Raw genomic sequence first — 71,399 nt, 5'->3', positions numbered from 1 at the left:
CTGTTATGCATGCAATGTATGCATACAGGTTATTAACGCACACACAGAGAGACATGGGAAACCAATCCTCTCCTTACATTCTGTCAAAATGAGAATGAACTGAATGTAGCACTAATCTAACCAATAAAGATCCTGCAACATAATGTGCGTCCCAAATGGCACCCTTTTCCCTATTCATTTCACTACTTATGATCTCTATGAGTGCTGGGCAAAAGTACTGCACTATAAAAGGAATAGGGTGCCATTTGGGATGCAGACAAAATGAGAAAACAATTGAGGTTCTTGAGGATTTGATCAAGCATTTCATTACTCAGTTGGTGTGTAAAAGAGCCAGATTACTTCTAATGAGCTCCACTGTGCAGACAACCTATCATTATGGAGGGACATGCTGATTAAATAATTAAAATGGAGTACCTGCAGTGAAATAATGTCTTTAAGTGCCAGGAGTGCTTATATGAAAGCTATACTCACACCAACACACAGCCACACATGAGCGAGCAAGCGGCCCCACATACACACACGCACATGTGCGCACACATGCAAACGCAAGCAAGTGTGTACACACGCAAGCACACACTTGATTTACCCTGCTGTGCCAGTTTTCCTACAAAAGTTGGTATTTATTCATTTTGAACTTGATGGGAAGGTGTGTATCTCTATGCATATCTAAGACCATACATACTCAGAACCTAGTGGTTGATCAACTGTATCGCAAGCAAATATTGTTATTTTGGGGGAAATGGAGGTGTTTGATGCACGGGAATTATAATAATTAATGGTAGACTAATAAAAACATTCAAACGTAGGCCTATATAAAACAGATGCATTTGGCTTTGGTAAGAAGATGACTGAGCAGCATCTTGCCTAATAGCCTATTGTCACGTCCTGACCTTAGTAAGTTGTTATTTTCTATGATAGAGTAGGTCAGGGCGTGACAGGGGGTGTTTGTCCGTTTTTGTATTTCTGTTTAGTTTCTAGTTTTGTATTTCTAGGTTAGTTTTTGTTTGGCATGACCTCCAATTAGAAGCAGCCGGTTGTCGTTGTCTCTAATTGGAGGCCATATTTAAGTTGATGTTTGTCCCACTGGTGTTTTGTGAGTGATTATTTTGTGAGTAGTGTATGCCTGCTCTGCGTCACGGCTTTCTTGTTTTTGTATTTCAAGTTTATGGTATATTGCATTCGTTTCACGAATAAAAGATGTGGAACTACGATCACGCTGCGTATTGGTCCGATCCTTCCGAAAGCCCTGACACCTATATTTACTTTAATTACATAGGCCTAAATCATAACAGGGCATGTCTCTACTTTTCTGACATAACTGGTTAATTCCCCGTATACAACAAATATTAGGCTACCATTTATCCATCGCTCATTTAATAGCCAACCATGCGCAAAAGTAAATAGACCGGTAGCCTATGACAGTAACGGTAGGCTTTAGTATGGCTGTGCGATAGGAGCACAACATGTACTATTTAACCTCAGAGCCTATACCAGGGCAGGAGCTAGAAACTTGCATACTGTTGTTCGTGGAAATTGCTCCCAAGGATGAACCAGACTTGTGGAGGTCTACTGTAACGACTGTCGAAGGGATTAGACCAAGACGCAGCGGGTTGCGTGCTCATCATTATTTTATTTATAAGTGAACACGAAAAAACAATAAACAAGGAACGACAGTACAACAGTTTCGCAGGCTATACTAACAGCAGTGCAAAAACAATCTCCCACAACGAGACAGGTGAAAACAATCTCCCTAAGTATGACTCTCAATCAGAAACAACGATGTACAGCTGTTCCTGATTGAGAGCCACACCAGGCCAATAAAGAAATACACAACCTAGAAAACCTAGAATACCAAAACAGGAACATACACCAAAAACCCCGGAACACACAAATACAACACCCCTCTACATACACACAACCCCCGAACCACATAAAACAAATACCCCCTGCCACGTCCTGACCAACTACAATAACAAATATCCCCTATTACTGGTCAGGACGTGACATCTACAATTCTTTTTGTCAAGCAAAGCGGCACTGAGTTTGAAGGTAGGCCTTGAAATACATCCACAGGTACACCTCCAATTGACTCAAATTATGTCAATTAGCCTATCAGAAGCTTCTAAAGCCATGACATCATTTTCTGGAACCGATCCTGTAGAGGTTAAAAAAGTCACCGCAAAAGATTAAAACATTCTGCCCACACCTCTACAGAAACATCTGAGGATTTCAGCAACGTATCATGTGTTGGATAGATGTCTGAAGAGATTACAGAAGACAGAAATGCAAAAAGTGTTCCACTTTTTCAGAATTCACTCAAATAACAGTAGCCTGCTAATAATTTGGCACAGTGCATTATTTATGACAGTTTTATAACCATAACATCAAAACATAAATAAATGAGGCCTCAGGTGTCTGGAGGTCAATTCTATACGTTTACAAGTTGTTTCATAGTAGGACTACAGTCCAACATCTCTTTTCATCTCACTTTGAAGTTAGTCAAACGAGTTAATCTGCACCTGCATGACCAAGACCTGACTACTTATAGGTCTACTGTGTGCCTTTGATACACAGAATCAAAGACAGAACACACACACAGCACAGGTATTCACGCGCACGCACGCACGCAGACAGACAGACAGACAGACAGACAGACAGACAGACAGACAGACAGACAGACAGACAGACAGACAGACAGACAGACAGACAGACAGACAGGACAGACAGACAGACAGACAGACAGACAGACAGACAGACAGACAGGACAGACAGACGGTAAGGTAAGGTAAGGTAAGGTAAGGTAAGGTAAGGTAAGGTAAGGTAAGGTAAGGTCAGGTCAGGTAAGGTAAGGTAAGGTAAGGTCAGGACAGGACAGGATGAAACCTGACAGTCTAGCAGTAAGTTCTGGGGAAATGGAATCTTTGTTTACTGAAAACCAAACAAACAGCACTGTTGAATCCAATTAAAGATATACTGGGAAGAGTCAATCAATCATAACTAGCTCCACATGGGGCATCCTTTGTTTTGAGTACCTGAAAGCAATCTGAAGTTGGGCACAGACATTGACATCCACACACACACACATCACTATCCTAATGGTGGCCGCTCCAGAGAAGATTGGTATTTTATTTACTGTTTGATTTGACATCGTAGTATTTCAACCTGCCCTCTGGCTTTTGTCAAGAGGAGCTTGTTTTATTCACGTTCGGGAAAAAATGCAGTTGTACAACAACACATTTCCCACTGGGTACAGATGTAAATTCAATGTCTATTCCACGTTGGTTCAACGTAATTTCATAGAAATTATGTGGAAATTACATTGATTCAACCAGTGTGTGCCCAGTGGGTCCTGCATACTAAATTGTATGCCTTAACTTTAGTCAGGGTATACGCACTACTCAGAATAAAAAAGTCAAACCTCTCAAGCAAGCAGTGTATGGAGGAACAAAATACCAAGTCAACCATGACCTTTGAACTTTGACCTAATAACCTTTCACCAGAGACGGAAGAGGAAGCGAGACATCTCACTGGGTCCTTTTTTCTGGTTGATATACAGTCAATGAACTAAGTACACCAGACCCAGGAGGCGATCGCATTTGTGTCTATGGAAGAGCCACCCCTTATGTAGACCGGAACTGTGACAATGTTTTTTAATGGTAAACGGCTTGAGTTAGACATCTTCATTTATCCAGCATCTTTGCTTTCACCCCCTGACTGACCTCTTGAACTTTTTTTTAGAGACTATTTTAGAGACTGACGGACAGGGTCTGGTAGTGCTCCAGTCCTCCCTGTCAGAATAAGCAACAGAGGATTTGGAAAGCATATCAACTCCTGTAGAAATGGCACTATGGTTATTGTGAGTAACCTAATTCATGCTCTTTTAAAGCCGCCTTTTAGTGAGTTTATACAAATTGTCATGTCTTACCATTCTGATAGATTGTAGAAAAACGTGGTTGTAACGTTAATACATTGGTTACCTTGAGGCAGATGCATTGGTTAATACATTGGTTACCCAGGGGCAGAGTGGCCCACACTCATTACTGAGCGCAAAGTTGATTGCATCTTTTTCACTGAAACATGGCTGTCTTCAGACTGTAAATCCTACCCCCATAAACCGATATGAACTTTCCTCCACATATAAATGTGATGAGTTTGTGGCATATTTCAGAGATAAGATAACAAACATTAGGCTGGGTATCAGTCAAGCAAGACCTGATGAGAAGTGTGATGGTATTTGCCCTAGCCTACCACGCAAAGGCACTATGGAGTTATTTTACATGGTTAATCACTCCCTATTTCACTTTCCCCACTGCACTAACAACTGCCGGGGTGAAACCCCTTCTGAAGAAAAGTAATCTAGATTCTTCAGCTCTTAGCAATTTTTGGCCAATCTCCAACCTTCTAGAATTTTTTTTTTTTAAACAGCTAAATGATTTTAAAATTTTTTTTTATTTATTATTTTTGAAAAAATTCAATCTAGTTGTCTTGCCCGCCAAAGCACAGGGACAGCGTAAGTTAAAGTGTTAAATGATCTTAGAGCCAACACAGATGCTGAACAGCCTTCTGTCCGTGTACTCTTTGATTTAAGTGCTGCATGATGATGTCCTTCTGGACAGACTGGAGAGGTGGGTTGGTCTCTTCCCTCTAGTTCTAAATTGGTTTAGGACCCATTTAACCGGTCGAGAGTGAACAACACAGAGAAATGTCATATCCCATGTGACGTTCCACAAGGTTCGATTTTGGGTTCAGTACTGTTCCGTTCATGTATATGTTTCCCCTTGGCAGCGTTATCAGAACGCACAACATTGATTTTCACAACTACGCAAACTATACACAGCTTTACATTTCTGTGTCACCAGAGCATTTTAGCTCCACAGATAAATTATTATACTGTATTAGTGATTTAAATACTTGGAAGGCTCACAACTTCCTTCAGCTAAATCAAGACAAGACCGAGGTACTTATAATTGGAGCCAAAGCACACAGAATCTATATATATTTAATTAATATTTTCATATTAATATTTTAATTCACTGTCAAATAAGATAAAACACTAGCTAAAAAACATAGGTGTCATTTTAGATTCTGAACTTAATTTGGAATCACACATTAGGAATGTGACCAAAATAACTTTTTACCACCTGAGGAACATTGCCAAGTTGCGGCCATTTCTATCTCAGGTTGATACAGAGAGACTCATCCATGCTTTTATTACAGCAGGCTTTACTACTCTAATGCTCTCCTGTCTGGTCTACCCAAGAAAGCCATTGGCCAACTGCAAAATATACAGAATGCAGCAACACGGCCAGACAGAAAGCACACATTACACCTGTTTTAAAGTCTCTGCGCTGGCTGCCTGTGTGTTTAAGAATACATTTTAAGATTGTATTGGTTTTTAAATCAATCCACAATTGTGCACCCCAATACATGCCAGACATGCTTTTGAGTTACGTACCCAGGAGGTCCCTCAGGTCCTTTGGCACTTGCCTTTTAACTATCCCAAAGCCTAGGACCAAGAGGCATGGAGAGGCAGCCTTTAGTTACTATGCCCCCAGCCTCTGGAAAAGCCTGCCAGAGAGCCTGCCAGAGAAACTGTGGACATATTTAAAATATATCTTAAAACACACCTTTTTAAGTTTTGCTTTTCCTTAGGGTGCTTTTTTAGTCTTTCAGTTTTAATTGTTGTTCTTTAGTTTTTTTATACTCTTATGTTTGTTGTGTAGTAAATATTTATGTTTCTATTTTTTTTTATTTTTTTTTTATTTCCTGTGAAGCACATTGCGTCGCATTCATGTCTGAAATTTGCTATTAAATAAAGATTGATTTCATTTGATTTGACATCCCTGCAGGTACATGGCCATCATCCACCCGCTGAAACCACGGCTGTCAGCCACAGCCACCAAGGTGGTGATTGTGTGTATCTGGGCACTGGCCGTGGTGCTGGCCTTCCCCCTCTGCTTCAACTCCACCATCCGTATCCTGCCCCGCAGGACCATATGCTACGTGGCCTGGCCCCGGCCCTCGGATGACTCGTTCATGTGAGTGAGACACTCCGGGTGCATCTCAATAGTCTAAAGTGGCTTCCTTGACTCACCTCTTGTTCATCTTCACTGATCTGAAAACAGTTTTGGGTTGATTGGTAATGAAACTGTACAAGGTGAACTTGCTGCTGGTGGTTTGAGTGTGGGCTACTGTGGTGGTGTATCAATAAGAACACTGGGAGTTGGAGATACACTTCAAAAGGGCTAATTCCCTGTTTATTGATAGATTAAAGAATGTTGCTAGGATAAGGATGGTTTTCTCTAGGAATCAACAATAGAATCACCTTACATATCAATGTAAGGCAGGGCTCTTTCACTAATTCCTGGAGAGCTACCGTCGCGTAGATTTTCTCTCCAACCCTAATCATTCGCACCTGATTTTAGTAATTAGCTGGTTGATAAAATGAATCAGGTTAGTTACAACTGGATTGAATACCTACAGGAGGGTAGCTCTCCAGGAACAGCATTGTAAGGCAATTAACTTGGCCAATTATACAGGCACTAGTCAAAAGCACATACATCAAAATATACTCAAAACTCAATAGTAACTACAATATGAAAAATTATCTAAGTAACATAATCAATATCTACACAAACAAACCTACTTAGATACCAACAAAAAATACTATGAATAATGGCACATAGAAAAACATATCAAATGGGCTCAAATCAAAGCTACACTATAAATGAGCACAAACTTATACCGAGCAAAAATATAAACGCAACATGTATGGTGTTCATACATACAATGTTTCATGAGCTGAAATGAAAGTTTCCAGAAATATTCCATATGCACAAAAAACATATATATAAAAAAAGAAGAATCAAATCAAATTGTATTTGTCACATACACCGAATACAACAGTGAAATGCTTACTTACAAGCCCTTAACCAACAATGCAGTTGATAGAAAATACCTAAAAAAAGAAAGAGATAAGAATAACAAATAATGAAAGAGCAGCAGTAAATAACAATAGAGGGGCTATATACAGGGGGTAGCGGTACAGAGTCAATGTGCGGGGGCACCGGTGTCGAGGTAAATGAGGTAATATGTACATGTAGGTAGAGTTATTAAAGTGTCTATGCATAGATAATAACAGAGAGTTGCAGCAGCGTAGAAGGGTGGGGGGAGGGGGGCAATACAAATAGTCTGGGTAGCCATTTGGTTCAGGAGTCTTGGGGGTAGAAGCTTTTTAGAAGCCTCTTGGACCTAAACTTGGCGCTCCGATACCGCTTGTCGTGCGGTAACAGAGAGAACAGGCTATGACTAGGGTGGCTGGAGTCTTTGACAATTTGTAGGGCCTTCCTCTGACACCGCCTGGTATAGAGGTCCTGGATGGCAGGAAGCTTGGCCCCGGTGATGTACTGGGCCGTACGCACTACCCTCTGCAGTGCCTTGCAGTCGGAGGCCGAGCAGTTGCCATACCAGGCAGTGATGCAATCCGTCAGGATGCTCTCGGTGGTGCAGCTGTAAAACCGTTTGAGGATCTAAGGACCCATGCCAAATCTTTTCAGTCTCCTGAGGGGGAATAGGTTTTGTCATGCCCCCTTCACGATGGTCTTGGTGTGCTTGGACCATGTTAGTTTGTTGGTGACGTGGACGCCAAGGACCTTGATGCTCTCAACCTGTTCCACTACAGCCCCGTCGATGAGAATGGGGCGTGCTCAGTCCTCCTTTTCCTGTAGTCCCCTTACCACCTGGGGGCTGCCCGTCAGGAAGTCCAGGATCCAGTTGCAGAGGGAGGTGTTTAGTCCCAGGGTCCTTAGCTTAGTGATGAGCTTTGAGGGCACTATGGTGTTGAACGCTGAGCTGTAGTCAATGAGTAGCATTCTCACATAGGTGTTCCTTTTGTAGAGGTGTGAAAGGGCAGTGTGGAGTGCTATAGAGATTGTATCATCATCAGTGGATCTGTTGGTGCAGTATGCAAATTGGAGTTGGTCTAGGGTTTCTGGCATAATGGTGTTGATGTGAGCCATGACCAGCCTTTCAAAGAATTTCATGGCTACAGATGTGAGTGCTACGGGTCGGTAGTCATTTAGGCAGGTTACCTTAGTGTTCTTGGGCACAGCGACCATGGTGGTCTGCTTGAAACATGTTGGTATTACAGACTAAGACAGGGAGAGGTTGAAAATGTCAGTGAAGACACCTGCCAGTTGGTCAGCGCATGCTCAGACTACACGTCCTGGTAATCCATTTGGCCCTGCGACCTTGTGAATGTTGACCTGTTTAAAGGTCTTACTCACATCGGCTGCGGAGAGCTTGATGACACAGTCGTCCAGAACAGCTGGTGCTCTCATACATGTTTCAGTGTTACTTGCCTAGAAAGGGCATAGAAGTTATTTAGCTCGTCTGGTAAGCTCGTGTCACTGGGCAGCTCTCGGCTGTGCTTCCCTTTGTAGTCTGTAATAGTTTGCAAGCCCTGCCACATCCAATGAGCATCGGAGCCGGTGTAGTACGATTCAATCTTAGTCCCGTATTGAAGCTTTGCCTGTTTGATGGTTCGTCGGAGGGCATAGCGGGATTTCTTATAAGCTTCTGTGTTAGAGTCCCGCTCCTTGAAAGCGGCAGTTCTACCCTTTAGCTCATTGTGAATGTTCCCTGTAAACCATGGCTTCTGGTTGAGGTATGTACATTCGGACACTGTGGGAATGACGTCCTCCATGCACGTATTGATAAAGCCAGTGACTGATATCGCGTACTCCTCAATGCGGAAGAATCCCGGAACATATTCCACTCTGTGCTAACAAAACAGTCCTGTAGTTTAGCATCTGCTTCATCTGACCACTTTTGTGTAAACCGAGTCACTGGTGCTTCCTGCTTCAATTTTTGCTTGTAAGCAGGAAGATAGAGTTATGGTCAGATTTCCCAAATGAAGTGCGAGGGAGAGCTTTGTACGCATCTCTGTGTGTGAAATAAATGTAGTCTAAAAATGTAACATGCTGATAGAAATTAGGTAAAACTAATTTAAATTTCCTTGCATTAAAGTCCCGGGCCATTAGGAGCGCCACCTCTGGATGAGCGTTTTCCTGTTTGCTTATGGCGGTATACAGCTCATTGAGTGTGGTTTTAGTGCCAGCTTCAGTCTGTGGTGGTATGTAGACAGCTATGAAAAATACAGATGAAAATTCTCCAGGTAGATAGAGTATCTCACTATAAGCTGTAGACCACACTAACTCAGGCAAGCAAAACCTTGAGACTTCCTTAGATATAGTGCACCAGCTGTTGTTTACGTATATGCATAGGCCCCCGCCCGTGTCTTACCAGAGGCTGCTGTTCTATCCTACCGATAGAGTATATAACCCGCCAGCTGTATGTTCTTAATGTCGTCATTCAGCCACGACTCAGTGAAATATAAGATATTATAGTTTTAATGTCCCGTTGGTAGGATATACGTGCTTTCAGTTCGTCCCATTGGTTTTCCAGCGATTGAATGTTAGCTAGCAGGATGGAAGGCAAGGGAAGATTAGCCACTCGTCACCTGATCCTCACAAGGCACCCTGACCTTTTTCCGCAAAATCTCAGTTTTCTTCTCCAGCGATTGACGGGGATTTGGGCCTGGTCGGGTGTGTGTAGTATATCCCTCCCGTCCGACTCATTGAAGAAAAACTCTTTGTCTAATCTGAGGTGAGTAATCACAGTTCTGATGTGCAGAAGCTCTTTTTGGTCATATGAGACGGTAGCAGCAACATTATATACAAAACAAGTTACGAACAACGCGAAAAAACAAACAAAATAGCATGGTTGGTTAAGAGCCGATAATTTGTCCGCCATCCCATCCGGCACGCTCCGGCGCCATCCCTTTTTGTCATCATTTCTACTTTGCAAAGATAATCCATCGACCTGACAGGTGTGGCATATCAATAAGCTGATTAAATAGCATGATCATTACACATGTGCACCTTGTGCTGAAGACAATAAAAGGCCTCTCTAAAATGTGCAGTTTTGTCACACAGCACAATACCACAGATGTGTCAAGTTTTGAGGGAGTGTGCAATTGGCATGCTGACTGCAGGAATGTCCACCAGAGCTGTTGCCAGATAATTAAATGTTAATTTCTCTACCATAAGCCACCTCCAACATCGTTTTAGAGAATTTGTCAGTATGTATGCCCAGCGTCGTTTTAGAGAATTTGGCAGTACGTCCAACCGGCCTCAGAACCGCAGACCATGTTCAACCACGCCAGCCCAGGACCTGCACATCTGCCTTCTTCACCTGTGGGATCATCTGAGACCAGCCACTTGGACAGCTGATGAAACTGAAGAATTTCTGCATAAACTGTCAGAAATCGTCTCTGGGAAGCTCATCTGCATGCTCATCATCCTCACCAGGGTCTTGACCTGACTGTGGTGTCTTAAGCAACTTCAGTGGGCAAATGCTCACCTTCGATGGCAACTGGCACGCAGGAGATGTGTTCTCTTCACGCATGAATCCGGTTTCAACTGCAGATGGAAGACAGCATTTTTGGCATCGTGTGGGGGAGCAGTTTGCTGATGTCAATGTTGTGAACAGAGTTCCCCATGGTGGAAGTTGGGTTATAGTATGGGCAGGCATAAGCTACGGACAAAACACAATTGCATTTTTTCGATGGCAATTTGAATGCACAGAGATACCATGACAAGATCCTGTAGCCCATTGTCGAGCCATTCATCCGCTGCCATCCCCTCATGTTTCAGCAGGATAATGCATGTACCCATGTCACAATGATCTGTAAACAATTCCTGGAAGCTGAACATTTCCCAGTTCTTCTATGGCCTGCATACTCACCAGACATGTCACCCATTGAGCATGTTTGGGATGCTCTGGAATGACGTGTACGAGCGTGTCCCAGTTCCCACCAATATCCAGCAATATCGCACAGCCATTGAAGAGGAGTGGAACAACATTCCATAGGCCACAATCAACAGCTTGACCAACTCTATGCGAAGGACATGTGTCGCGCTGCATGAGGCAAATGGTGGTCATTCCAGATACTGATTGGTTTTCTGATCCACGCCCCTGCCGTTTTTTAAAGATATCTGTGGCCACCAACAGATGCATATCTGTATTACCAGTCATGTGAAATCCATAGATTAGGGCCTAATTCATTTATTTAAATTGAATGATTTCCTTTATATGATCTGTAACAGTAAAATCTTTGAAATTGTTGCATGTTAAGTTTATATTTTTGTTCAGTGTACTTTGAATAAACACATCCTTGAATAACTGTTTGTATCAACAAAGGCTGGAATTAACTGAAGGTTTGTCGGGTTGCCACATTGATTGCATAGAGGTGAGTTAATTTAAGGTGGTGAGTGTCCCGCTTCTGGAGGAAGAACTGGGTGGCAATTGGGTAATTGGAAAGTCAGTCCGTATGAGTATGGGAATTTACTACACACAGGATAGCGAGATTAGTTTGATAGAGATCTATCTATCTATTTATCAGGTATCCGCTCTCCTGTCACAACCAGTGCAGGCTAGTTAAGGAGGAGAGCAAACTAGACTAACGAATATAAATGTGAAATAGATTAACTATAATTTGCAAAATTACCATGTTTTCCATTACATTCACAGGAATGCTCTGCTTTTCCTTCCTCTTACAGCTATCTATTCTTCTCTGGTATACAGGTATCATATCATTGTGACGGTGCTGGTGTATGTGCTGCCCCTAGTGGTGATGGGTATCACCTACACCATTGTGGGGGTGACACTGTGGGGAGGAGAGATTCCGGGGGAAGCATCAGATAACTACCACAGCCAGCTCACAGCCAAGAGGAAGGTAACGCAAAAATACAACTCCATTATACACATAAGGTCCATTGGTAAAGCATGTGTATTCCATTTGTAAACCAACGCGTCAACCATGAATTATCATTCAGTACATTCAGCCATTCATTTTAACTGACACAATCATGAGACGTTCAACTGTCTTCGTTTCATTCACTCTAGTTCATTTGGTGTGAGGAGTAGAATACTGTAGGCATTTTAAAAATGTGGATCTGAAAATAATTTCTGCAAACAATAATAATAATAAACTGAATATGCGCTTCTGGTGGATTTGAGGATTTTTCAGTGTTTGACCCAATACATAGTCATTACAATAACTGATGTAGCTATACCATTGAAATTAATACCTGACCCTGTAGATAGCACAATGATCTCTCTGTATTCCCCACTGGATTTGGCTACCCATCAGGTAATCCAACATTACGCAGGGAAACAACAGAGATTAGTCTCCTCTTTAGAGATGACAATGCATTCTATTAACTGGACACAGTGTATCTCTTCATTCGTCTTTGCTTGGAGTCCAGGATCCGTATGTATTAAGCGTCTCAGAGTTGGAGTGCTGATCTGGGATCAGGTTCTCCCTGTCCATGTTATCTCATTCATTGTGATCTAAAAAGCGAAACTGGTCATAAAATCAGCACTTCTATTCTGAGATGCTTGATACATACGGACCCTGGTCCCCAGAGTTATCCATAAGGATTCAGGTCATTTGAACCCGTATGACTAACATCTATTAGGCCAGATGTGGTTTTAACATTACAGGAGCACAGATTATAGAAAGGCAATGGCCAATATGACACGTCTACTAGATATGGGAATTATTGGGATATTGGATTATTCAAGGACACCCTGTGAGGGAACCCAGTCTATATTTCAGGGTTGTTATTGTTTTATTCATGAGGATTACACTCAGATTACGGGGGGGGGCGGGGGTTTGGGGGTGGGATCAGCACACCTAGTTCTTTGTTTTGGACAGATGGCTGAGGCCATGAAACCGTAATAATTTACAGTTTCAACCAGGGATGTACCCTGTGATCCTGCCTGACATTTGATCTCGGCACCAGCACATGTTTGGTGTTGTTACTTGCTCTTATTTCAGAACTGGTTCTCTTTTTGATTGTTTTATCGTTTTTGTTGTTGTTGTTGTTGTTGTTTTTGTTGTGAAATGCACCTCACATAAACTTGATTTCATTTGATTTAGTTTGAGCAACGCAGTGATGGAGGGTTAGTTAACCTTGCACTTATACACCATTCCAAATACTCAGTGGGTTTGAATGGGCCATAAATACAGACTAGAAGTACTTTAGGATAAAAGCGTCTGCTAAATGACTGGATCATTTTTATCAGCCTGTTGCTGGATTTGCCATTAACGTCCCTGCCAAACCATTTTAACTTAGCTAGCAGAGGGCTGAGAGAGGTTCATTAGGCTGAATGTCACCCATTGTCAAACCGTCAGGTCCTACTCGGTGGTTAGTTTAAAGGTAATCGTTCATGAGGTCAGCGATCTGTTCCCACCAAGCTCAATTTACCCATGCTGTGACAGCTTCGGCAGACCAGCAGTGCTCTCGCGTCAAATACCTGTGACCTGCTGTGTAATGCGTCATGGATACCCTTTCTCCTGCTTTATGTAGCTCCGGAGAGAATTCTACCAGACACCGTTTGCTCGTCATTAGACCCAGAGTCCCAGAGATGCTACCGCTTCATAAGCTTTATGCCACATTATTAACCATCCAGAAGATAATGCAGGTAGAGCTAGTTGATCCTTGATTATAAGATCCTAATTGTTATTGTTCATAAACAAGGTAACTGACAGCTTGATTGATCACTTGACTATCCTTTCCATGTTGGAAGTTAATGAATAAAGTTTGACCTGCATTTCAATGTGATCCATTGTCAAAGCTGTGAAACAACTTTAGAAAAGCTAAAGAATGTCAATGCTGATTTCATAACCGATGTTACGGCTGTCTGAAGAATGGGACAAAAGCGCAGCGTGTGTATCGTTCCACATTTTATTTAAACTGTGAAACTATGCAAGACATACAAATAAACAAAACAACAAACCGTGACGAAGAGGTGCAACATACACTTACTCAAAATAATCTCCCACAAAACCTAGTGGGAAAAACAACAACTTAAATATGATCCCCAATGAGAGACAACGATGACCAGCTGCCTCTAATTGGAGATCATCCCCAAAAAAACAATATAGAAATACAAAAACTAGAACCCCACATATAAATACATAAACTAGACAAAAAACCCAACATAGAAAAAATAAACTAGAACCAACATAGACATAAATAAACTAGACAAAACCCTCTGTCACGCCCTGACCTACTATACCATAGAAAAATAAAAGCTTTCTATGGTCAGGACGTGACAACCGAAGAGTGCTTTGGAATGTTTTCATACATGAAAACATGAACTATGAACCCCTCTAAAAAGCACCTTCTTCTAATTCATTCATTTAGCCTAACTTGTTTAACCCAAGCAGCTGTTGTAAAATGATTTTTTTGCCTTTTTTGGAGTTGTGTTCGTGCGTGCCCCAACAGACTGCAATCACGACAAAATCATTCATCGTCAGATGCCCTTGTTGTTGTTCTCTGTATGACTATCCTTAGTCTGTGATGAAGGGCTAACACCAGCTGTGAGTCTTCTCCAACAAAGTGAGATTGACTTCAGAGCTCCTACATCAAGGGTATTCAATTCCGTCCTTATGGGGCTGAAGTACTGCTGTGTTTGTATTGATTTTCTACTTGGGAGTTAAAAGGATAGTTCGGCCAAATAACAAAGTGACATATTAGTTTCCGTACCCTGTAAGCAGTCTATGTACAAGGTAAAAGAGCAATCCTGGTTTTGTTTATATGGCCACCATCTCCAAATGCTAACTTATTTTGCATTCTTGGCTCAAAACCAATGCAAATAAATATCCCTGATGTTGGCATTTTTCGTGCATCATATGTTAAACATGACCAAGCCCAGAGACATACTGTAGTTCAATTTAAGTCTTTAGGATGTATATATCTGTTGGATGTCATATCGGTATGTAAACACTTTTCCACCAGTTAGTGCTTTGCATTCAACTACGACTGTTTCCCAGACCCAGATTAAGTCTAGTGCTGGATTTAAAGGCATGCTCAATGGAGAATCTCAAAGGTTTAGCGAATGTAGGTTAAATCTAAAGAGCAAAGTGACAGAATAGAATCTATGTGAAAGGCTTTGGGGAGTTTCTCAGACTGTTTGACTGACAGACTAACCATTCATTGGAAATTACAATCACTATTGCTCTACGGCTGGCAGCCATCTTGTCACATGACATTGTGAACATAGTATAGTTGATTAGACTATATCATGAGATGACCTACTGTACCTGGTATAGTGATGACACAGTAGTAACACAATAGTGAACACAACAGTGAAGATACAGTTGAAATCAGAAATTTACATAGACAGGTTGGAGTCATTAAACTTGTTTTTCAACCACTCCACAAATTTCTTGTTAACAAACTATAGTTTTGGCAAGTCGGTTGGAATATCTACTTTGTGCATGACACAAGTAATTTTCCCAACAATTGTTTACATACTGATTATTTGACTTACAATTCAGTGTATCACAATTCCAGTAGGTCAGAAGTTTACATACACTAAGTTAACTGTGCCTTTAAACAGCTTGGAAAATTCCAGAAAATGATGTCATGGCTTTAGAAACTTCAATAGGCTAATTGACATCATTTGAGTCAATTGGAGGTGTACCTGTGGATGTATTTCAAGGCCTACCTTAAAACGCAGAGCCTCTTTGCTTGACATCATGGGAAAATCAAAAGAAATCAGCCAAGACCTCAGAAAAAACAATTGTAGACCTCCACAAGTCTGGTTCATCCTTGGGAGCAATTTCCAAATGCCTGAAGGTACCACGTTCATCTGTACAAACAATAGTATGCAAGTATAAACACCATGGGACCACGCAGCCGTCATTCCGCTCAGGAAGGAGACGCGTTCTGTCTTCAAAAAGTGCAAATCAATCCCAGAACAACATCAAAGGACCTTGTGAAGGTGCTGAAGGAAACAGGTACAAAAGTATCTATATCCACAGTAAAACGAGTCCTATATCGACATAACCTGAAAGGCCGCTCAGCAAGGAAGAAGCCACTGCTCCAAAATCAGCATAAAAAAAGCCAGACTACAGTTTGCAACTGCACATGGGGACAAAGATCACACTTTTTAGAGAAATGTCCTCTGGTCTGATGAAGCAAAAATAGAACTGTTTGGCCATAATGACCATCGTTATGTTTTGAGGAAAAAGTGGGAGGCTTGCAAGCCGACAAACACCATCCCAACCGTGAAGCACGAGGGTGGCAGCATCATATTGTGGGGGGCTTTGCTACAGGAGGGTCTGGTGCACTTCACAAAATAGATGGCATCATGAGGCAGGAAAATTATGTGGATATATTGAAGCAACATCTCAAGACATCAGTCAGGAAGTTAAAGCTTGGTCGCAAATGGGTCTTCCAAATTGACAATGACCCCAAGCATACTTCCAAAGTTGTGGCAAAATGGTTTAAGGACAACAAAGTCAAGGTATAGGAGTGGCCATCACAAATCCCTGACCTCAATCCTATAGAAAATTTGTGGGCAGAACTGAAAAAGCTTGTGCGAGCAAGGAGGCCTACAAACCTGACTCAGTTACACCAGCTCTGTCAGGAGGAATGTGCCAAAATTCACCCAACGTATAGTGGGAAGCTTGTGGAAGGCTACCTGAAACCTTTGACCCAAGTTAAACAATTTAAAGGCAATGCTACCAAATACTATTTGAGTGTATGTAAACTTCTGACCCACTGGGAATGTAATGAAAGAAATAAAAGCTGAAATAAATCATTCTCTCTACTATTATTCTGACATTTCACATTCTTAGAATAAAGTGGTGATCCTAACTGACCTAAGATGGGAATTTTTACTAGGGTTAAATGTCAGGAATTGTGAGTAACTGAGTTTAAATGTATTTGGCTAAGGTGTATGTAAACGTCCGACATCAACTGTACATGGACAGAAATCTTCCTCACTGACAAGACGGACAAAGAGCAGTTTGCATGGTTCAGGCATGTCTGAGCTTTGATATTCGGTGTAAAGTAACAAAAGTCAAATTCTATTATATTAAATTTGTCAGAACTCCTCCATACAAGGCAGCAAAGTGCTAACTTTTTGCGAATGCAGATCTGATTTCAAGTTTAGAAATGCTCTTTGAGGATTTTAAATGACACAATCAGTTCAGGAATTTCACAGGATCTTTGAAGTCAGCTGCTTCCTTTGTGATGGCTCTAAATTGTCAGGTTATAGAATGCACCTAATTCTATTGTGGCTCTACCATCTCCAATGTATGGACCGTTGGACCACCAATGGTTGTCCTGACCATTTATGTGCAAATTAAGCAATTCTATTTTGAGGTTGTGTGAATGGCTCTTTTGAAAGGGGTTGTTGTGATGAAAAAAGTATATCCTAAATTGCTGTGGCTTCCAGGACGGAATGAAAATGCCAACATGATGATGAATCAATCATGGTGCCCACGCTTGTGAGAATATATTGAGCGTCACACATTCTGTCCATCTCAGAATCAGGCTCTCTGTGAAACCTGGCATGAGGTGGCCGACCAACTGTTGATTTTTTATCGAGTCTCAAAGCTACACAGAATAAAGACAATATACTTAATATTTCTCTCTCTCTCTCTTTTCTTATTCTCTATTCTTTTTCTCATTGCTTTCTCCCCCTCCCTCTCTTCCACCCTGTCTCCCCCTCCTTCCCTGTCTCTCTATTCCTCCAATCCTCCCACAATCCCCTTCCTAACCCCAGGTGGTGAAGATGATGATCATTGTGGTGGTGACCTTCACCCTCTGCTGGCTGCCGTACCACGTCTACTTCATCGTGACGGGCCTCAACAAGGCTCTGATGAGGTGGAAGTCCATCCAGCAGGTCTACCTATCAGTGCTGTGGCTGGCCATGAGCTCCACAATGTACAACCCCATCATCTATTGCTGCCTCAACAGCAGGTAGGATCTAGCACCTGGGTGCTGTTCAGTAGGCACCAAAACATACGATGAAGTTAAGCCTTACCCATAACTCATTTAGATTTTCCGTTTAAAAATGTTTTCTTCTTTGTGCCTACTGAACACATCCTAGGCAACCACTGGCTAGAAAAATAAGACCAAATGAGAAAACTACCAGTGTACCTTCTTCAGAATTCATTAGCCACCTCTCAAATGTGAAATATCTGACCATGCACTCGTTGTATATCTGTCTGGTTTGGGTTGTGGTTTGGATACAGGTTCCGGGCGGGCTTCAAGCGGGTGTTCTGTTGGTGCCCGTTTGTCCGGGTATCCAGCTATGACGAGCTGGAGTTGCGCAACAACACCACCCGCCACCGATCTGGTCACCAGGGCAGCATGTGCACCCTCTCCCGCGTGAACACCAGGACGAACAGCACCAACGATCACCACCACAGCTTCAAAAAGGCTGTCTCCAGCTGCCATGGCAATGCCAGTGTTAACGGAGATAACAATGGTAATCATGGCAACCAACCGGCGGTAGCCAAGTCCAACCTTTACAGTGACCCCGATGATGTGGCCGACGATCAATTCTCCTGAGATGTGGATGACGACCACAACCAGCTTCTAGAATGTTCACGAGTGGTTTGGAAAGTTGTTGTCAACGTTTCGCCCTCCGAACTGTCCCTCAAACATTCCAAGCAAGTCTTTACATATTTTTTTATTTTACCAAACATAAGTATTTCTTGTGAGTTTGCTGCAAACGCAGTTGCTCTTTATAAAGTATTTTTTGCTGGCTTGATGCAGTGAGATTCATTAGATTTTTTTTCTATTTGCTTAGCTTTCGAAAGCATTTATTCCTGCCTTTTCTCATTTCCACACCCCCATCTCACGACACTGACTGGACATCTGGTAGGCTGCTGTCTCAACAGGCAGATTTGTGACATCTGGACTAAGCAATGAAGGCAGAGCTTACCAATAGTTTACCAGTGTGTGTGTGTGTTTGTGCGCGCATCTATTACTCACTGGCTATTGCCTCAGGCAGTCTCCCATTGAAAGATTGTTAGGAGGGGTTGGTGGTTGGGCATATACACTACTGTTCAAAAGTTTAGGGTCACTTAGAAATGTCCATGTTTTTCAAAGAAAAGCAATTTTTTTGTCCATTAAAATAACATAAAATCGATCATAAATACAGTGTAGACATTGTTAATGTTGTAAATGACTATTGTAGCTGGAAACAGCAGATTTTTTATGGAATATCTACATAGGCGTACAGAGGCCCATTATCAGCAACCATCACTACTGTGTTCCAATGCCACGTTGTGTTAGCTAATCCAAGTTTATTCTTTTAAAAGGCTAATTGATCATTACAAAATCCTTTTGCAATTATGTTAGCACAGCTGAAAACTGTTGGGATGATTAAAGAAGCAATCAAACTGGCCTTCTTTAGACTAGTTGAGTATCTGGAGCATCAGCATTTGTGGGTTCGATTACAGGCTCAAAATGTCCAGAAACAAAGAACTTTCTTCTGAAACTCGTCAGTCTATTCTTGTTCTGAGAAATGAAGGCTATTCCATGCGAGAAATTGCCAAGAAACTAAAGATCTCGTACAACGCTGTGTACTACTCCCTTCACAGAACAGCGCAAACTGTCTCTAACCAGAATAGAAAGAGGAGTGGGAGGCCCCGGTGCACAACTGAGCAAGAGGACAAGTACATAAGAGTGTTTAGTTTGAGAAACAGACGCCTCACAAGGCAGCTTCATTAAATAGTACCCACAAAACACCAGTCTCAACGTCAACAGGGAAGAGGCGACTCCGTGATGCTGGCCTTCTAGGCAGAGTTGCAAAGAAAAATCCATATCTCAGACTGGCCAATAAAAATAAAAGATTAAGATGGGCTAAAGAACACAGACACTAGACAGAGGAAGATTGGAAACAAGTGTTATGGACAAACAAATCTAAGTTTGATGTGTTGGGATCACAAAGAAGAACATTTGTGAGACGCAGAAAAAATGCTGGAGGAGTGCTTGACGCCATCTGTCAAGCATGATGGAGGCAATGTGATGGTCTGGGGGTGCTTAGGTGGTGGTAAAGTGGGAGATTTGTACAGGGTAAAAGGGATCTTGAAGAATGAAGGCTATCACTCCATTTTGAAATGCCATGCCATACCCTGTGGACGGCGGAGCCAATTTCCTCCTACAACAAGACAATGACCCAAAGCACAGCTCCAAACTATGCAAAAATTATTTAGGGAAGAAGCAGTCAGCTGGTATTCTGTCCATAATGGAGTGACCAGCACAGTCACCGGATCTCAACACTATTGAGCTGTTGTGGGAGCAGCTTGACCGTATGGTACGTAAGAAGTGCCCATCAAGCCAATCCAACTTGTGGGAGGTGCTTCAGGAAGCATGGGGTGAAATCTCTTCAGATTACCTCAACAAATTGACAACTAGAATGCCAAAAGTCTGCAAGGCTGTAATTGCTGCAAATGGAGGATTCTTTGACGAAAGCAAAGTTTGAAGGACACAATTCTTATTTCATTTAAAAATAATTTTTTATAATATTGTCAACGTCATGACTATATTTCCTATTAATTTTGCAACTAATTTCATGTATGTTTTCATGGGAAACAAGGACATTTCTAAGTGACCCCAAACATTTCAACCGTAGTGTATATAACACAAAATAATGAAAAGGGAAGATTGTTTATTAATGTGTCTTTCTGTACCATAATCATACATCCTTTATCAGCTTGTCGTCAGTTCAGCAGACTGATACCACACAGATGGAAATAGCTGTGAACTGTATGTCCTGATATTATATTGTTTTTAGAGAGAGAGAGAGGCACCTGGGGAAAGATAGAGTATTCAATGTTTTTCTGTCAGCCTGCAATTCTCTGAGTATAAATGAGAATGATAGCATGTTCCATTTTGTTATTGAAATTTGTCTCATAAGCTGCTTTTATCGTTATACGAATTGTACTGTGCCATTTCTTTTTTAAATGTATGAGATACATGTCATATATAAGCGAGAATTGTATTTTGCTTTTGTGATATACCGTGGCGTATACTTACTGTGGTTAAGGCAATTTTTAGCACTTTAATCACTGAGGGATAAATGCAAACACACACATGCACACACTCGGACATGCACAGACACACACACACACACATTTAGCCATCAACATGAAAGTGTTTCATGAGGACGTACTGTGAAGTACTGTGCACTGTGTACTAAAACTAATCATCATGGGAAATAGTGCAGTATTAAAACACAATCTGAGAGTTTGATAAAATCCACCCATCCATCTCTTTGATTCCATGAAGACATTTAATCCAGAGCTCTGGGCTCTTACATAAACATGCCAGTACTCGCTCTCCCTCTCTCTAATAAGCATCTCATCACCTTATAACACACACGCACATACACTTGCACACACATGGACACTCACACACTCACACACACACATGCATGCACACGCAGGCAGTCGCATGCACACACACTCGCACGGGCAAGGACACACACACCCACGTGTGGGTTATACACACACACACACACACACAAACCCCAGTGAAAGTTTACTGCAGTTATTTATTGTGTAGTGGGATTATCACTGTAATGTGAATTGGCAATATAGGTCCTTCTGGCTTTGTACTACAAAATACTGCTAGTTATTGGTGTCACGCCCTGACCTTAGAGTTCCTTTTTATGTCTCTATTTTGGTTTGGTCAGGGCGTGAGTTGGGGTGGGCATTCTATGTTCTATTTTCTATGTTTTGTATTTCTTTGTTTTGGCCGGGTATGGTTCTCAATCAGGGACAGCTGTCTATCGTTGTCTCTGATTGGGAACCATACTTAGGCAGCCCTTTTTCCCACCCGTCCTTGTGGGTAGTTAACTTTGTTTGTGGCACTTTGCCCTGTAAGCTTCACTGTCGTTTTGTATTGTTTATTGGTTTTGCTGGCGACATTCAATAAAGAGGAAAATGTACGCTCACCACGCTGCATCTTGGTCTACTTCATCCGACGGACGTGACAATTGGTCATGAATAACCTGCAGTGATACGTATTAAAGGGTTGACCGGTTATGATTGCAGAGTCTGACAGAGAAAGTACTAGTCAAGTCCTATATACTGTACACTGCACAGGAGGTTGGTGGCACCTTATTTGGGGAGGATGGGCTCGTGGTAATGGCTGGAGAGGAATAAGTGAAATGGCATCAAATACATGCCATTTTATTCACTCTGTTCCAGCTATTAGTATGAGCCTTCTTCCCCTCAGCAGCCTCCACTGATACACTGATTACACCAAATATTAGGTTCACCTACCAAATGAGTTGAACCCAATAAAAGGCCACAATAAAATGTGCAGTTTTGTCACATCACACAATGCCACAGATGTCTCAAGTTTTGAGGGAGCATACAATTGGCTTGCTGACTGCAGGAATGTCCACTAGAGGTGTTGCCAGATAATTCAATGTTCCAATCTCTACCAAAAGCCACCTTCAAGGTTCTTTTATAGAATTTGGCAGTACGTCCAACCGGCCTCACAATCGCAGACCACGTGTATGGCATTGTGTGGGCGAGCAGTTTGCTGACATCTGCCACCATCACCTCATGTTTCAACATGATAATGCACAGCCCCATGTCGCAAGGCTCTATACACAATTCCTGGATGCTGAAAATGTTCTAGTTGTTCCATGGCCTGCATACTCACCAGACATGTCACCCATTGAGCATGTTTGGCATGCTCTGGATTGACATGTATGACAGAGTGTTCCAGTTCCCGCCAATATTCAAAAATTTCGCACAATCATCGAAGAGGAGTGGGACAGTATTCCACAGGCCACAATCAACAGCCTGATCAACTCTATGTGAAGGAGATGTGCGAATGAGATACGCTATATGAGACAAATGGTGGACGCATCAGATATTGACTGGTTTTCTGATCCAAGCCCCACATTTTTTTTGTACACTATATACTACACAAAACCCATTCAAATTAGTGGATTCGGCTATGTCAGCCACACCCGTTGCTGACAGGTGTATAAAATCGAGCACACAGCATGAAATCTCCATAGTGAAACATTTGCATAGAATGGCCTTACTGAAGAGCTCAGTGACTTTCAACGTGGCACCGTCATAGGATTCCAACAAGTCAGTTCGTCAAATTTTTGCCCTGCTAGAGCTGCCCCAGTCAACTGTAAGGGCTGTTATTGTGAAGTTATAGGAGCAACAACGGCTCAGCTGCGAAGTGGTAAGCCACACAAGCTCACAGAACAGGAACGCAGAGTGCTGAAGAGCGTAGCGCGTAAAACTCCTCTGTCCTCGGTTGCAACACTCACTACCAAGTTCCAAACCCATAAAATGGGTTTCCATGGCCGAGCAGCCACACACAAGCCTAAGATCACCATGCGCAATGCCAAGCGTCGGCTGGAGTGGTGTAAAGCTTGCCGCCATTAGACTCTGGAACAGTGGACATGTTCTCTGGAGTAATGAATCACGCTACACCATCTGGCAGTCTGGCGGATGAATCTGGGTTTGGCGGATGCCAGGAGAACGCTAACTGCCCCAATGCATAGTTGCAACTGTAAAGTTTGGTGAAGGAGGAATAATGGTCTGGGGCTGTTTTTCATGCTTCGGGCTAGGCCCTTTAGTACCAGTGAAGGGAAATCTTAACACTACAGCACACAATGACATTCTAGATGATTCCGTGCTTCCAACTTTGAGGCAACAGTTTGTGGAAGGCCCTTTCCTGTTTCAGCATGACAATGCCCCTGTGCATAAAGTGAGGTCCATACAGAAATGGTTTTTGTTGTTGTTGTTTAGCCCTTTTTCTCCCCAATTTCTTGGTATCCAATTGGTAGTTACAGTCTTGACTCATTGCTGCAACACCCGTACGAACGTCGAGAGCCGTGCGTCCCCCGAAACACAGCCCAACCAAGCCACACTGCTTCTTGACACAATGTCCACTTAACCCGGAAGCCAGCCGCACCAATGTGTTGGAGGAAACACCGTGCACCTGGTGACCCTGTCAGCATGCACTGCGCCCAGCCCGTCACATGAATCACTAGTGCGCGATGGGACAAGAACATCTCTGCCAGCCAAACCCTCCCCTAACCCGGACGACGCTAGACCAACTGTGCACCGCCCCATGGGTCTCCCGGTCACGAACCCAGAATCTCTAGTGGCACTGCTAGCACTGCGATGCAGTGCCTTAGACCACCGCGCCACTAGGGAGGCCTATGCCCATGATTTTGGAATGAGATGCTCAACAAGCAGTATAGATATGAAGGTTCTTTCTCCATCTTCCTCACATTCCTGTCTCTGACTCTCTCTCTCTCTCTGCACGTATGATTGTAGAGTAATGCTACAAAAAAAAGATTTAAAATGTGCATGTATTTTCCAAAACGTAACATCTGTAAATACTTTATTTTCAAGGTTATTTGAAAAGAAAATGTGTTTACCTCCATTATAGTGAATATTTTAGGTTCAGCTACTGTAATGCATTGTCAGAAATGTTCAGGTTTATGTTGTGCAGCTTTGATGGGTGCAGAGTTCAATCATATAGTGTTTACTGGCTTTTTAAGGCAGTGTGCATATTGCAATGTTTAGATTTATTTAAAGAGGCACAACAGCATTTGGATAATATTGTATTTTCTCAAAATTGTCATTTAGTACCAATCAATGGATTTTTCATACACAGACACTTGATGTAAAACTCATGCTAGCCTCTTGAGGATACCCTAGGATAGGGGCCGCCACAGTGCATTTTGAAAAAAATTTGTTCCCATTTTCAACGGCCTACTAATCAAACTCAGAAGCTAGGACATGCATATACTTATTATATATGGATAGAAAACACCCTAAAGTTTCTAAAACTGTTTGAATGGTGTCTGTGAGTATAACAGAACTCAAGTGGCAGTCAAAACCCCGAGACCGATTGAACCAGGAAGTGGAATTCTGAATTGTGGACTCGACTTCTCATCTTTCCCTATTAATCACACCGTTAACAATGGTTCAGTGAGCACTTCCTATTGCTTCCCCTAGATGTCGCCAGTCTTTTCACAGTGGTTTGAGCCTTATACAGTCGAAACTCAGTGAATGAGACGCATTGGAAATTGGTCACAGGGGATGGGCCATCACCATTATGACGCCGGCGGCGCTGTCTACCCCCACCTTTGGAAATGTTTCAAAACACTCTGCAACCGTCCCCGTCGAATCTTATTGGCTCTCTAGGTGTTACAGGCCCTGAAGATTAATGTTTTACAACGTTTGACATGTTTGAACGAACCTAAATGGGAAAAAAAAAAAATATTTCGAAACGGCTGTGCCGCGCCCGGCAGAGTATTTGGATACAGCATTCAGACGCGCTAACAACAGAAAGCTAATGGAACATAAATTATGGACTTTTTCGACCGAAAATACATCTGTTGTGGACCTGGGATTCCTGGAAGTGCTTTCTGATGAAGACAACTAAAGGTAGGCGATTATTGACAATATTATACAAGATGAGATGTGACATGCGATTGTTCCAAGATGGCGCCGAGCTCGGTTTATTAGCTCATTTTCTGTGTATCGCATCTCCTTTTATCGCAAAGTGTGATTACCCAGTAAAGTGAATTTAAAATCTGGTATGACAGGTGTTCTCAAGAGATATTCATCTATAAATGTTAGATTGACAATATAAATTTAAAAAATCGTTTTCGAATAGTAATTTAGGGAATTGTAGCATTGTTTTCCGGGACGCATTTGAGGGGAAAATAGTCAGTCAACGTTACGCGCCGATGTAAAATGCTGTTTTTATATATAAATATGACCTTTATTGAACAAAAGAATGCATGCATTGTGTAACATGATGTCCTAGGTGTGTCATCTGATGAAGTTTGTAAAAGGTTAGTGCTGCATTTAGCTGTTTTTTGGTTATTTGTGATGCAAGTGGTTGGTCGGAAAATGGCTATGTTGCTGCTTTTTACGATGGACTCATCTAACATAATCTAATGATTTGCTTTTCCTGTAAAACCTTTTTGAAATCGGACGACGTGGGTCGATTCAGGAGAGGTGTATCTATAAAACCAAAAAAAAAAGTAATTTTTTTAATGCTAATTGGCGATATGATTTTTCGCTGGATTTTGATCCCGCTAACGGGATCAGACGCTGAAGAGGCTAGCTTGCATATTCATGAATGTACCCAGTATATAAATTGTGCAAATAATTGTTAAAACTGCAATTTTTTTAATTACAGAATGCCTCTAGTCTATTTGCCTATTCTGGCTACTGTGTGAGTATGCATTGATTGAATAAAGGTGTTTGTTGTCCAATGCTTGTGATTTAACACTATCTTCAATCCCTACTTTAAACAGTTGCACTTCCTCATTTTTCAAGTGTTCATCGTTCACTTGATTTATTCACTGTTCAAGAAAAGACAGGAACGTGGGTGATGTAGTTTCTCCAAACTGCTCCAAATGACATATCTGAGAGGTCCATTTGGACTATGAAGAACTACTAGTTATTGAGATCTGCTTCGAGAAGCTCTTAAGTGCAAAGACAAGGCTACTGTATTTCAACAATGTCACACACCGGTCTATACGGTAGATAATCATTGCTCATGCTCTAGTGGCCCTCAGCACGCTCTCCCCTATAATCATTGCTCACGCTATAGTGGCCCTCAACAAGCTCTCCCCTACACGAATAAACCACTAGAGAGTGTCAGTGTGTCATCCATGATTACAGCCTGATGTTGGGTATTGTAAGGACAGACGCTGGAGACGAGAAGCAAGTACAGGATGAAACAGAGGAAACAGACAGATGTAGGGAAGGCAATCAAAACGTGAAGGAGTCCAGGTGAGTCCAATGAGTGCAGATGCGCATAATGATGCTGACAGGTGTGCGTAATGAAGGGCAGCCAGATAGGGGAAGCGGGAGCAGGCGTGACAGTACCCCCCTCCCCCCTAGGGGCGCCAGCCGGCATCCCAGCTGAGGCATGAAAGCCTGACGAGCCGGCTGAGGCGTGGGTGCCTGACGAGCCGGCTGAGGCGTGGGAGCAAGACGAGCCGGCTGAGGCGTGGGAGCCCGACGAGCCGGCTGAGGCGTGGGAGCGAGACGAGCCGGCTGAGGCGTGGGAGCGAGACGAGCCGGCTGAGGCGTGGGAGCCCGACGAGCCGGCTGAGGCGTGAAAGCCAGATGATCCCGCTGAGGCGTGGGAGCCTGACGATCCCGCTGAGGCATGACGTGGGATGTGAGCCTGATGAGCCGGCTGAGGCGTGGGAGCCCGACGATCCCACTGAGCGGTGGGAGCCTGACGATCCCGCTGAGGCGTGGGAGCCTGACGATCCCGCTGAGGCGTGGGAGCCTGACGACCCCGCTGAGGCGTGGGAGCCTGACGATCCCGCTGAGGCATGACGTGGGATGTGAGCCTGACGAGCCGGCTGAGGCATGACGTGGGATGGGCGCCTGCCGAGCCAACCGAGGAAAGGAAACCTCTCGAGCCAGCTAAGGCGTGGAAGCCTGACAAGCCAGCTGAGGCATCCCTGGTTCCTACAGCAGCGGCACCCAGACCCGATGTCACCAACAAAACAATAAACAAAAACCTCCCCGATATTTCAAATATTGGTGTCAGCATTCTGTAAGGACAGACGCTGGAGACGAGAAGCAAGTACAGGGAGTGAACATTTAATGAAATACAGACAGGAACAGAATACGGACAGCGTCTGGACAGGGGACAACAAAACGACAATAATGCTGACACAGGGATGAAACAGAGGAAACAGACAGATATAGGGAAGGCAATCAAAACGTGAAGGAGTCCAGGTGAGTCTCATTGGACGCAGATGCACGTAATGATGGTGACAGGTGTGCGTAATGAAGGGCAGCCTGGTGCTCTCGAGCCAGAGAGGGGAAGCGGGAGCGGGCGTGACAGGTATACTTATATGTAAATGGGGTGGAACAATTCCTTCTTTTGTACAATTTTATAAATTGTCCCACTTGTGATAAAGTGATAACTAAAACTTACCCTGTGGGTTACTGCAGCAAGGAGGACCAATGTTAACACCATCTTTCTCTGGACTCACATTTTCCTCTTTCCAGTGTAGAGCAGTGGTGATTTTAGAATGTAAATCTTAGTGGGGCAAAACAAAAGTGGGATGCATGCCAGCAAAGCAACTACACAACACAACACTAAACAATACATTAATTGCACTATAACAGTGACAAATGGTGCCCACAAAATGTTAGGGCCTACATAAAGCTGTCCCAACAGCAGTCCCAACATCTTACCACTGCTACACCTGGCTATCAGCAGAGCCTTATCTGGCAGCGAAACAGTTCATTCAGCCTAATTTACTGCTTTTTCAAAAAACATATCTGATATGGCTGACTTGCTTATACAAATGTGGTTTCTACAGACAATTGAGATGTACAAACTATGGCATAAGGGGATGACAAGCGGATAAGAGGCAATTCGTAATTTCGATTAAGACAATGAGTGAGCTAGGACGGACGTAGTCAATATAACTATTTGTTCAGCACTTTTGAAATGTACAGAGACAGAATTCAGAACTTGGGCCGTTGTTACAGTGTTCTCCCTGTACACCAAGTCAGAACCGTAGGAGAAATAAAGGGGGCATATAAGCAGACAATTAAAGCTCTTACGATATTTGATGATTACATTTCTCAAAAACAGGTTATAGGCTACATGTGCACCACCAAGTCAGAACAGTAGGTGAAATTAAGAGGTGAAAAAATACCAAATTATTTGGGTGAGACACATAGGCTACTAACAGCTTACTACACAACATACACTTAGTATTCCTTTCTTAGCTACAGTATACATATCTCCCTGGTATATTACATCATTTATGCAGCAGTATACAGTACATTTTTGGACTCACCTTGTGGTGCTGTGCTCACTTGAACAGGAAGGTGGCGCGGCGGTCCTTTGTGGGCACATTTTGTCATCAAACTTTGTCATCAAAGTCTGCCATTCTCTGGATTTATGGTGCTTTCAAGGGAACTGGGAACTAGAAGAAAAAAAGGTCAAATCATGATGAAGTCAGTGATCTTCAGGTTGTAGCTCTAGAAAGAGGCCCAAGTCCCGGATTTACAATTCCGAGTTGGATGAAAGTTCGAAAGTCGTAGCTCGTTTTTCCCGAGTTCCCAGTTGTCTTGAACTCACTAAAGTCAGATTTTGCTGTTCCGAGTTAACAATTGTTTTGACCGCGGCACAAATCATACTTCATTGACAGCATGGCCAATGTTGAATGTTTATCATTTTAAATTAGGAAAAGAGACCCTTTATCTTAGACTTGGTACAACACAGCCACTCCACTGAAAGGCAGGCTAATGATTGCTTTGCAATGCTTGCAGTTAGCCATTGATTCCTTCCAAACCACTCATTGTTGAATTTGCGATTTCCAACTTGTTGTGAAAGGTTTATGTCCAATGGCCGATGAGCACTGTAAGGTCGCGTCAATTCGAATCTGGTATCAGAACAAAATAGTCAGCACATAGTAACTTCTGATTTCTTTATACTTTAATTAATGCAAACACTTGAATGGTAAATATGTGGTTCGTATATACGGGCTCCCTGTAACACCACACAGGGCAGACAGAGAACTGAGTGACACATCCTTTGCTTTTCATTAAATACTCTGACAGAGATAGTTCCCGCTCACTGCTGGCCTGTCAGAGGGAGGATGAGCGTGGTTTAAACTTACTCATCCTATCGTTGGCGTGCAGGCTGGTCCCAGCCTCTAGACGCATCTTTGTTGCCAAGCATAGTTGTCTACTAGCTTATCTTCGTGTGTGTACCCAAGAGTCAGACACCCAAAGACAGTGCCCGTTTTTATGCTACAGTTAGGACAGTTTCTGCTTTTGCGCTACAGCTATCTTCCATTCTACCAGCCCCTCCCGTACACCTGTCCTTGAGCGGCCCCACAACCAGGCATTGTGTGTGTGTCACGAGTCTACTCAGCCTACACTCCTACTAGCCAGCAATCCTCCAGTTAGTCATGTCTATTATATGTCGCTCAATCTATGTTAATACAATATAAACCTCTTATGTTTAGCATTAGTATTCATAAGTTATGCACCACAACTAATTTTATTATATAGGTTTAAATAGTTGTATTATATTGGTTATGCAAACAAATAGTTGGTTAAACCCTAACAGCACCGATACGTTATATCTATAATTTCCCTTCATTATTTCTCTTCATATGACAACGATTAAAAAGGATTTGCCGGTAGATTGTCAACTAGATTCATGATGATGACTGCTAGCTAAGATTTTGAAAGTATGATGTTGACATGATCAGTCCAGTCTGTCACACCCTGATCTGTTTTACCTGTCTTTGTGATTGTCTCCACCCACTTCCATGTGTCGCCCATCTTCCCCCTTATCCCCTCTGTATTTATAGCCGTATTCTCTATTTGTCTGTTGCCAGTTCGTCTTGTTTGTCAAGTCAACCAGCATTTTTGTGTCTCAGCTCCTGCTTTTCCCTGTCTTTTTCTCGCCCTCCTGGTTTTGACCCTTGCCTGTCCTGACTCTGAGCCCAACTACCTGAACACTCTGCCTGAGCCTGACTGCCGACCTGTACCTTTTCCCCACCTCTGGTTTACTGACCTCTGGCTTCCTTGACCTGTCTATTGCCTATCGCTGTTGGATTATTAAAACATTGTTAATTCGACATTGTCTGCATCTGGGGCTTACCTTCACACCTGATGCAATCAAAGCTGATTTACTCATGAAAACAAAAAAGAGACCATGTTTGTATGCGGCTTTATTAGCTCAATGATATATACAGTTGAAGTTAGAAGTTTACATACACCTTTGCCAAATACATTTAAACTCAGTTATTCACAATTCCTGACATTTAATCCTAGTCAAAATTCCCTGCCTTAGATCAGTTAGGATCACCACTTTATTTTAAGAATGTGAAATGGCAGAATAATAGTAGAGAGAATTATTTATTTCAGCTTTTATTTGTTTCATCACATTCCCAGTGGGTCAGAAGTTTACATACACTCAAATAGTATTTGGTAGCATTGCCTTTAAATTGTTTAACTTGGGTCAAACGTTTCGGGTAGCCTTCCACAAGCTTCCCACAATAAGTTGGGTGAATTTTGGCCCATTCCTTCTGACAGAGCTGGTGTAACTGAATCAGGTTTTTTGGCCTTCCTTGCTCGCACACACTTTTTCAGTTCTGCCCACAAATGTTCTATAGGATTGAGGTCAGGGCTTTGTGATGGCCACTCCAATACCTTGACTTTGTTGTCCTTAAGCCATTTTTCCACAACTTTGGAAGTATGCTTGGGGTCATTGTCCATTTGGAAGACCCATTTGCGACCAAGCTTTAACTTCCTGACTGATGTCTTGAGATGTTGCTTCAATATATCCACATAATTTTCCTGCCTCATGATGCCATCTATTTTGGGAAGTGCACCAGTCCCTCCTGCAGCAAAGCACCCCCACAATATGATGCTGCCACCCCCATGCTCACGGTTGGGATGGTGTTCTTCGGCTTGCAAGTCTCCAACTTTATCCTCCAAACATAACGATGGTCATTATGGCCAAACAGTTCTATTTTTGTTTCATCAGACCAGAGGACATTTCTCCAAAAAGTTGTTGTCAATGAGGGAGTGAGGGTAATGTATAATGTTTACATTATGTCAGGATATGTTATTGTTAGCCATCAGGGATCCTATGGTAGGGGTCCTCTGGGAGGAGAAGAGACACAGTCTGGTACCAGTCACCATGACAGCCGTGAGTTTGTCAAAATTTGGAGCTACTTCCCCTCTGACTCCCAACAAGGAGAGCAGACTTAGGGACAAGAGGGACAGTCACCATGCTGTGCCCCTGTGGAGAAAAACATCACAGATAAACATATATTACAATGTTACCTTACATTATGACTGTATAAGGTCACAATTATTCACTAGAATCAACTCAAATCAGGTTATGAAAACCACCCAAGTTCCTGAAACATTATAGTTCCTCTTTAGTGTAGTCTCCCCACATCTAGAACTTTACTTCCTGCTTCTTATTTCTAGTGAAATGTTGCTAAAATATTATGTTGCTGTACGGTTAATAATGCTACAGAATAATCATATACACTGCAAACATATTGTTAATTTGTCAGCAGATACTTTAGCAGTATATTTCCTTAAGTGCATACCTTGATTGCATGACCCATTAATATTGTTTCTTAAGTTGCCATTAGCCTATTTCATTTCCTTGTTTGAGATAGCTTTTGCTATGCTCGATACAGAGAACGTTGCGTTATTCCATTGTTTTGGAAATACCCATAAGAAATTGAATATCCAAATAATAATTTGTTCGATTTTCAATCTCACCTTCTGAACTTGTTTAACAGTCCGTTGAATGGTCTCACTCCCTCAGAGGTCTGTAGCCTCATAGTAAACACTTCCTCTTACTCTCTATTAGATACTGTACATAATCTCTCTCTCTCACATACATACTTTTTCTTGCAATCTAGAGCCATAATCTTTATGCTTAATTCTATATAAAAAGAAGATATATATGTAAAGAAAAGTTGATGAAATGAGGAGTAGGCTACAATGAGCAATCAATAGGTAGGCTGATGTTTAATCTGAATGGGGTTGGGGAGAAACCGCATCATGTGGCCTCAATTACGGTGCCTTCAGAATTGTTCACACCCTTTGACTTTTTCCAAATGTTGTTGTGTTACAGCCTACATTTAAAATGTATTAAATTTAGATTTTTGATCACTAGCCTACACACAATACCCCATAATGTAAAAGTGGAATTGCGTTCTATGAATTTTTTATAAATTAATACAACATTTAAATAAATATTCAACCCTTTGTTATGGCATGCCTAAATAAGTTCAGAGGTAAAAATGTCCTTAATAAGTCACATAAGTTGTTTGGACTCACTATGTGTGCAATAATAGTGTTTAACATTACTTTTGAATGACTACCTCATCTCTGTATCCCACACATACAATTATCTGTAAGGTCCCTCAGTTGAAGCAGGGAATTTCAAACACAGATTCAACCACAAACACCAGGGAGGTTTTCCAATGCATTGCAAAGAAGGGCACCAATTGGTAGATGGGTAAAAATGAAAAGAAGCAGACAATGAATATCCATTTGAGCATGGTGAATTTATTAATTACCCTTTGGATGGTGTATCCATAAACCCAGTCACTACAAAGATACAGGTGTCCTTCCTAACTCAGTTTCCATAGAGGAGGGAAACCACTCAGTGATTTCACCATGAGGCCAATGGTGACTTTAAAACAGTTACATAGTTTAATGGATGTGATAGGAGGAAACTGAGGATGAATCAACAACATTGTAGGTACTCCACAATACTAACCTAATTGACAGATTGAAAAGCCTGTACAGAATTCAAAAAATTCCAAAACATGGATCATGTTGGCAACAAGGCACTAAAGCAATACTGCAAAAAATGTAGCAAAGCAATTACAATTTTTTCCTGAACGCAAAGTGTTATGTTTGGGGCAAATCCAATACAACACATTACTAAGTACCACTCTCCATATTTTTAAGTGGTGGATGAATCATGTTATGGGTATGCTTGTAATCATTAAGGACTTGAGAGTTTTTCGGGATGAAAAAATAAATGGGATGGAGCTTAGCAAAGGCAAATCCAAAAGGAAAACCTGGTTCAGTCTGCTTTCCACCAGACACTGGGAGATGAATTCACCTTTCAGCAAGACAATAAGCTAAAACACAATGCCAAATCTACACTGGAGTTTCTTACCAAGAAGACAGTGAATATTCCTGAGGGGCCGAGTTACAGTTTAGACTTAAATCTACTTGAAAATCTATGGCAATACCTTAAAATTGTGATCTTGCAATGATCAACAACCAATTTGACAGAGCTTGAAGAATTCTTTAAAGAATAATGGGCAAATGTTGCAAAATCCAGGTGTGGAAAGCTCTTAGAGACTTACCCAGAAAGACTCACAGCTGTAATCGCTGCAGAAGGTGATTCTGCAAAGTATTGACTGGGGGGTGTGAACACTTACAGAAATATTTAATTTACTTATTTAATTTTCAATAAATGTGCAATAAAATTCTAAAAACATGTTTTCACTTTGTCATTAAGGGGTATTGTGTGTAGATGGGTGAGAGAAAACAAATATTTATAGAATTTTGAATTCAGGCTGTAACACAACAAAATGTGGAATAAGTCAAAAGGTATGAATACTTTCTGAAGGCATTGTAGCCTAGCCAAAATCCGACTAGACGATTATTACATTCGCTCTCTATTCGGAAGGCGGCTATGCCATGATCAAGAGATCGCGGAGCCGGCGACAGTTTTGGCTCAGAAAACGTACCTCAATCGAGAGATGAGATACGGCGGTGTACTCCTAATTATCCCAACTGTCAAATCGAGAAGATTGAAATACTGCTGGTTTTTAATGACTGGTATTTTCGTCAGCATTGGATTCTAGCGTTGGGGTGAGTAGCTACAGGAAGTGTTGTCGAATCCAATAGGCTACTCCAGTCAAGACAGGCACTGTTATATAGAATGATAATAAATAATATTGTTGCAGCTGCAAATTAGCTAGCTAGTCTTGGCCAGTGGCGGTTCTAGACCATTTCAACTGGGGGGGGGGGGGGCAAGCTGGGGCCAGTTGTACTGTTAGAGGGGCCAGTTACATTAGACGTTATTGTTGTCATATCGTTTTCTTCGCTGCATTGCAGGCATTAGCAGGCATTAGCAGGCAAAAGACCATGTTCCGCGTTGCCACTGTCTAATAACGGATGTAAAAAAAGAACGATAGCAAAAATGAGCTATGTAAAAATTATTTCATACTCCACATTTAGGGGGCCACAAGGGGGTCCACAGGGGCACTGCCCCCCCCCCCCCCCCCCCCCCAACCTCTAGTGGTCTTGGCTGTAGCCGAGTTCCCTTGGCGTCTCTCTCTCCCTCCGTGCTCAGTTTAAAAACGTATGTTTTTTTTTTTAAAACACACATGTATTTCAAATATCCAGATATAAGAAATAAATGTATGATACTATTCGAATAATACAATTATTTCAAACTCCCATCCCTATTTTCCGCATAGTTTATCATATACCTCTTCACCTGTATAATTGTCATTTTAATCAATTATGCACATTTATTCTTTAAGAACTTTTATGCCTTAGGAGTTTAGTACAACTGCCACACTGGTATGAAGTAGAATAACCAAAAAATGTAAGCAATTTTAGTATTTTCTTTACTCTTTCCCTGGTCCAGTCAGTGTGCACCCTCTGCAAAATACTGCTGACAGATCTTTTTAGAAATAATTATGATAAACGTGAGCTTAAAAATGAAGCTTGGTAATTATTTTAATATCTGAAAAATAAAAAAAACAGGGCAAATCTGAAGGACGTCTTTGAGGCATGGTTCTTTTCAAACTCCGGAACTGTCACGTATACTCCTCTCCGGGCCTCATCAGACTCACCTGGACTCAATATGCTATATATGTCACTCCCTTCGGTACTTTCCCTAGGCCTTATTGTTTCTGTTCAGTTGTTTCATGTCTGTACACTACTCGTGGTTCTTGCTTTGTTCCTTGTGTTATTTATTATTAAAAGTCACTTCCTGAACTTGCTTCCCGACTCCCAGCGTATACGTTACAGAAACAATTTACAGTTCAGCATTTATGCTGACAGCATGAAGTAGGTGTAGCAGCCAGTTCCCCTGAAATGCAAATAGGTAGGTATCGACTAGGTGGTAATGTTTCAAGCATTATTTATGTCTCCTTAATGCTCATCGTCTGTGCAACATGAGACAGCGGATGGATTATAATAATTTACAATGTATGACATATCCTTCACTTTTAGTGGTGCTATCACACTGGCCAGCTAATTCAACTATTTGGGTGATGAACGGGTGTACACCGCAATAGTGTTGCAAATATAGAGTAATCTATTGCTCGGGTGTCGATTATTTATGTTGGACATACTATGGTTACACATATGGTTAACATATTATATCTGCAGCCTTGAAAGGCAGTCATCAACATGGCCGAACGAGAGGCTGCCAGCGATTTATAGAAATCGCTTTCTATGGCTACAAACCTTTTTTTCTATGGCTACAAATCGCTTTCTACGCGTGATAACTTTATCTACGCGTGAGAAGGCCTTTGGAAATGACCTGCATATCTGCAGTTATAAAAAAATTTCTAATGCAATATATCGATTTAGAAATACAAATCAAAAGGTGTTTGTTTGTGGATAGTGAATTGCATTTGTGGAAAGTGTTTTACATTTGTGGAAAGTGATTTACATTTGTGGATTGGTGATTTACATTTGTGAATACAGAAGAAAGTCATAATGGCTTTGGTTTAGTGAAGCCGAATGGTTTAGATACGACCAAAACTGATATTAGTTGCATTGATTTTATATACCTCAATCTAAAATCTAAAATTCAGGATCTGTCCGCAGGTAACAGTATGGTCGCGTTTATCAGAAATAATGGGAGACAAGCGTCAGTCGTGCGGATTCAAGAGGACCAAGATGGGAGAAGATTCACAGGGAAACGGAGTAGGTCTAATCTCCTTTCCAATCAATTTTTATAATATATTTTTCTGAGTTGCGGAATCCAATGTTTTATGTGCTTTAGAGATTGTGAACTGTAAGGAGATGATTCGGGCTCTGAGTTGCGGAAATTCTCATACGGTTTAACTGTCTGAAGAGGGCCGGGTTCTCTGCTTGGACAAAGCCAATAGTCCCAGGTGGGTTCCATTCCATAATGATACCTTTATATGTAGCTTACCCCAAAAAATGTGAGCAATACCTTATAGTAATTCAGTGTCAGTTGATTTCGGTGGGTTTATTTACACCTAGTCTTTGTGTGGGAATGTTTGTATGTGTTCCACGTTAGGGGTGAGTGTCTGCACCATGGGGTTTTCGTTTTATTTCGGTAGTGTTACCGTTTTCGAGACTTTGTTTATGAGTGGAGGTTTCTCCTCCGTGTGTGTAATTAGTTTCCCTGTGTGTGGCGACTTCGTTTTGTGCGTGTTTTTCCCTCATGTTGTTATTGAGTTCGGGACTACCATAATAAACGTTTTGTGCCACTGGAACTTCCTTGCTCTCCTGCTCCTGATTCCTGCACCCCCCCCCCCCCCCCCCCCCCCCCTACTGGGAGGCATTGTAATAAAAATAATAATAATAAAATTAACCCAATTTTCTGTAGACCGACATGCTCCAGCTCCTGTTGATTGCCTGAATCTGAAGAAGACTGTTTTGATTTCATGTGGAGGAGAACATACTGCCGTTCTGACAAAGGTTGTTTAACTGTCTGACATAATACTTTTCCCTATCATTTAAACTAAATGTTGTTTTGACCATACAATATGTCTACATTTTATGTGTATTTATTTATATGGGTGTCTCAATGTTGTAGTTTTTAGTTCCCTGGAAATTCTTATTGAATCATCCTCATTAACTAGAGGAAAACATTGTATGACAACTGTCTGTGTGGATTTTATTCTAGGGAGGTGTGGCGTTCACATTTGGCTTAGGCCGCTATGGACAGCTTGGACACAACTATCTCCAGGATGAACTACGACCTCGAATGTTAAAGGTGACCCAGATAGCCTGTGGAAGGGAGGCTACACTCATTAGACATAATCTGGAATTGACCAAAATATTGTGACAGTACAACAACAACAAAAAAGTCATTTATTACATAACATTACCTGGAGTGCATGCATTTTCAGAACAGATCAAACTTGAATAAACTTCAACTCAACAAAATACTTATTTCACTACTCAACTAAAATAACATGAAGTAAAACATGAAATAACATTAACTTGATCAGCGACTATTTTTTATCAACATTTCAGATCAGACCGACGACCAGAAGATCGAACACATTTTTGTCGGAGGGAACCATTCCTTGCATTGTGCGCTCTTGGTCAGGTATGGACACTATTTGGTTTGAAGCATTTAGTTAGCAAAACAGGACATGGTTTGTCCTTTGTACTTAACGTTGCTGTGATTTTTTTATTTTTTTTGCGTCACATTGTCATCTTCCCAGGAGACTGAAGGTCAATCTCAGGTCAAATGACTCAACAAGCTGAAGAAATCATTGACAAATGGATCTCAGAATGTGATTCAAAATAATGGAAAAAAGTACAGAAGTAAGTATGATATAAGTAACTAGCATTTACTGTTGTTTCCTTATTTTGTTCATGTTCAGTCACATACTGAACTGAAAGGTTGAAGCTGTTGTCCAGCACACACTACTTCCCTCCTTGTATGAGAAGCCCATTGGAGTGGAGGGCTTGAGGGTCTATCTGGTTCTCCCTGAGCTCCTGAATGTCCTTCACAAACAGCACAGAAGGACAGATCTCACCGAAGCCGTTGCTGCTGCTATCCTCAGACTGCACCCCGACAAGCTGCAGGTCCTCGGTAATATTGCCGTCCATTTAAAATGTTTAAAGTGTGTCACCCCAAATTCAACTAATCAACAATAACGTAGTCGTATATCTGTTTGTGCTGTAGCCAACTTCTATTGTCCTTGTTCATTCGCTGTCTGGAAGATTTAGACTAGGCTAAATTAACAAAACCAGAGATTATTTGAATCAAGCGTGGTAGTGCTGGGCTAAAACATAATGTGTACACTTTGAGGATGCCTCTGGAATGATTGTGAAGTAGAGCAAATTCTATGCTCCCACAAAATAATTTGAGAAAGGAAATAAAATAAAACAAGGTTATATACAGGGGGTGCCAGTACCGAGTCAATGTGCGGAGGCACAGGTTAGTTGAGGTAATTTGTACATATAGGTACGGGTGAAGTGACTATGCATAGTTAATAAACACTGAGTAGCAGCTGTGTAAAAACAAATGGAGGGGGGGGGGGGGGGGGGTCAATATAATTAGTCCAGGTGGCCATTTGATTAATTGTTCAGCAATCTTATGGCTCCTTAGCTTAGTGATGAGCTTTGTGGGCACTATGGTGTTGAACGCTGAGCTGTAGTCAAGGAACAGTATTCTCACATAGGTGCTCCGTTTGTCCAGATGGGAAAGGGCAGTGTGGAGTGCGATTGCGATTCCATCATCTGTGTATCTGTTGGGGCAGAATGTGAATTGGAGTTAGTCTAGGGTGTCCGGGATGATGCTGTTGATGGCTACCGAAGTGAGTGCTACAGGGCGGTAATCATTTAGGCAGGTTACCTTTGCTTCCTTGGGCACAGGGACTACGGCAGTCTGGTGCTCTCATGCATGCTTCAGTGTTGCTTGCCTCGAAGCGAGCATAAAGGGCATTTTGCTCGTCTGGTAGGCTCGCGTCACTGGGCAACTCGCGTCTGGGTTTGTAGTCCGTAATAGTTTTTAAGCCCTGCCACATCCAACGAGCATCAGAGTCGGTGTAGTAGGATTCAGTCTTAATCCTGTATTGACGCTTTGCCTGTTTGATGGTTTGTCTGAGGGCGTAGCGGGATTTCTTAAAGCATATGGATTAGTGTCCCGCTCCTTGAAAGCCACAGCTCTAGCTCGATGCGGATGTTGCATGTAATCCATGGCTTCTGGTTGGGATATGTAGGTACGGTCACTGTGGGGATGACGTTATCGATTTACTTATTGATAAAGCCGATGACTGAGGTGGTATACTCCTCAATGCCATTGGATGAATCCCGGAACATATTCCAGTCTGTGGTAGCAAAACAGTCCTATGGCGTAGCATCCACATCATCTGATCACTTCCACATTGAACGAGTCACTGGTACTTCTTGCTTTAGTTTTTGCTTGTAAGCAGGAATCAGGTGGATATAACTATGGTCAGATTTTCCAAATGGAGGGCGAGCTTTGTATGCGTCTGTGTGTGGAGTAAAGGTGGCCTTATACAGCTCGTTGAGTGCGGTCTTAGTGCCAGCATCGGTTTGTGATGTAAATAGACGGCTACGAATAATAGAGATGAGAACTCTCTCGGTAGATAGCGGGGTCTACAGCTTATCAAAAGGTACTCTACCTCAGGCGAGCAATACCTCGAGACTTCACATTGCGCACCAGCTGTTATTGACAAGTAGACACACACCCCACCTCTTGTCTTACCAGACATAGCTTCTCTGTACTGCTGATACATGGAAAATCCCACCAGCTCTATATTATCAGTGTCGTCGTTCAGCCACGTCTTGGTGAAACATAAGATATTGCCGTTTTTAATGTTCCTTTGGTAGGATAATCTTGATCGTAGATCATCCATTTTGTTTTCCAATGATTGCACGCTGGCCAATAGAACGGATGGCAGTGGAGGTTTACTCACTCTCCTACAAATTCTCAGAAGGCAGCCTGACCTTTTTCTCCGTCTTTTCTTCACGCAAATGATGGGGATTTGGGCCCGTTTCCAAGAAAACAGTATATCCTTCGCATCGGACTCATTAAAGAAAAAATCTTTGTCCAGTTCGAGGTGAGTAATTACTGTTCTGATGTCCAGAAGTTATTTTTGGTCATAAGAGACGGTAGCAGCAACATTATGTACAAAATATGTAAGAAAATAAGTTACAAACAACGCAAAAAAAATGAACAAAATATCACAGTTGGTTAGGAACACGTAAAACGGCAGCCATCCCCTCCAGTGCCATTATCCCTCGGCCAATCTGTGTGTTATCATGTCCTGTATGTGACTGACTCAATGAAGCCCTCTGTCATGACCAAGCACATTGGGGTGTGGAAGAAGGCCCTGTCGGTGATTCTGAAAAGTAAACCTATTCAACGCACCTGTGGCCCTGGGGTCAAACACCTGCTCCAGGTCCTTGTCCATCTCCACAGAGAAGTGTCCATGCTTCTCTGCTCGTATTGTCAATCCATTTATAAAGCTGTTTTCCCATTTTGACCAGTCAATTTCCGGGACCAATCTGGTGCCAGGTTGGCAGTTATTTCAATGCAACCTATTTAGAACTGATGAGACCTAACTGAGACTTGATTAAATAAAGTTTTGCTGACTCACATGGGAAAAAAAATTGCTAATACTTGCTGATAATTTTGTATTTATGGTCAAAATGTATTTTACTTTTCTATATTTCAAAGGCAAACCAACAATCTGGATAGACCCAGAACGTTCCAGACAGTACCTTTTGTATGGAGGAGGTTCACTTCAATCGCATATTTCTAGAATGTAAAGCTTTGGTGTTTAAGTTCCAAAAATATATTTTGTCTCAGTCACTGATTGCTATTTGTTGTCAGTCTTGAGGTGTTTTGATGTTTGTGTTTTAGAAAGTGTCCTAGGCTGCATCTCAATAGAGGCTTTAGATTTCCTTTACCTGAAATTATCTGGAAAGAGAGAGTGAAGGAAACATTTTTGTTTTCCTACTAGAGAATCTTTCTCACCTGCTAAAGTTCATTATTTTCAGTGCAGATGAAAGTGTCCTAGGCTGCATTAGACAAAGAAGCTCCTTAATTGAGATGCATTGTACATTTTCTTTTACATCACTTTCAGGATGTATATAAGACACCTGTCATCTTTTGTCATTACCCTTTTTTTCTTTTTTTAAATGATTATTTTACCCCTTTTTTCTCCCCAATTTCGTGGTATCCAATTGGTAGTAGTTACAGTCTTGTCTCATCGCTGCAACTCCCGTACGGACTTGGGAGAGGCGAAGGTCGAGAGCCATGCGTCCTCCGAAACACAACCCAACCTAGCCACGCTGCTTCTTGACACAATGCACATCCAACCCGGAAGCCAGCCGCACCAATGTGTCGGAGGAAACACCGTACACCTGGCAACCTGGTCAGTGTGCACTGCACCCGGCCCGCCACAGGAGTCGCTAGTGCGCGATGAGACAAGGATATCCCTGCCGGCCAAACTCTCCCTAACCCGGACGACGCTGGGCCAACTGTGCATCACCCCATGGACCTCCCGGTCGGGGCCGGCTGCGACAGAGCCTGGGCTCGAACCCAGAATCTCTGGTGGCACAGCTAGACCACTGCAGCACCCGGTATGCCTCATTACCCTTTCTTGATGAATCTGCACAGCAAGATAAACGTTTTTAACATCAATGCCGCACTCAGAAACGTAATGAAACTTGCTTCTCAATGTATATTATTATAATTTACAGCAGATACTATAAATCAGGGTGGCTAAACCGAGTCTGGGATGTTCATGTACAACGACACCAAGACGCTGGCCTGGTTCCCTGCAAAGGTGACGGCATGTTTAGGGAAATTATTTTAAATTATTTTATTTCTATATCAATAATCATTGTACTTTCAAATAGCTTCAAATGTGCTGTTAGTGAAACACTGTAATGTTATGTTCCTAGACAGGAACTACTACAGAATTACTACTGTATTACTACCCTACTACTGTATTCTAGAACCCACAGTACCTTCCCTTTACTGCATATCAAGCAGGTTATCAGGTTATCAACAGCATGTCCTATACTTTCCCTCATGGCATATTTCTTGTCTCTTGTCCAACCCATCCTCACTAACAGCCTAGAGTAGAGAAGCGTATTTCCTGTTTGGGGTTCTGTGTGGGATGGCCCTGTACAACAACAACATGGTGCACTTGCCCTTCCCCATGGCATTCTTTAAGAAGCTGGTGAACATCAAGCCCTCTTTAGAGGACCTGAGAGAGTTTAGCCCCATTGAAGCAGGGTAAGTTTATACCATAACATATTGTTATCCTTTAGTCAGTAATGTATTATATTACAGGCAGTTGTATTTATAAGGACACAAAGGACAGATTAAGAAATTGCCTCTCATGGGCATGGCACTTGCTCTGTGTGGATAAACAATGATTACTTATTTGGATAAATCGTTTTTTATTGATTAATGCATCATGATTTATTGATTGACGATTTATAATTGTCACATCTATTGTCACATTATTTTCAATGCTTTTGAAGGAGTTTGCAGTACATCTTGGATTATCCTGATGATGATGTCGAAAACATGGACATGACTTTCTCAGTATGTATTGCATTTAAACAGTTTGATCAATGAACAAATAATATGTAACATAATACAGACGTAGGATCTTAATTTGATCACTCTTTTGTTGTTGACAATTTCCTGCACAACAGGAAATGCAAACTTGTAGTGTATTCAAGGTTTTAAAGGTTTGGGGCGGCAGGTAGCCTAGTGGTTAGAGCGTTGGGCCAGTAACCAAAAGGTTGCTGGATTGAATCACCGAGCTGACAAGGTAAAAATCTGTCGTTCTGCACACATTTTTCCATTGCTACAGCTACCAGGGTTGGGGTCAATTCCATTTTGGCAAAATCATCTCAACCTGAAATGTAATTGTATGAATGGAAAAACCATCATTGAAAGTAAATAGGGCTTCTCATTCCTTGAATTGACACCAACTGGAATTGACACCAACCTATGCTAGCTACAACTCAATGGATATCTGACTCTGTCTGTCATTCTTTTGACAGGAAGGAGTTTGTTGACACCTATGTGAACTACATCTTCAACCAGTCAGTAGAGGTGGTGTTTGAAGAGTTCAGGAAAGGCTTCTTCAAGGTGTGTGACATGGACGTGGTGGAGTTCTACCAGCCAGAGGAACTGAGGGGAGTGATGGTGGGGAAGGAGAACGTTGACTGGGAAACGCTGAAACAGGTCAGAACCATGTGTTACTACATGACTGAAGCTCAGTCCCAACTCGGCCCCTAGCCAATTGTCTACATCTGAGAGCATTAGACAAGTAAGAACATATACGTTATGGTGAAAAGGTCACCTAGCCTATCAGAGGGCAAGATGGAGCCTAAAAAAAACAAGTGTCCTAGGGGTTGATTTTGGATTCATGTTGAACATGTTCTGTGTAACACGTTCTGCAACCTAGCTAAAATGTTGTTTTGATGCATTGATTTGACAAATGGTTTGAATCGTGTCAAGTGTCTATTGCTTCACCATATTAATTGGGGGCATTCCAACATCATCACATTCTGGGAGGTGTTTGAGGAACTGACAGAGGATCACAAGAAAGCTTTCCTGTGTAAGAATGGAACATTTTAATTCTAACAGATGAACAAATAAGTAGGCTACTGAGAATTAAGTTATATTCTGTCATTCACTGCCCTCCCCTCTTTTACCACCTGTGATCGTGTGCCCATCCTGGGTATGAACCAGACCAGGATGAGCGTCCAAACCCTTCTCAACTCCTCCCAAAAGCATTTCCCAGAGGCACTGATCTGTCACTCTCTGTTGCAGCTGCCCATATACCCTTTCAAAGAGTCACTACAGAGCAGGCGTATAGAAGCTGTTGGCCACAACAGAGGCTTCTGGAATGAATAATGGGTGTATAGTGTTGCTGCTGTATTTACACTCCTCTCCTGTGTTCATCTTTTCATTGTTCCATAGTTGGGTTTAAGATTTGGATTGTTTTAATGTAGGGTTGTATTTCAAATCCTAACTTCACATCTGTGCGGTACTATGTCATTTGTGTGTAATCATATTGCATTCACAAATCAAAAAGTACAGCATGGTTCATGCCTGCACATTTAAAAGAAATAACAACCAAGAAATACCAAAGTATTTGAAATAATTAAATTGTGCAAAAGAAGCAGATGAGGTTTCCAGTTGAACACAATAACTATTCATTTGCAAGACACCCAAAATGGTTCATTACAGAAATCTATGAAAACATAATATCCCAGTTAGGTGGCACACAATAAGGCACAGATAATTTGACACACATATTCCCAATCACAATTCCCCAATTCACAATATAGGGCAAGATTTAATGCAAGGCGCTCTATAGCACAGCGCACTATAAGAAACTTTTAAAGGTAATTTACACTTGAGCAGACATGCCAGCGTTTACCATGAATGTGATCTCTGTGAAAATGCTTTAGAAAGCCATAATGTCGGCTGCATAGATCACTGGCATTAAAAAAAAAACAGCAGTACTATGGACCTCCAGGTTCATGATTTGAGCACCACTGACCTCAACTTATATTTAGGGTACTCAAGTTCATAGCCCTTCTAAATGACTCATTTTCCTTAGTGAACTTGATTCAATTTCCAAACATAAATACTGTTCAAATGACACATACTTAATTCCCTTTGAATACAGATGCTTGTGTAAACAATCATGTAGGGTTTTAAGACACTGAATTGTCAAATAGAGGTAAGCGGTACAGCCACCCGTGATTCATTTACAAACATTACTTTTTGATTTAAAAAATGTCAGTGCAAATAGATCGCGTATAGTAAGTGCATTTTTCAGAGCTCATGAGATCCTCTTTATGCAACAGCGCCCTCTGGTGTTTGGTCAGACAACCGTGGCGAAGGACTAGGGTTTTGGCGAACTCCACAGTACAGGGCCCAGGGGTGCATGGGTCCCCTCCAGCTCCAGGACGGTCACGCTGTTGGGCGCGGGCGTGCTCAGGATGCTAGCGGGCACGTACTAGGTGATTTGTGGGCCGCGAGCAGGCCAGTAGCAGCCCAGGTTGAAACCGTTGATCCTAGTGATAAAAACAAATAGGATTCAGGATGTGTTCAGGATTCAGTAATGTCAGGGACCATGAACAAGTATGTTGCACCAGGGTATATGAAAATAACGTGGTTCAGTAAACCACGCTTATGTGATGAGTAACCTTGCCTGAGATCTGAAGAGGTGTGTCTAAGGCTAATGCCTAACACACCAGTATTGTCGACGCACAGATGACACAGGTCAGTCACATTATCTATAAGGTCATTTGCAGTGGACTAGTCAGTCACATAAGATAATTTGCAGTTGACTAGACAGTCATATTATCTATAAGGTAATTTGCAGTGGACTAGTCAGTCACATTATCTATAAAGGTCACTTGTAGTTGTGGTGCCTGCTCAGGAACAACATTCAGTACAGCCATTCAACAACCAATTAAAATCTTCGTAAAGGTAAAACCCCACCTTTCTCCAGTCAAGAAACTGGATGTAGGTATCCTGGGCAGGTCCGGGATGACGAAAGTGCCCCCATAGAAGGAGGGGACGGAGAGTGTGGTGGGGGGCCAGCCTCCCTGGAGCCCATTTCCCAGAGAAGACCCTGGCTAACAGCCCTGTCGATGCTGAAGACGGCCCAGCCCGTGTGGATGTTGGTCCCCAATGTCAGGTTAGACACCAGGCCCTGTGTGTGTGTGTGTGTTGGTGGGTGGGTGGATAGATGGGGAGAGAGAGCGAGGGGGAAGGAAGGGAGTCAAAAAATCATAGTCGTATGTGCGCATAGGACACTTAGGGTTGGTTTCCCAGACTCCAATTAAATAACATCTTGCCTTAAAGTCGTTGATGTCTTTCCCATAGTTGACTCAGCCCATGTTCTCCACCAGTATGTCCACCTGACCCCCAGCCTTCCCAGTCATGTTGATGGTCAGGGCCTAATCCCTCTCTAGGGTTCCTGCAGCTACCTGGTGACAGACCATATTGAATTGCAACATACATATTCTGTTTTGAAGAACCTGAAGACTTTTCTCTCTTCCTCTTTTGAGATAATAATCAGTGCCTCGGTCTGACTTTGTATGAATGACAGTGGTCATCAACCCTGGTTCCAGAGACCTACATGGTGTGCAGATCTTGGTTCCAGTCCAGCACTACAACACAGATTTCCCTAACCATGGTCTAAATTGGGTGTTCTAGTGCTGAGCTGGGACAAGAACCTGTCCGAAATTGGACAATGATTTGTGACCAGTGACCATTGTTGACCACATGTTAACTTGCAGCAAACCAAATGAATTGCAGGGGAAGTTTCGATGACTAAGTCACCCCGTCGACTGATGCATATGCCCGGTCATGTACTCCATTCAGTGGTGAGGACAGAGGTCTGCAGTCCACAGGCAGCTTGGTCCGATAGAGGACGAACCCAAACGGATTTTGGAGAGAAAACAAATAAGACGGACTAAAGCCTCTCAGCCATTTTGGATCATAACAACCATAGCTGCTTCTACTTAGTGTAGAATAGGACAGACCGACATTGAGCTTGTACTTGGTTCATCTCAATGAAGGTCAACGGGTGGATGCTTTGACCGGAGAAGGATAGTATATCTAGAGCATCGACTACTGTGTGGAGCTGAGAATGCAAAAAGAAACACATTCTGTTGGAATCTCCTGGATTCTATTCTACACTGTGTACACTCCATGCTCAATCAACACAAGAGGAAAAAGAGAAAATATACATTTGCTTTTAGAGTAATATGACATGTCTATGATAAATGTTTTTTTTTTTTATAATAACACTTAACCAGCCCTTGCACTTGACCCCCTCCCCCCTATTTAAGGAAAATGTACTTTCTATGCCTGTGATATGCTTGTCCCCCCTAGCGGTCTTAAGATGAATGCACTAACTGTAAGTCGCTCTGGATAAGAGCATCTGCTAAATGACTAAAATGCTACATGTAAATATTGCAACACTTCTCCGCAATGTGTCAACAAAGTCAGGTAAAGTCATTTCTACCTGGCGCTGTGGCTTAGTTGGTTAAAGTGCCTGTCTAGGAAACAGGAGATCCCGAGTTTGAGTCTCACCAGTGCCTTTTTTAGCATTTCATTGTACTGTGTAAACTTCTCTTTAATCCGTGCATATGACAAAAACGTTTAAGTGTTAAGTCAAATGTTTAATGTCTGATGACTATCTACCTTCTTCATTGGCACAACTCCGTAGGCATATTTAGGTGTTGGAAGCACGGGTCCCTCCGGTATCGTCCGATACTGTTGGGGGAAAATACAGGTGGATATTACATCATTAGGTAATCGTTTGTAAAACTGACCGATTTACCTTTAATTACTACTAATTTCAAGCCTAGAAGAAGTCAGGGTACAAAAATGCTGACCATAGAAACATTGGCTATAAAAAAGTCACAAGAAAGCATCATCTAGTCAAAAATAGCATATGTATGACATGTTGTACAATATCTCTGTTACCAACCATTTTGATGACATCCTGGCAAAATATGTCAGTGAGGTCTCCTGCCTCAGTGAGCGGAGCATCATAGTCATAACTAGTAGGCTGGGGGGCATAGGCACCTGAGAGTATGAAGAGAAAAACATTTGATTGTATACAACGGGTGGGTCTAATCCTGAATGCTGATTGGTTAAAACCGCATTCCAGCCGGTGTCTATTCCACAAGTTACCACCAGCTAAATCTATGACGTTAAAATGCCTACTTACTCTGTTCCATCTGACTCGACTTCGTCTCGGGCCTAACAACACCCGTGCCAATATATCCTCCAAACACCGGCTTAATAGGTATTATCACTTAAATAAATTAATCTTCACATCATGGCCAAACCCAAATAAAGTGAAATAGATTGGGTTCTGCAATAAAGCAATAGAGAATATGGGATCATTGAACAATTTTACTCACCATTCCAGTATCCAAAATTGGTTCCTCCAATAAACATGTATCTGCAGAGAGAGGAAAGAAATTATCACCATTGACCTTTGCTGTGTATATTTTGACTTGCATCAGTTCCCCCTTGACACTGATCTAAGGTCAGTTTTGCAATTTCCCTATTATCAGTATGGTAGTGATTTTGTAAATATAATTTGATCCTAGAGTTGTGCCTCAGAAGCCTACCTGGGCCAAAGTCCACAGTGGCGTAGAGGCCCTGCAGAGAGCCACACTTGAGGTACCCGACCCTGGCCCCGTCTGGTGAACTGCACAACGTCGTTCCCCAGGTGGGTGTGGAACAGACTGGTCAGGTGACTCGGGTAGTTGTAGTCACAGGCAAAGTAGCTGCCGTACTCACTCTCCACTTGAGAGAGAGAGAGAAGGGGAGGAGGGAGATGGTCTCTTGTTAAGGTAATAGGAGGCAGTGTTTGACAAACAGCATTCTATTGAATTGTAGAGTTTGGGCACAATATGAAGTTATCCAAACTTTTGCTATTGATTCTCCAAATCATTTTTTATTAATCATTAAATATCAACATGGCTCACCTGAACAGTAATGACGGGTCCACTGTTCTGATAAAGGAACCCTTTAACATTGGCAGTAGTTTGCCCATCCACATGTCAACAGCCGCAATGTAATCTGAAACAAACGGATTTAGGTGTCATAAAAACCCAATTCTTATATTGTAATACTAATAGAATCCATTGCATTCTCATCTAACGGTCAATACACACCTGGGTCTGAGGAACGCAGGACCATGTCTTTCTTGTGGAGTAGCCAGACAGGCAAGCACCCCTAAAGATCAAGTCATGAAATGGGCAAATTATCACACAGTCCGTCAAGAAATACACGGCTGATGTAGAAGTGTCGTTACTACATTGTGACTTATCGTCTTCCGAAAACAACTAGGAATACAGGTACAATTTGCAAACACATTTACACATATCATTAACAGGTATATTTATCATAAAACAATTGTTTACAATCTCACCATATCCCTCTCTCCACAGATGTAGGGCCCAGGCCTCAGTACAGCCAGCAGACCAATGTCTTGGGCCAACTGCAGGAAGTGTTCTAGATCCCTGTCCCCCCACTGAAGTTGTACCGATACGGTTGGGCTCATGGAAATTCCAGGGGATGTACCTGGAATGTCAAATGTTATTGTTCAACCAAAATGGATAATGAAGTAGTATTTAAGTCCATACCACCAGATGGTAAATCATAGCTCTGTCTGAGGTTTAAGGCCCGATGAAGGAATTCTGTCTGGTTATCAACATTTGGACGTGATTTGATTAAATGGCTCTTTTAATTACTTTGATCAACGTCAATTCTATGTCCAAATTGGCCACTGAAATGATTAACTGAAAACTAGAAGGAACACTGAAGACACTAATCTAACTGGTTGGTATTCAGTGTATTTATGACATAGTGGCCAGTCTAAATTTGCCTGGCTACCCAGACTCCTTGCTAAATGCTACACCAAGCCTACGGACTTAAGTCTCTTCTACACAATGAGTCTGGATCGGAGTATACCTCCCGACCCTTCACCGAATGCGAACACATTCTGGGCCGTCTCATTGGTCCAGAAACCGATGGGTTATGCCAGAGCCAGAACACACATGGGTAAAGAGGCGGTTTAAAAAATCGTCATTGGCTTTGACACTCTTATTGGTTAGAGACGATCCAATCGCTGATGCCATTGTTTTTTTACAACTCACCACAAACGACTTCAATGATGGCAGTCTCAGAGTAAAGTATATAGCGAACGACGGAGCAGCAGAATAACTTAGTGTGAGTCGTCAGGCTAAGTTTACATACGCCTGAATGGCGTTCAGTCCGGCCATATACATCTTGACTAGCCTGTCTTTGCAGTAGGCCCTGGGGATCCTGTTGTAGTGGATGCTACCGGAGATGTAGTGGAACTCTTCGCCATCCTTACGGAAGTAGTCATTATTGTATTCCACACTGAAGGTCTGCGGCACTCCAAGCTGACAGAGATTTCAACACAGTAAGAGTCACATATAGTAGTTTTTAAATCTGGGGGAGCCATGGAGTCAGTGCTGTTTTTTTTATGGCTACATCAAACTGACTTTAGAGAGAGAGGGACATTTACGTCATTGCAGTCGTAACTGTTCTGTTACAGGTTCAGCTTTTTATGGTGAAGAGATGATTTATCAGCTGATGGCACAAGGTTGGCAACAACAACGGTGACTGCCAATCGTTGAGCTCTAGTCAAGTTCTGTTGTTGGGTGTATAAAATGAAAAGGCCTACATCTTGATAAATGAATAGAGAGCAAAAGAGGATATTCTAATGCACATTTACGTTATGAATTTATATGGCTTGCAGTAGATCAACCACAGACAGGGTAACCCACAGTTCAGGGGCTTTAAACGTTCTCACCACCATATATATAGTAGTGAGGGGAAGTCCAGTCCGGGGTAGTGGGAGAGAATGAAACTGTGCCGACATTCTGCTTTGTTTTCTATTGCCAAAACTAGATTATGTTTACGAACACTTTGCACTACATTTTATTTACTTGACGCTTTGCCAGAGCTGAAAAGGCCTACTTCTCGATTAAAATGAATACAGAGAGTGGGAAAGAGGTCATTCTAATGTACATTTAGGTTATTAATTTCTATAGCTTGCAGTAGATCAACTGTGATAGGTAATGCAAGCTAAGCAGAGTTTGAAATGTTGCTAGCTTGCTACTATACTTTGAAAGCAATCCATCCAGATATGTTAAATCAGTGCACTAGCGGGTAAATTGTTCAAGGAACCTGCGATTAGTTCAAGTAAACTAACTAATGTTTAGGCTAACCTAAACATCATTCAAATTAAGTGCATTCCAAAAGGAGGCTTCAATTCTGACGTTAGCTTGCTGTATGCGTCTTTTTTTTCTCAAACTAATTCAGACTAAGCTACTACGAAATTAACTATGTAAGTGTACTTGTAAAAAGGGAACACAATAGCACAACTCCAACCCGGCATGAGCAAGCCATGTTTGAATGTCGTGATGGACTGACAATGACTGAACGTCAACAAATGAGATGCGGAAGTTGACGAGGTCATGTGACGACGTGTTGTGGCAGTACCACCGCCTTACCGGTAGGCGGCAGTCTCATGGACTGCCCAAGGCACAAACTGTATGCTCGTACTTCCTGTCATCCCTTCTCCCTCGGTGGTAGTATCATAAACACACACGTGGGCTTCCGAACTCTGCTAAGGTTGTCGTTTCTAAAGGTCTGTAAATAACAACATATGTATTGATTAGTTGCGGTCACGCCATCATATCATTTTGACATGTCGACAAGTGAGAAAATAACACCAAACGTAGGACTGGATGCCGAAGAGGACGAGTTGCCTCCTCCCGTTGTGACTCGGACTCGTAGCGGGCGCAGAGTACGGACCCCAGCGGTGTATCTTGACTCTGAAGTACCGAAGACTCCAACACGCCGAACAAGGAAATCTGTCATTCAATAATTACCGAATGAGAATGCAGAGAACCAAACGGAACCCAAACCGGCGGTTGTAGTCGTGGAACCCGTTGCCGACGAGGCTCGTGCGAAAAAACTTCCAAGCAGGGAGTCCAAATCAAATGCATTGGCAACAGCTGAGGCATACCCAAAACCAGTCAAATCAGACAAACCTGTAGAGAAATCATTAGGTACATTTTATTCCAGCTGTGTCACATTGCACCGAGAAGGAAAACAAGGTTGGTCCCGTACCAATGGAGACGGTTCCGGACCGCTCAAATAAAACAGCCAAAAAGAGGACTCGTTCAGAGTCAAATGAGAAACTTCACCTGATACCTTTGGGGAAACCGAAATCCGGACGGGTATGGAAAGACCGCAACAAACAAAGGTCAGTAGTGGCATATAGGGGTAAGTTGCAATAGCCTACAATATATTAACAGCATGCATATGAAAACTATTACTAGTCAGCCCAGCCAACGCAAACACTGTGCCTATGGTGGTCATGAAATGTACCTTTTTATATGTACCTTGTTTTTCAGGTTCTCGGCTCTTGTAAGAGACAAGCCCCTGTGCTCCTCCTGGGAGAAGAAGATGGCGGCCAAGCGAGAGAAGGAGCTGGTGAAGAAATATTCCCTGCAACTGAAGGAGGACAAAGCCAGGGAGAAAGAGGTCTGTATCACCTGTTCATATGAGTGCACTAACATCTTAAGAAGTAGTGATTAAACTGCGTTTAAAACAACTGGAAACTGCAATCTCCGACTTAAGTGCGTTCAAGACAACTGGGAACGTACTTTTGAGTTCCCAGTTCTTTAACACAGCATTAGTATATGGACCACACAGAGGTTGGCAGTGCAACTGATTGTTTAGGCATCCCCTCATTATGTAATTGTTTGGGTATCTTTCGTCCCATATAGGAAAAGAGGAAGCGGCATGAGGAGAACTTGAAAAGGCGAGCTGAGAATGAGAGGAAAGCCGAAGTTGTGCAAGTGGTAAGTCTCACACACAGCCCCACGTGATCCCAAATGATGGAGTCTTTGTTTCTCACTCTAACCTACGTGAGCCAGGCAGATCTCTATTGCTGACTTCAGGGGCTATGTGTGTCAATTGTCAGAGTAGAAGTGCTGTTCTATGATCAGGTTCCCCCATGTACATGTTATCATCATTTGTGACCTAAAAGGCAATAATGATCCTAAATCAGTCCTCTTACTCTGACGAGTGATACATATGGCCCCAGGCTAAGAGCTATTTTTTGTGACATTTCCATCCCAGATCCGGAACACAATGAAGATCAAGAGGATGAAGAAGAAACAGCTGAGGAAGATTGAGAAGAGGGACACACTCGCCATGCTGCAGAAATCACAGCCCAGGAACCCAAAAGCTGCACAGAAAGGTGGCAAAGGGAGTGTGCAAGTTGACTGATGGGACATTCAGAAGCACCCCCTAGGCACTTCATGTAGATATGAGAACCAGTCAGAAAAGGGGCTTGTTCCATCTGCTACACACAGACCTGGTGTTGCAGTTCCTCCGGGATAAAAAGGCGCTCAATCTTTCCATCAGGCTAGGTGGAATTTACCATATTGCTTAATCTATCCAATACTTTCGGATGTGCCTAGGGACGACATGGTGAGAACACTGAGAGGCTGCTGGAACTGGAGAGCATGAGCAGCAAACCAATTAACTATCTGTGGAGCATTGCAGATGCAAAAAGTGCCTCCTACCTCTATTTTGTGGAAATCCAAACATGAGCTGGAAGAATTCTTATCTTGAACTCTTCTCAACTTATGTTCACTGGAGTGTAATGCAATGTTCTATTAAACAAACCAAATTGTGCTACACATCCCAAACTTTTTTGTCATGGGCCATTAGATTATACTTTTTAGTGTGTTGCATTAGAGGAATAAAGTTATAAAGCAAGTGTGCACTTCTCCAGTCACGCTTTATTACAATCGCGATGCTGTTACACTCAGAGCACCACAGTGCACTGACCACGATCCATAAGAGAATGAATGGGCATAAAAACAGGAAAGTATGAATAGAGAAACAGGACGGAATTAATAAAGACAGTGAAAGACAGACAGACCGTAAACAATATGGCAGTATGACTAATTTACCTCTTAAGATGGGTCCAGTATAAACTCGGGTACAACGCACAAATGGTTTTTTGATACTGATATTTTTGTGAAGCAAGTTTGTGTTTGTACTTTTTTTTTTTACCATTATGGTCTTCACAGCAGTGTAACTTATGTGCAAACAAACTGTTGGATCACAACTGTTCAGTCATATGTTGTACAGGGATTGGGACAACACGGTAGTGATCAAACAAATTGACTTAACGGACAATCCAGTTTTAGGAGGGAAAAAAAGTGAGTTCTCTGACCTTAAACACAATCAATATTATTAATAGCACTAATTACTTCATTTGATATCTACAAATATGAGCAAACTTCTGTTTAGTTTTTCCTCAAACATTAAGTACACTTGAAAGTAAGATGTATTTTTGGAAAGCAAGCTCACATTCTGTACTAGCGCTGCACACACACTTTAGTTCATGTAGATTACGAGTAATCTCTTGACGTGACCTCACACAAACTGAATCCCTATTAATTTATAGTGCACTACTTCTGAATAGGGGGGGTCAAAAGAAGTGCACTATATAGGGAATACATATCCACCCAGTAAATTACTAGGCCACTATTCCAATATGTTACGATCAAGTCTGCTTCACACACTAACCCTAATAAAGAAAACTATACGGCTACGCTAGATTGTTTTGCTGTTGGAAGAGGCGGAAGTTATCTTTGGGATGTAGGGCGTAGTAGGAACTGTTTAAATAGTATTTTATGGCGATACATCCTTCATTTAGATAATTACGCTGCTTTGAGATGGATAACAGGCTCCAAGCCCAAACTATCCATGTGCCAAGCAGCAGAGGAGCTAATGTGAGGACACACTCACACCTCTTAACAGCATTTGTGAAGCTTTGAAAATCTGGCAGCCTCAAAGCAGACATAAGCACCAACCCATTGCTATTATAACCCCCCTCTTCACATACTGTTCATGTCCATATGCGTTTAGTCCATATCCTTTGGAAGAGGAGCAAGGTAGAGTTAGTGTTCGATAGTGTTAAATCGCTAGAATCTGTCAAACAGACCACCTATTTGCCCCCAGTCTTTTCCAGACTAACATAGCAAGAGATGAAGTGTGAGAGAAAGAGAGCGGCAAAGGAAGAGACGGAGAGAAAGACAAAGGCCTTGCCAGTGGATCTAAAGGGAGATATCTAATTGTAGTGAAGATGACGCGTCGGGTGTGACGTTTTCCCTAGCTACAGATCTAGGATCAGCTTCGGCTCCCACAATGGTGGGAAATACAGTGGTGGGAAATGCAAGACAGACCCCAGATCAGCATCTAGGAGAAACTTGACCCTACCCAGAAGAAAGCAGGTCTGTCCCCCTGTCCGGTTGCACTGTGCTGCAGGGTCTCACTGCCCCTGTGCACACCATCCCCACAGAGAGTGATAGGGGAGAGGTAGGGGGCATTACAACCCAAAATCTATCCTGAAAGGGGGAGGGTTGGGGTTAAACAGGGTCAATACCCAGGTTGCCCCTTCTTCAATTGGGGAAAAAAGGGCGGCTTGTGGCCTTCCATATTCCAAATGCCTGGGTTAGTACAATTCGCTGATGGGGGGGGGAAAATCAATATATATCGGGGCACATGTCCCAGCTGCCGTGGTCCTTCGCCTCCCAGTAGCCCCCCTTGTAGACGTGCATGGACTCTCCCGTGACGGCGTCCTCGGTCCGCTCGAACCACATCGACTCATAGTTGTCCTGGTGGACGCCTGACGGAAATAACAAGAGAAAAAGAAAGCCATTTAATCTATTGAAAGAACCATATATGTTGAGGACCTGCCATGGAAGCTTTGGGAAAGGCACTTCTGCATCAAGACCATATAAAAGAAGGATGAGGTCAGGTGTTTCTCGGTCACCGCTTGAGCAATGATTATGACAGTATTGGCTCATCCCTCTTTGGTATGATCCTGGAGAAGCAGAACATTAGAACAATAGGATGACAAGGACAACATTGCAGCAGTATGGTGGTGTCTAGCTACAATAGTTAACAGAGTTATTTCTAGTGCTACAAGATGACACACGAACACCGTAAGACTTTGGGAACTAGTATTTCTCAACCAAGTTATACTGCAACTACTAGAGCTTCTAAGAGGAAGGAGACAAACTACAGACAAATAACAGAAAGAGGCAGAAGGAGAGTGAGAGAAAGAACAGCACTGGTGTTACTTGCTTTTGACAGCAGCTCCATAATGACCTTCCATGTCATCCACTGGGAGGGGGGGGAGGGGGGGGGCAAATGGAAAGATATGAGGGATGGATGATGTGGAAAATGTATCTAAAAAGGTGCGAGAATTAAATCATGGTGTTTGTGTGTGTCCCGAACAATGAATACTTGCTTTGATACTCTGAGAGGGGCGGACCATGTGGGGCTGCAAAAGGGAAGACTGCCAGATGAGTATTGTGAGTGTGCGGATAGAAAGACAGTGATATAGAGAGGAAAAGAGTAGAGGGCTACTTGCTTGGAGTGTGAGGTGGAGAATCGTCGGGGTCCGCTGAAGGGGGAGAGAGGAACATGAAAAATTGAAAGAAAGAAATTAAATTATGAACAGAAGAGGAGGGGGTGGGGGGAGGGTATGAACCTACAACCTAACCAAATAAATCAAATTAATATATGATGATGCTTACTGGTGTGATGTGAAATTTAAGCTAGCCTATTTTAACTACGCTACTGAGCTGTTTGCTACCACAGGACATTGCTGCGTATCAATTTAAAACACTCCTCTTGAGTATTAGAATTCAAATGTGAATTTCACAACACAATAATAAGTCATTTCTAGGCATAGCCTGGAAATCTGGGTCGTATTCACTAGACACCTTAGGTAGAAAGACATCCCGAAACAGCGAGGGACTACCTGAACTTGTCAAATAAGAAACTTGTTTTGTTGCAAAACGTTTTGCTACAGTGTGCACTAATGAACACGACCCTGGTATTGATTGACTAGCATATTTGCGTCACAAAAAAAGCTAGCTAACTACCTTTGTATACACACACACACTAAAACGGAAAGTGATAGAAGGATCAAGTGTCAGAAGGAGAGGGAATAAGATCTAAAGGGTGGAGAGAGCGAAGGAGTGTGCTACAAGGACACAGATGGACGGAGGAAAGGGGGGAGTTTGTGGTACTTGCTTTCGTCCGAAGCCTGGCTCGCTTCCGTACCAATCTCCACTGCATCGGCTGAACACAGCACAAACCAAGGATGGATGAATAAAGAAAGCGGGATATGATGAGATGATGGATCAGAGGAATTACATACACCTACCTACCTTGTGAAAAGTGGAACAGATTGTGTGTGTGTGGAGAGAGAGAGAGAGAGAGAGAGAGAGAGAGTGAGAGTGAGAGTACAGGTAGAGTGAGACAATAGGGGGAAGAGAGGAGTACTTGCTTTTCAAAGGCGAGTCAGTGATGAAAGAGTCCTCAATGACAGCTTGGGGGACAGAGAGACAGACAACGTGTGAAAGACAGACAGATATATACAAGAGGAGAAAGGGACAGACAGGTAGACTATGAACACAGACAGCTCTGGGACGACACACTCACTTTGTCTTTCCTCCGACCTACCTCCATCTCCTTTTCCTCTCTCTAACTACAATAGAAGCCAAAAGAGACCAGACTTCTCATTCAAGTTAAATGGGGAGTACTTGCTTACTGACAAGCACAAGAAATGGATCTTGCTCCCATCTTGGGCATGTCCCAATAATATCCTCAAGTGTGCACTTGTTTACTACTTCAAACATTGGATTGGTGAGACATGGGTTCGTCATTTCCTTTCAAATAAGTACAGGAAAGTCAACAAGTGAACACTTTGGGAGGAAGGAGATAAACTGGGATGTAGCCCTTCTTGCACCTCCTCCCCTCGCCCCTCCCTCTTTCTCACCGTCCTCTGCTACTTCCACCCCTTCTGCCCCCTCCTCAGGCAGGTTGGCTGCACGCTGGGCCTCTCGCTCCCTCTCGCGGCGGACGCTCCTCTGCTTCTCCTCCAGCCGTTGCTTCTCGGCATTGGCCTCGTCCCACCGGCCCGCCTCCATCAGCTGCTGGTCGGGCCGTCGCCGGCTGTCGGTGGGCGCCACGCCCTCCTCGGGCTCGTTGAGCGTCAGCGCCAGTGACGAGAAGTAGTACATGGTCTCTGCTCCCTCACTGCAGATGGGAGGAAGTGAGAGGATGGGAATTAAAGAAGGGACACATGAAAGAGACAGACCAAACAACAGAGGTGAGATGATTGAAAAAGCTGTGTTCTTTGACACACCAAATGTCTTTTTCGTTCGCTGCACCTTTTCAGCCAAAAAAAAAAAAAAAGTGCCCTCATCCACACTCTACTCACGGTAGTGGGTTCTTCTTCCAGAGCTCCTTGGCTTTGAGCGTCTGGTAGACGGTCTTCTGTTTGCCCTCGGTGCCGTTCTCGCCCTTATTACTCTGCATCACCCTGGAGAACTCCATCTTCTCATCCCACGTCCCTGACAGCACATAGTGGGCCTTACCCTCCTTGTCTGTCACCACACCAGTCACCTTCCTGGCCACGTCTCTGGAGAAGTAGCTGTACGGGGCGAACTTCAGATGGCAGCGGTCGCCGGTCCGGTGGTTCACCACGTCTATCTCGCCCGACTAAGAAAAACAGAAAGAGAGAGAATGGAATTCTTTGTGTGTGTGTGTAGATCAACATAATAAATCTTGAATGTTTTTTGGAATTGGTCTAAAATCTCCTAACACCCACAGTAGGTTCTGCATGTGTCTATTCCAAAGATTGTGGCATGATAATGTCACTTTAACAAATATAGCCATCGTGTGTGATGTTTTTCTTACCTGGTCGATCCACAATTTGCCCACAATAATGTTGTGTACTGTTGTAGTGACTTTCTTCCACGAGTAGTGATTGTTGCTCTTCTCAAACATACATTGGATAGAGCCTGTGGAAGACGATTACACCACAGTAAACATGTCAAATGCCAACTAAACAAACAAAGAATGAGCGCGATGAAAACGTTGGCTGGCAGCTATCAGTCCTCACACACTGCCTTACCCAGAGGCATGATGGAAAGGTATTTTCCCCTGAACTTGCTGGCGAGGGAGATCTCCTGTCGGAGGGTCCAGCCCCTCTCTGAGATGGCATGATGAGCCGCCGCAGGCGGGTGGTGACTCACCTGGATGAAGGAGGATTGGGAAGGGCGATATTACGAGTCACTAAGCACAGTGTTTTCCAACTCCGGTCCTGGGGACCCACAGGGTACCATTTTTATTTTTAACTGCACTAAAAACACCCGATTCGACTAATTAATGGCTTGATGATTAGCCGATTACTTGAGTCAGATGTGGTTGTGCTGGGCTAAAAACAACATATGTAAAAATGTATGTAAATTGTAAGTGTGTGAATAAAGAGAGCCGTTGTTTCCCACAGCTGACAAGGATGTTTTCCTCCCAGGGAATTGAGTACCACAGTATGAGTCATAAAACCCGGAAATCAGTTCCAATTGTTTTTTTGAACATTCATTTTTCCATTGGGATTTTAGAACTAATTCATAAGGTTTGTGTAGGCTTACCATGGCGTGACGTTTTGATAACTGCAAAATCTCTCGGACAAGGTAACTTTATCAATAATTTGCATAGCAAGTTTTTTTTTTGTCAAATGAGGCAAATACATTGATAAAACTCACAGCTATCAAAACACAGTTCATTCGATTTTTTTGTAAAATACACAATGTGAAAAATGAATGGCGGAAAAACTATTGGAACCATTTCCGTGGTTTTATGGGTATTATGTGGCGTACTATTGGAACGTGCTACAGCAGAAGGGAACGTTTCAGCACCACAGGTGATGGACAGCGCTGGAACTCTTGACAGTTCTCTGATTAACTGGCTGTTTCTAGAGGTACCACTACCCATCGATGCCCCCTCTGTGTTAATTCTCGCAAGGCTGCCGGCCCAGACGGCATCCCCAGCCGCGTCCTCAGAGCATGCGCAGACCAGCTGGCTGGTGTGTTTATGGACACATTCAATCAATCAATCCTTATCCCAGTCTGCTGTTCCCACATGCTTCAAGAGGGCCACCATTGTTCCTGTTCCCAAGAAAGCGAAGGTAACTGAGCTAAATCACAAATGGCACCGTAGCACTCACTTCCGTCATCATGAAGTGCTTTGAGAGACTAGTCAAGGACCATATCACCGCCACCCTACCTGACACCCTAGACCCACTCCAATTTGCTTACCACCCCAATAGGTCCACAGACGACGCAATCACACTGCCCTAACCCATCTGGACAAGAGGAATACCTATGTAAGAATGCTGTTCGTCGACTACAGCTCAGCATTTAACACCATAGTACCCTCCAAACTCGTCATTAAGCTCGAGACCCTGGGTCTCGACCCCGCCCTGTGCAACTGGGTCCTGGACTTCCTGACGGGCCGCCCCCAGGTGGTGAGGGTAGGTAACAACATCTCCACCCCGCTGATCCTCAACACTGGGGCCCAACAGGGATGCGTTCTCAGCCATCTCCTGAACTCCCTGTTCACCCATGACTGCGTGGCCATGCACGCCTCCAACTCAATCATCAAGTTTGCAGATGACACTACAGCAGTAGGCTTGATTACCAACAACGACGAGACGGCCTACAGGGAGGAGGTGAGGGCCCTCGGAGTGTGGTGTCAGGAAAATAACCTCACACTCAATGTCAACAAAACAAAGGAGATTATCGTGGACTTCAGGAAACAGCAGAGGGAGCAGCCCCTATCCACATCGATGGGACAGTAGTGGAGAAGGTGGAAAGTTTTAAGTTCCTCGGCGTACACATCACGGACAAACTGAAATGGTCCACCCACACAGACAGCGTGGTGAAGAAGGCGCATCAGCGCCTCTTCAACCTCAAGAGGCTGAAGAAATTCGGCTTGTCACCAAAAACCCTCAAACTTTTACAGATGCACAATCGAGAGCATCCTGTCGAGCTGTATCACCGCCTGGTACGGCAACTGCTCCGCCCACAACCGTAAGGCTCTCCAGAGGGTAGTGAGGTCTGCACAACGCATCACCGGGGGCAAACTACCTGCCCTCCAGGACATCTACACCACCCGATGTCACAGGAAGGCCAAAAATATCATTAAGGACAACAACCACCCAAGCCACTGCCTGTTCACCCCGCTATCATCCAGAAGGCGAGGTCAGTACAGGTGCATCAAAGCGGGGACCGAGAGACTGAAAAACAGCTTCTATCTCAAGGCCATCAGACTGTTAAACAGCCATCACTAACATTGAGTGGCTGCTGCCAACATACTGACTCATCTCTAGCCACTTTAATAATGAAAAATGTATGTAATAAATGTATCACTAGCCACTTTAAACAATGCCACTTTATATAATGTTTACATACCCTACATTACTCATCTCATATGTATATACTGTACTCTATACCATCTACTGCATCTTGCCTACATAAAAAATTATGAAATAACACATATGGAAACATGTAGTAAGCAAAACAGTTAAATCAAAATATATTTTATATTTGAGATTCTTTAAAGTAGCCACCCTTTACCTTGATAGCTTTGCACACTTGGCATTTTCTCAACCAGCTTCATGAGGTAGTCACCTGGAATGCATTACAATTAACAGGTGTGCCTTGTTGAAAAGTTAATTTGTGGAATTTCTTTCCTTAATGCGTTTGAGCCAATCAGTTGTGACAAGGTAGGAGGGTATACAGAATATAGCCCTATTTGGTAAAAGACCAAGTCCATATTATGGCAAGAACAGCTCAAATAAGCAAAGAGAAACAACATCATTACTTTAAGACATGAAGGCCAGTCAATCTGGAAAATTTCAAGAACTTTGAAAATAAATTCAAGTGCAGTCGCAAAAACCATCAAGCGCTATGATGAAACTGGCTCTCATGAGGACCACCACAGGTAAGGGAGACCCAGAATTACCTCTGCTGCAGAGGATAAGTTCATTAAAATGACCAGCCACAGAAATTGCAGCCCAAATAAATGCTTCAGAGTTCAAGTAACAGACACATCAACAGTTCAGAGAAGACTGTGTGGATCAGGCCTTCATGGTTGAATTGCTGCAAACAGGAAAATGACCCAACACACCTCCAGGCTGTGTAAGGGTTATTTTACCAAGAAGGAGAGTGATGGAGTGCTGCATCAGATGACCTGGCCTCCACAATCACCCAACCTCAACCCAATTGAGATGGTTTGGGATGAGTTGGACCACAGAGTGAAGGAAAAGCAGCCAACAAATGCTCAGCATGTGGGAACTCCTTCAAGACTGTTGGAAAAGCATTCCCGGTGAAGCTGGTTGAGAAAATACCAAGAGTGTGCAAAGCTGTCATCAAGGCAAAGGGTGGATACTTTGATGAATCTCAAATATACTTTGATTTGTTTAACACTTTTTCGTTTACTACATGATTCCATGTGTTATTTCATAGTGTTCATTTCTTTACTATTATTCTACAATGTAGAAAATAGTAAAAATAAAGAAAAAGCCTTGAATGAGTAGGTGTCCAAACCTTTGTCTGGTACTGTATGTTTAAGTAATATATCTAATTAAGTAGTTGTCACTTGTTAGTTTATAAGTACTTATCTTCTTACCTTTGACCTGTTTAACTGCCAGTATCGAATGTCTGCCAGTGTTGAATGTTATGGTTAATGTTTGACGCCAGACTGGATTCGAGGACAGTGATAATGTATCTGTGACACTGTAGCAGCTGATGCTGTGACTTCCTGCAAGCCTCTCGGGCTGGTGTTAACAGAACATTTTATGCTGTGAGATTAATACTTAAGGGCCTTCTCTGCTTTTGTTCTGGAGGGGTCTCCTAGTTGCAATAAACCGGATTGATACGATCAAATTGTTGTGATGTCAATTTGTGGTTTATTGAATGTGTATTGTTTTAAAAACATATAGCCACTGTGAATGCAAAGCTTCTTCTCTAATACTTTCTCTCTGCCCCCCTCCCTCTTAGCCATTTGAACCTGTAGCCCTCACTCCCCCTTCTGTTTTTCCAATTCCTCTCTTTCCCAACCAGTCATTCCCCCCCTCCCTCTCTTTCCTACCAGTCTTTCCCCTGTCCCCCCCCCTCCCTTTTTTACCTGTTCACACAGTGAGCGGTAGCCGCTCTCCCTCAGCCGGTCCAGTTCGTAGGTCTCCCCCAGTAGGGGGTTGAAGGGTTTCCCTGTGCGGTGGACCGTAGTAGAGTAGGATGATACGGTGAAGGCAGCCACGTAGCACAGCTGCTCCAGAGAGCTCTGGCATTTAGCTGCCTTGTCTAGGAGCTCGTAGTACTCCAAGTCCTCGGATAGACGCTGGAGCATGGAAATTGGCTCGTTGAAGTTCACCTGAGATAAGGGGAGAAAAGAGGGAGAGAAAGGAAACTTAGAATGGAACGAGTTAGGGAAAAATACAGGTAACTGCCAAAATAAAGGAAACACTGACATGAAGTGTCAATGCGCCTTAGCATTGATTCTGCAAGTCTCTGGAACTCTATTGGAGGGATGCAACACCATCATTCCATGAAACATTCCAGCATTCGGTGTTTTGTTGATGGAAAACACTGTCTCACACATACTTTAAACCCCCTATGCTCCTTAACCGCTTAATAAACTCAGGAACCATGCTGTGTGGAAGCGCCTGCTTTCAATATACTTTGTATCCCTAATTTACTCAAGTAGTGCATTTCCATTATTTTGGCAGTTACCTGTCAATGCATTTCATTCCAGAAAGATGTTCTCTCACGATTGCCCTCGTTCAATACAATGCACAGAGCTGAAAGCAACGGTTAGGGTGTGCTGCAATAGTCTATAGTCACACACAAGTGTTTCTTACAGGCATGGGGATCTTGGAGAGCTCCTTGCCGATGCAGTTCTTCATGATGCTCCAGAGGTTCAGAGAATAGTTGGGCTTGTCTGGGATTTTGGTCCGCCTCTTCCTCACTGGCTCAACCTCCAGGGACTGCGGCGACTCCGGATTGGACCCCAACGACTGCTCGTCACAAAGCTGTGGGCGGCCCAAAAAAAGAGGGCAGAACACAAACACATGTTTGTTTTTTTTATTACTTGCTTTACGGTACATAGGATGTCCCTTGAAATAAAAAATGTCAAAACACAGCGACAAACTCACTGATTGGTCATCAATTCCAGTCTCAGTGCTGAGACCACTGACGTTACTTCCTGATCTTCTGGGTGGAGGAGAAAGAAACAGAGATATATAGAGAGAAAGAAATGCATTTTACCAATTACAATTTGCCTTCTAAAAGCTCAGTTTAAATAGCTCATAAAATGCCATGCCATTTGTATTGATAAAAAGAGGTTTGAGTGAGGGAAAGAAAGAGAGCGAGAAACAGAGAGTAAAAAGAAAGAGGTAGAGGCGTGCTGACCTATGATACTTGGGGTCGGCCGGTACAGTGATGAACCCCGCCGGGTCCTCCATAGCATCAAAGAACTCATTCTCGTCATCCTCGTCGCTCGCGTCACCCTTTGCTGAGCCCGAACCTGAGAGAGGGAGAAAACAAAATATTATGAATGAGAGCAGGTTGTAGATTCAGTGGTTGACTTAACTAGCAGGCTAACAGCCAGTTTGGAGTTAAGGGGTTAAAGTTCAGGGGTCAAAGAGTTAATGTAACAGATCATTCGAGGTCAGAGGTGATGCCTTACTCTTGCTGTCCAAGGTGGGGTTGCTCTGGGAGAGGGGCAGTACGGTGGCCCCTCTAAAGGCCCTCTCCAGGTGGTTGTGCTGCTTGGCTAGCTGCTCCAATGTTTCCTCCAGCCTTATCCTCTGGTCCCGCTCTGAATGCAAGGCTTTCTGCCACCGTTTACTGTGGGCCTGGGCCAGGGACAGGAAGTCTCTGCACGCCTGGGGGGAGAAACATTAGGGAAAGGTTAGAGGAACATTTTATAAAAACACCAAAAACAGTACTGCACGCCCCGGGGGGGGGGGGGGGGGGAGAACGTTAGGGAAACGCTTTTAGAACATTCATACTATACCACAAAGCCTTCTAAATGTTTGTGTAACAGTCAAGATAGATGGCTCGTACGGTGGGCTTCAGCTAGAATGAGGTCTTTACTAAATTATTGCACCTTGACTGTATTCTATGTACAACGCTTTGTAAACCAGTGTCGCACACGACAAAACAAATAACAACACGTACGTTGATCATGGCGTTGGAGGTGATGCGGAACAACGTGGCTCTCTCCGTCACCTGCCGGATCTTGCCATCCGTGTCGCCTCCCAGCCGCACCCCCTCCAGTTCTGACAGGGACCTAGGACAGAGGCACAGCTAAGGAGAGTCAACCAGTCCCTTCAACCCATCCCTTTTGTATGTAATTTGTTTATTCACTCAGACTACTTTGCAACCAAAACAAATATCTGGTCCATAACAAAATCTAAGCCCTTTGTTGGCCAACCAGTTACTATGTGCTTATAAGGATAGAACAGAACAAAAGCTTTTTGCATCCATTGATGTGTTCTATGGATGTGGGCAAAGTTATCTTGTTCTATTACTATCGGTGTCTATACATGGGGATTCAACCAGTTGTTTATTGTAAGGTTTGTGTGAGAGTGATGGGTTGACCTCTGACCTTTGGAGGGCAGAGCCGTGCTTGGCGATGAGGTCGTTGCAGGTGCTCAGGTCTTCCACCTTGCTGCCCAGAGTGCGTAGTGTGGACTGTACCTCTGAGTTAGAGTTACGTGCCCCTCCTCCCTGTCCCGAGGTAGGGGGTGACGTGGGACACTCATCACCAGAGTCGTCTGGAGAACAAGAGAAAGGAAAGGGTTTAACACACACACACACACACACACACACACACACACACACACACACACACACAATAATATACAGTACCAGTCAAAAGTTTGGACACCTACTCATTCCAGGGGTGCTTTCTTTTTCTACATTGTAGAATAATAGTTACGACATCAAAACTATGAAATAACACATATGGAACCATGTTGTAACCAAAAAAGTGTTAAACAAATACAAATATTTAGATTCTTCAAAGTAGCCACCCATTGACTTGATGACAGCTATGCACACTCATACATTCGCTCAACCAGCTTCAACTGGAATTATTTTCCAACAGTCTTGAAGGACTTATTTTTGGGTCATTGTCCTGTTGAAAAACAAATGATAGTCACACTAAGCGCAAATCAGATGGGATGGCGTATCGCTGCAGAATGCTGTGGTAGCCATGCTGGTTAAGTGTGCCTTGAATTCTAAATAAACCCCAGACAGTGTCATGAGCAAAGCCCCCCCACACCTCCTCCATGCTTCATGGTGGGAACCCCATATGCGGAGATCTGTTCACCTACTCCTCGTCTCACAAAGACACTGAGGTTGGAATCAAAAATCTGGACTCATCAGACCAAAGGACAGATTTCCACCGCTCTGATGTCCATTGCTCGTGTTTCTTGGCCCAAGCAAGTCTCTTCTTATTATTGGTGTCCTTTAATAGTGGTTTCTTTGCAGCAATTTGACCACGAAGGCCTGATTTACACAGTCTCCTCTGAACAGTTGATGTTGAGATCTGTCTGTTACATGAACTCTGTGAAGCATTTATTTGGGCTGCAATTTCTGAGGCTGGTATCTCTAATGAACTTATCCTCTGCAGCAGAGGTAACTCTAGGTCTTCCTTTCCTGTGACGGTCCTCATGAGAGCCAGTTCCATCATATTGCTTGATGGTTATTGCGACTGCACTGAAATTTTCCAGATTGACTGACCTTCATGTCTTAAAGTAATGATGAACTGTCGTTTCTCTTTGCTTATTTGAGCTGTTCTTGCCATAATATGGACTTGGTCTTTTACCAAATAGGGCTATCTTCTGTATACCACCCCTACCTTATCGCAACACAACTGATTGGCTCAAATGCATTAAGGAAAGAAATTCCACAAATTAACTTTTAAACAAGGCACACCTGTTAATTTAAATGCATTACAGGTGACTACCTCATGAAGCTGGTTTAGAGAATACCAAGAGTGTGCAAAGCTGTCATCAAGGCAAGGGTGGCTTCTTTGAAGAATCTCAAATATTTTTGGTTACTACATGATTCCATGTTATCTACAATGTAGAAAATAGTAAAAATAAAGAAAAACCCTGGAATGAGTAGGTGTCCAAACATTTGACTGGTACAGTACATGAAGAAAAATAAATACATTATGTCAGAATAATAGCCCCACCCCCTCACTCTAACTAGGGGTTATACAGTAAACTGTAATTTTTTAGAAGAAAACAACATGTTCTCTCTCCATAACCACCTCTTTCTCAAAGAAACATGAACAAACACATACAGTATACAGTCCACTCAGACACCCCCCCTCAACCCTCCTTCCCTTACCCTCTGACTGGACCCATCATAGACTGTTCTACCCAGACAAATCCCTTCCTCTCCCTCCTCCTTTTTCCTCTTCTCCCCCCCTCACCAGACTCGGCCTGATTGCGGACAGCCTTGGCCTTGGCCAGTTCCAGGGCGGTGATCCAGCGCTGCCGTTCCACCTCAGAGCTGGCCTTCAGGTGGTAGGTTTGCGCTCCGCCGTTGGAGATGACAAAGTTGCACGAGTCCTCCACCGCGATGTTGGCTGTTGCCAGGTTGATGGTGCCCCGGCACGTGTGGCCCATCTCTGCCTGGGTTCTGGGGAGAAACAGAGCGAGAGAGAGGGGTGGGTTTAACTAGGGTCAACTCCCGAACCAGCTCCAACTCCCGAACCAGCTCCAACTCCTGCTTGTACGGCTGGTCCAAAAACAACTCCTAGCCCCCTAACCTGATCCTCTTCAGTGTTTGCTCATCTGAAGGAACCATACAGGAAGCAATACGGCAGAAGCTTCTCTAAGCCTACTGGAAGCCAAGATGAAGACATTACTTTAATTACGCCTACCTGGTTTCTGTTGTTCTGCAAACACCAAAAACAGGGAAAGAGGTTAGGGAATATGTTCAGACTGAGGAAGCTTTAGGATAGTTGGAGCAAAATTGAGTAACCTAATTTTGGACAACAATGCTCTCTGTTCCACATTGTTTTATTTTACATTCCATTAAGTAAAGGTCTCTGATTACAACCAGTTTAACCAGGAACCATTATGGATTACACCAGCAAAGAGGGGGGACCCAATACTCAGATTACAGGGAAGCGTGGCAATAGAAACCAGCTGACTTATGGTCCAGTCTGGACTATTGGCTATTGTTGCCTAACTAATTTGTTCATATGGAATCTACCCAATACAGCTATGCTATCTCGGGGACAATCTAGCCTAGTGTTGGAAAAACATTTCATATTGCAACGTTTCTGGTTTGGCAATTTTGCATGATTGCAAAAACCTTTGAGCAAATGTCTTGCTAAATGCACTCTTGGCAAGTTATTTGAGAGAAAACAACAAGACTCAGAGAGAGGAACATGAAAAGTGTATGAATTGTTGGATGTGCTTATCACCGGATTCTAAATTGTTAGGCAAACAGTGCTGTTCACACAACACACACAGCAAGCTTGGAGTGGGAGGTGAATGGTACACAGCAACGCGTCTCCAAAACTGAAACACGACTCATATTACACAGCCCAATGAAGACATGATGACTCCCCCCACAGGGCCGAAAACAGGCCAAGCATTCAGACACACGTCTTTGTTGCAAGCAAAACGAAGATGAGTCATGCAATATTGTGACACCATTAAATGGCAGAGTTAAACAGGGACTCCACGATGACCTCTAGCTTCAATTTCTTTATGATACTGTGCGCCATAGTCAAAACTCATGATAGGCATATAAAGGAACAAGTTGTATTCACCTTATAGTGCAGGGGAAATGTCAACACAAAGCAAATCACAGCTATAATGTAACCGTTTATACATTGACAGTGGGAAAATGACTGTAGCCATATCCCTGGATAACAATGACATTCTTCTAGATTTTTCCAATAACGCGTGATTGCGGCCTGCAATTCAGGACGTTCCTGCATGGGGGCATTACGGCATCTGCAGGAACGCCCCCACCTCGAGCACGACATCTTCACGCTTGTGTGACACTTTTGTTATTTTGGATTTCCCTTGATTGTCTAGGCGATTCAAATGTGGGTCAAAAGGGGAAATAAAACTATTATCAGAGTTATTCAGGGGCCAAGGACACTGTCTAACGGTATCCTAGGACCTAGCTACCGGTGTTGCCCCCGCCTGCTGTGTACCAGAGTCCTCCTAGCTAACAAGCTAGCTAACACAGTGTCATTCACTCCCACTGGCACAAACACCTGCCCTTGCCGTTGTTAACAGAACTGCTGGAAAGCAGTGCCCAACAGGTGGGGTGCAGTACACTGTCTACTGGTGTGCTAGCTTGCTACTTATCCCGCCTGCTGTGTACCGGAGTCCAAGCTAGCTAACTAACTAGATAGAAGACAGCGTCCTTCACTCCCACTTGTCGAACACCTGCCCTCGCCGTCGTTAACAGAACTGCGGGAAAACAGTGCCATACAGGCAGAGGCGAAGGACACCGTCTACCTTTGTCCTAGCTAGCTATCGACGTTGTCGCCCCCCGCTTCTTCTTCTGTGGGGTTTATCGGCAGTTGGCATCCAATGTTATGGTGCATTACCGCCACCTACTGTACTGGAGCACCCTGCCTGTGTACTGGAGTCCTACCTTAAAAATGGACCAATAGAAGTATAAAGAGGGGTTCCCGCAGATGCAGGAATGCCCACAAGCAGGAATGGCCCTGAATTGCAGGCAGCAAAGATTTCTGGTAACTGTTAGTGTTATCTGTTACAGAGGATGCAAAGAGATACTATGTCATGCCACCCCATCTCGCCCCATTCTTACCTGTAGTAGGATAGTAAACCGTTGCTCAAGACAAACCATCGTCGCTGGTAGCCCTTGATGTAATTCGTCCATTTGAATAGCCATCCTTTGTATGTGTCTCCAGCCGCAGTCGGGGTGAGTGCCTTGGGCTCCGACATTACGACAGTCTAAGCCTCCACAGTAGGCTAGTAGATTGGAGCCTAGGGTGATGAAAAACAGTAAGACAACCTGGAAATGGCATGGGAAAAACTACAGACTATTTACTAGCTAACTAATCCATACATACTTGGGACACATACTAGAAGACCACGTGTGCTGTCAGTGTCAAGTCTGAACAGTTTCGACAGTCACTACAAATCAGCATAACCCAAAGGCCGGAAGATGACGATAGAGTAATTTCGATATCGCCATCTACCGGCCTTTGGGCGACAGTCAGCAGTCAACACCCGATGTCCCATCAGTGACACTAGCCTACCTTTGGTTAACAGTATCATATTGCGTAAATTGATACAGGAAGTCATATCAGCAACTTAGCTAGCTAAGCTGGATAAGTTGTTGGAGACCAACTGCTGCTAGTGATGTTAACAAGACTTAGCTTCCTAGCTAGCCTGAAAACGTCGTGCTAGATAGGCTAAACAGGTAGCATTAGCTAAACTAGCTACAGTAGTTAACGTTAACGGCATAGCCAGTCTTGTCGAGAGCAAGACGATAAGAGCAATAACGTTTCCATCCAAACTTTGGCATGAAGCTAGAGAGATAGTAGTTACTACTACACAATTTGCAATGACTATACACATTTAGCACTGTCAGTGCAAAATCAACAATAAGTCGCTAGCGGCCTAACAACACAGCACAGCCTGGCGCTAAAGTGCAGCATCACACACCGCACTCACGACAATGACAGGCGGATCCACCTCGGCGCTAACGACCGTCGACCGAGAGTCGATGCCTTGAGCAGCTAATCAACTCAAGTTTTGCAATAAAAATACACTTTATTATGCTCGTATAGCTAGTTCATTAATGAGCCATACAATCAACCAACCTTTATCAATATGTCGAGGAAAAACTGACGCAATTTCCTTGGGCTACTATACCTTGACAACTTCAACATCCGACTATCAGACTGGGACATGTACTTTTACTTAAAAAAATGAAAGTAACATGACAAACGTAGCTATCAAGCCACAACCTTCCCAATCAAAGTTCTTCGCCTTAGAATTAAATGTCAGGAACACAATTGATTTCACCGTTTTTTTGTTAACATTTTTTTTATTTTTTTACAAATCTTTCCACCTAACGTTTACCTTGTATCAATGGGCGGGGTGTGCACATTGTAGACCATTTCATTGGGCCCTAAATTAAATATCCACCCACCTGGGGAACCGATCCATGCAAAACGAACTAGTCCACTCACTGGTACCACCTGTGTGCGGCCAGAGACGTGAAACAAAGTACTCTCGCTTCAAAACGTGAACACAAAAATAAGAGTCATCGTCAGAAACCTTATGATTTATTTATTTTTTAAGGAAATCATGTAAAATTTCTCAACTCTGGTGGAACCTTCAAATACAGTCATTGGGTGGAACACTGGGTGGGGCGTACAGGGGTGAATTCATTACGGAAACCAAACGGAAGCAAACAGAGCAAAACTAGAGTTTCCATTGGACAAATTCGGGTAGGTCCCGTCCCGTTTCGTTCCTTTTGCTTCCACTTAAGAAGCCTTTTGCAACATAATCGGCATAATGAATACACCCCTGGTGTTTTCTGGCTCTTCGGGGGTAGCAGTTTCCCTTAACCATAGATCTAGGATCAGATTACCATAACCCCAATTCCATATATTTTATTGGTGATGAAAAACATCTCACCCTGTATCTTGACCTGTCTCCTGTCCCACTAGTCT

The 71,399-nt window shown here is 43.0% G+C and overlaps 4 protein-coding genes and 1 non-coding gene across 17 annotated transcripts in view; 3 read left to right on the top strand and 2 right to left on the bottom strand.

The window, feature by feature from the left end:
* The window catches only part of LOC106609949 (neuromedin-K receptor), a 24,001-nt gene extending 2,166 nt beyond the window's left edge, over positions 1 to 21,835 (top strand). The window contains exons 2-5 of one of the 2 annotated variants that reach the window (XM_014209014.3): positions 5,850 to 6,038; positions 11,647 to 11,797; positions 17,650 to 17,846; positions 18,122 to 21,835. In XM_014209014.3, coding sequence (XP_014064489.1) covers positions 5,850 to 6,038; positions 11,647 to 11,797; positions 17,650 to 17,846; positions 18,122 to 18,440 — 856 coding nt within the window. In that variant the 3' untranslated portion in view covers positions 18,441 to 21,835. Of the gene's footprint in view, positions 1 to 5,849; positions 6,039 to 11,646; positions 11,798 to 17,649; positions 17,851 to 18,121 lie in introns of those variants that run through there. The other variant, XM_045722666.2, reaches the window with a different exon arrangement.
* A 21,269-nt stretch (positions 21,836 to 43,104) lies between these two features.
* Positions 43,105 to 49,278, bottom strand: LOC106609947 (beta-galactosidase). Its single transcript, XM_082978364.1, has 9 exons — positions 49,147 to 49,278; positions 48,890 to 48,950; positions 48,701 to 48,794; positions 48,341 to 48,518; positions 48,128 to 48,168; positions 47,689 to 47,786; positions 47,400 to 47,471; positions 45,687 to 46,177; positions 43,105 to 45,256 (listed from the first exon to the last, which is right to left on the bottom strand). The coding sequence occupies exons 1-4, from the start codon at positions 49,276 to 49,278 to the stop codon at positions 48,509 to 48,511; spliced, it is 297 nt and encodes a 98-aa protein (XP_082834490.1). The 3' UTR covers positions 43,105 to 45,256; positions 45,687 to 46,177; positions 47,400 to 47,471; positions 47,689 to 47,786; positions 48,128 to 48,168; positions 48,341 to 48,508.
* On the top strand, positions 47,223 to 47,296 carry trnap-agg (transfer RNA proline (anticodon AGG)). Its single transcript has one exon. It is a non-coding gene; the product is annotated as a tRNA-Pro (tRNA).
* A 2,573-nt stretch (positions 49,279 to 51,851) lies between the features above and the next one.
* LOC106609946 (coiled-coil domain-containing protein 86) lies at positions 51,852 to 53,544 on the top strand. Its single transcript, XM_014209012.3, has 4 exons — positions 51,852 to 52,017; positions 52,169 to 52,298; positions 52,544 to 52,618; positions 52,899 to 53,544. The coding sequence occupies exons 1-4, from the start codon at positions 51,884 to 51,886 to the stop codon at positions 53,046 to 53,048; spliced, it is 489 nt and encodes a 162-aa protein (XP_014064487.1). The 5' UTR covers positions 51,852 to 51,883; the 3' UTR covers positions 53,049 to 53,544.
* A 2-nt stretch (positions 53,545 to 53,546) lies between these two features.
* Positions 53,547 to 71,067, bottom strand: LOC106609944 (oxysterol-binding protein 1). 12 transcript variants are annotated; one of them, XM_082978358.1, is made up of 19 exons: positions 70,804 to 71,067; positions 69,521 to 69,699; positions 67,149 to 67,357; positions 65,310 to 65,478; positions 64,880 to 64,991; positions 64,386 to 64,584; positions 64,109 to 64,223; positions 63,853 to 63,910; positions 63,559 to 63,729; positions 62,826 to 63,071; positions 58,771 to 58,891; positions 58,554 to 58,657; positions 58,075 to 58,355; positions 57,631 to 57,890; positions 56,883 to 56,930; positions 56,215 to 56,247; positions 56,092 to 56,124; positions 55,926 to 55,964; positions 53,547 to 55,464 (listed from the first exon to the last, which is right to left on the bottom strand). In XM_082978358.1, the coding sequence occupies exons 2-19, from the start codon at positions 69,655 to 69,657 to the stop codon at positions 55,322 to 55,324; spliced, it is 2,478 nt and encodes an 825-aa protein (XP_082834484.1). In that variant the 5' UTR covers positions 69,658 to 69,699; positions 70,804 to 71,067; the 3' UTR covers positions 53,547 to 55,321. The 12 variants fall into 12 exon arrangements, with proteins under 12 accessions (XP_082834484.1, XP_082834483.1, XP_014064477.1 ...); XM_082978357.1 differs by having other exon boundaries at positions 70,874 to 71,032; XM_014209002.3 differs by lacking the exon at positions 70,804 to 71,067 and adding an exon at positions 70,542 to 70,797.
* Between the last annotated feature and the right edge of the window lie 332 nt (positions 71,068 to 71,399).

The sequence above is a fragment of the Salmo salar genome, chromosome 08 (assembly GCF_965601325.2).
Source record: "Salmo salar chromosome 08, fSalSal1, whole genome shotgun sequence".
NCBI lineage: Eukaryota > Metazoa > Chordata > Actinopteri > Salmoniformes > Salmonidae > Salmo > Salmo salar.
This window is presented reverse-complemented; position numbering and strand designations above follow the sequence as displayed.

What these genes read in the sequence shown, in the direction of transcription:
- LOC106609947 (XM_082978364.1), bottom strand. Translation starts at nt 49,278, where the DNA reads ATGAGCCCAACCGTATCGGTACAACTTCAGTGGGGGGACAGGGATCTA. An exon ending in TCTGTGGAGAGAGGGATATG is followed by an intron (nt 48,951 to 49,146) that starts GTGAGATTGTAA and finishes CTTGATCTTTAG; the next exon opens with GGGTGCTTGCCTGTCTGGCT. An exon ending in CCTGCGTTCCTCAGACCCAG is followed by an intron (nt 48,795 to 48,889) that starts GTGTGTATTGAC and finishes CGTTTGTTTCAG; the next exon opens with ATTACATTGCGGCTGTTGAC.
- LOC106609944 (XM_082978358.1), bottom strand. Translation starts at nt 69,657, where the DNA reads ATGTCGGAGCCCAAGGCACTCACCCCGACTGCGGCTGGAGACACATAC. An exon ending in ACCGCTCACTGTGTGAACAG is followed by an intron (nt 58,892 to 62,825) that starts GTAAAAAAGGGA and finishes TCCTTCATCCAG; the next exon opens with GTGAGTCACCACCCGCCTGC. An exon ending in GGTGGAAGTAGCAGAGGACG is followed by an intron (nt 56,931 to 57,630) that starts GTGAGAAAGAGG and finishes TGCTGTGTTCAG; the next exon opens with CCGATGCAGTGGAGATTGGT.
- LOC106609946 (XM_014209012.3), top strand. Translation starts at nt 51,884, where the DNA reads ATGGAGACGGTTCCGGACCGCTCAAATAAAACAGCCAAAAAGAGGACT. An exon ending in ACAAAGCCAGGGAGAAAGAG is followed by an intron (nt 52,299 to 52,543) that starts GTCTGTATCACC and finishes CGTCCCATATAG; the next exon opens with GAAAAGAGGAAGCGGCATGA. An exon ending in AAGCCGAAGTTGTGCAAGTG is followed by an intron (nt 52,619 to 52,898) that starts GTAAGTCTCACA and finishes TTTCCATCCCAG; the next exon opens with ATCCGGAACACAATGAAGAT.